This window comes from Ovis canadensis, chromosome 7 (genome assembly GCF_042477335.2).
Source record: "Ovis canadensis isolate MfBH-ARS-UI-01 breed Bighorn chromosome 7, ARS-UI_OviCan_v2, whole genome shotgun sequence".
Lineage (NCBI taxonomy): Eukaryota > Metazoa > Chordata > Mammalia > Artiodactyla > Bovidae > Ovis > Ovis canadensis.
The window spans coordinates 80,220,562-80,292,650 of NC_091251.1; the positions used below are offsets into that span (position 1 = coordinate 80,220,562).

Here is a 72,089-nt window from a genome sequence, read left to right on the forward strand (position 1 = left end):
TTGTCATTTTGATAATAGTCATTCTAATGGGTGTGAGATTTCATTGTAATTTTTCATTTCCCTGATAAATAGTGATGGTGAGCACCTTTTCATGTCCTTATTGGTCATTTGTATGTGTTCTGTGGAAAAATGTCTATTCAGGTCCTTTGTCCAGTTTTTAATTGTTATTTGGGGTGTTTTTTGTTTTTTGTTTTTTTGCTCTTGAGTTATATAATGATGATGATATTGCCAAGTCATTTCAGTCATGTCGGATGCTTTGCAACGCCATGGACTGTAGCCCACCAGCATCCTCTGTCCATGGAATTCTCCAGTCAAGAATACTGGGGTGGGCAGCCATTTCCTCCTTCAGGGGATTTTCCCAGACCCAAGGACTGAACCTGCATCCCTTATGACTCCTGCATTGGCAGAAGGATTCTTTACCATCGACACCACCTGGAAAGCCCACTGAGGTGAAGTTGCTCAGTCGTGTCCGACTCTTTGCAACCGCGTGGACTGTAGCCTACCAGGCTCCTCCATCCATGGGATTCTCCAGGCAAGAATACTGGAGTGGGTTGCCATTTGAGTTATATAAATTCCTTAATCTCATATCAGATGTGTAGTTTGCAGATATTTTCTTCTGTTCCTTGTCTTTTTATTTTGCTGTTGGTTTCTTCTTTTTTCAGTTGGATACAGTTTGACATGTTTGTTTTGCTTTTGCTGCCTTTGCTTTCGTGTCAGATCCAAAAACTCAATGCCAAGACCAACGTCAATGAGCTTACCCTCTATGTTTTGTTCTAAGGATTTTATAGTTTCAGGTCTTATAGTCATGTCTTTAATCCATTTTGTTTTTTGTGTATGGTGTAAGACAGGCCAGACAAAGACAAATATGGCTTGGTATCACTTATGTGTGGAAATAAAAAAAACAAACAAGCTCATAGAAACAGATTATGGGCAGGGGAAATAGGAAGAGGTTGATGATGTGCACAAACTTTTAGTTATATGATGAATAAGGTCTGAGGATCTAATGTATGACATGGAGACAGTAGCCAAAAACACTGTATTTTATTATATAATTGAAATTTGCTGTAAGAGTAGAACTTAAAAGTTCTCAGAATTGATGCTTTTGAACAGTGGTGTTGGAGAAGACTCTTGAGAGTCCCTTGGACTTCAAGGAGATCCAACCAGTCCACTCTGAAGGAGATCAGCCCTGGGATTTCTTTGGAGGAAATGATGCTAAAGCTGAAACTCCAGTACTTTGGCCACCTCATGCAAAGAGTTGACTCATTGGAAAAGACTCTGATGCTAGGAGGGATTGGGGGCAGGAGGAGAAGGGGATGACAGAGGATGAGATGGCAGGATGGCATCACTGACTCAATAGATATGAGTCTGAGTGAACTCCGGGAGTTGGTGATGGACAGGGAGGCCTGGCGTGTTGCGATTCATGGGGTTGCAAAGAGTCGGACACGACTGAGCGACTGAACTGATGTGATAGATGTGTTAATTAACTCAAAAAGGATTTTTATACATTGAAGTGGGATGCTCTCAGGGATGTGGTTATTTAACTTAAAGGAAAAAGCCAGGAGGGCAATGACCTGCCTCTGTGTAAGAGAAATTTGATTTCTTTGTATGGCTCTGGGGAACAGAGAATCGTCAGGTGGTGGCTTCAGGAAGGCACATGTCAGCTCCTTACAGAGAGAAACTTATACAATAACGAAAGTCTGAAATAGGTGGGCTGCTTAGAACCGTCTCGTTTCCCCTGGGTGCTCAGGCAAAGGCTGGATGGCCACTTCCCTGGGATAGCCTAGTGGAGATTTGGGCGTTGCCCGGCACTGAGATCAAAGTTCCGTGATGACCTGCCAACCGAGATTTCACGATTCTACACATTGATTTAAATTATAAGGAGCCCAGACCTCTTGCTATCTTCCAAAGGAATTATTCTTTCCTGTCTCATCTTTTCATTCCTCTAGCCAAAACTCTTACTAAAGAAGCTAAATAATCTGTCCTATCTGAAACAGAATTTGTCCATGGTATAGGCTGGTTCACAATACCCTGGCTCTAGTATAAAACTAGGGTGGATGTCTGTAAAGAGATCCAAGACATTTCTCTTCTCCATGTCAGCCTGGGCCACTCCTCAGCCAAACACTTTAGGAAAAACAGTTGTTGTTTTTTTTTAGCCAGTATCCTTAATCTCTCTTCCTCCCAGTGATACTGCTGCTGCTAAGTCACTTCAGTTGTGTCCAACTCTGTACGACCCCATAGACGGCAGCCCACCAGGCTCCACCATCCCTGGGATTCTCCAGGCAAGAACACTGGTGTGGGTTGCCATTTCCTTCCCCAGTGCATGAAAGTGAAAAGTGAAAGTGAAGTCGCTCAGTTGTGTCCAGCTCTTCACGACCCCATGGACTGCAGCCTACCAGGCTCCTCCGCCCATGGGATTTTCCAGGCAAGAGTACTGGAATGGGTTGCCATTGCCTTCTCCCCCAGTGATACTAGTTCTTGCCAGCGAGACATGGGATAATATATTATTAAGTACTTGTTTAATAAATGGATAAATCTTTCAAAAAGTGTTAATCAATTTATAGTATCATGTTAATTTCAGACATATAGCAGAGTGATTCAGTTATATCTATATGTGTGTGTATATATATAGATACATATATATTTCAGTTATATCTATATGTGTATATATACACATATATAATTTTCCATTGTAGCCTATTACAAGATATTGACTACTGTTCCTTGTGTTATACAGTAAATCCTTATTGCTTATCAATTTACTGAATAGTAGTATGTGTCTGTTAGTCCCATACTCATTTATCCTGCCCCACCTCCCTTTCCCCTTTGCTTTCCATGTCTGAGTCTGTTTCTGTTTTATAAATAGATTCATTTGTATTATTTTTTAAATTCCGCATGTGTCCAATATGATATTTGTCTTTTCTGACTTCATTTAGTATGATCTCTACATCCATCCATGTTGCTGCAAAATGACATTATTTCATTATTTTTTCTGGCTGAATAGTATTCCATTGTATATATATACTACATCTTCCACATCCATTCATTTATTGTTTCCATGGCTTGGCTATTGTGAATAGTGTTTTAAGAACACTGGGTACATATATCTTTTGGTAACAGTTGTTGTCTTTTCCAGATATATGCCCAGGAGTGGGATTGCTGGATCGTGTGGTACCTCTATTTTTTTTTTTAAGGAACATCCATACTATTTTCTATAGTAGCTGAACAAATTTACATTCCCACCAATAGCATAGGAGGGTTCCCTTTTCTCTACACCTTCTTTCAGTTCAGTTCAGTTCATTTCAGTCGCTCAGTCATGTCCGACTCTGCGACCCCATGAATCGCAGCACGCCAGGCCTCCCTGTCCATCACCAACTCCCAGAGTTCACTCAGACTCACGTCCATCGAGTCAGTGATGCCGTCCAGCCATCTCATCCTCTGTCGTCCCCTTCTCCTCCTGCCCCCAGTCCCTCCCAGCATCAGAGTCTTTTCCAATGAGTCAGCTCTTCACATGAGGTGGCCAAAGTACTGGAGTTTTTCAGCTTTAGCATCATTCCTTCCAAAGAAATCCCAGGGCTGATCTCCTTCAGAATGGACTGGTTGGATCTCCTTGCAGTCCAAGGGACTCTCAAGAGTCTTCTCCAACACCACAGTTCAAAAGCATCAATTCTTCGGCGCTCAGCCTTCTTCACAGTCCAACTCTCACATCCATACATGACCACTGGAAAAACCATAGCCTCTTTACCATTTATTATTTGTATAGACTTTTTGATGATAGCCATTATGACCTGGTGTGAGGTGATACTTCACTGTGGTTTTGACGAGCATTTCTCTAATAGTTAGTGACGTTGAACATCTTATGTGCCTGTTGGCCATTTCTATGTCTTCTTGGAGAAACATCTATTTAGGTCTTCCACCCATTATTTGATTGAGTTGTTTGTTTTTTGCTATTGAATTATACTAGTTGTTAGTATAGTTTGGAAATTAATCCTTTGTTGGTCACATTGCTTGCAAATATTTTCTCCCATTTTTGGTGTTATCTTTTCATTTTGTTGATGTTTGTTAATGTTGATATTCTCTGCTCTGCAAAAGCTTTAAGGCTCGATTATGTCTCATTCATTTCCTTCTGCTTTTATTTCTTTTGCCTTGGGAGATGGATCTGTGAAAAGGTTGCTATGATTTACGTTAGAGAATGTTTTGCCTATGTTCTCTTCTAGCAGTTTTATGGTGTCATGTCTTTTATTTCGATCTTTAAATCATTTTGAGTTTATTTTTGTATATTGTGTGAGGGAGTGTTCTAACTTCGGTGATTTTAATGAGGCTGTCCAGCTTCCCCAACACTGGTTGTTGAAAAGAATGTCTTTCTCCATTGTATATCCTTGCCTCCTGTGTTAAAGATTAATTGTACATAGGTGTGTGGGTTTGTTTCTAGGTGCTCTATTCTATTGCATTGATCTGTATGTCTGTTTTTGTGCCAAGACCATATTATTTTGATTACTGGGGCTTTGTAGTGTTGTCTGAAGTCTGGGAAGATTATGCCTCCAGCTTTTTTCCCCAGAATTTCTGTGTCTTCTGTGGTCCCATATAAATTTTAGGATTATTTGTTCTACTTTTGTAAAGACTATCATGGGTAATTTGATAGATTGCATTAAATCTGTAGATAACTTTAGGTAGTATAGCCATTTTAATTCTTCCAATCCAAGAGTGTGGGCTATCTTTCCATTTCTTGGAATCATCTTCAGTTTCCTTTGTCAGCATTTTATAGTTTTCAGTGTATAAGGCTTTCAACTCCTGGTTAGGTTTATTCACAGGTATTTTATTTATTTTTTAAAAAACTTTCATTTAGTTGGCTGTCGCAGATCTTAGTTGCTTAGTCATGGCATGTTGTGGCATGTGGGATCTAGTTTCCTGACCAGGGATCGAACCCTGGCCCCCTGCATTGAGAGGGTAGAATCTTAACCACTGGACCACCAGTGAAGTCCCATAGGTATTTCATTTTTTGACATGATTTTATTTTTTTTTTATTTTTTATTTTTTTTTCCATTTTTTATTTTTATTTTTATTTTTTTTAAATTTTAAAATCTTTAATTCTTACATGCATTCCCAAACATGAACCCCCCTCCCACCTCCCTCCCCAGAACATCTTTCTGGGTCATCCCCATGCACCAGCCCCAAGCATGCTGCATCCTGCGTCAGACATAGACTGGCGATTCAATTCACATGATAGTATACATGTTAGAATGTCATTCTCCCAAATCATCCCACCCTCTCCCTCTCCCTCTGAGTCCAAAAGTCCATTATACACATCTGTGTCTCTTTCCCTGTCTTGCATACAGGGTCGTCATTGCCATCTTCCTAAATTCCATATATATGTGTTAGTATACTGTATTGGTGTTTTTCTTTCTGGCTTACTTCACTCTGTATAATCGGCTCCAGTTTCATCCATCTCATCAGAACTGATTCAAATGAATTCTTTTTAACGGCTGAGTAATACTCCATTGTGTATATGTACCACAGCTTTCTTATCCATTCATCTGCTGATGGACATCTAGGTTGTTTCCATGTCCTGGCTATTATAAACAGTGCTGCGATGAACATTGGGGTACATGTGTCTCTTTCAATTCTGGTTTCCTCGGTGTGTATGCCCAGAAGTGGGATTGCTGGGTCATAAGGTAGTTCTATTTGCAATTTTTTAAGGAATCTCCACACTGTTCTCCATAGTGGCTGTACTAGTTTGCATTCCCACCAACAGTGTAGGAGGGTTCCCTTTTCTCCACACCCTCTCCAGCATTTATTGCTTGCAGATTTTTGGATCGCAGCCATTCTGACTGGTGTGAAGTGGTACCTCATTGTGGTTTTGATTTGCATTTCTCTAATAATGAGTGATGTTGAGCATCTTTTCATGTGTTTGTTAGCCATCCGTATGTCTTCTTTGGAGAAATGTCTATTTAGTTCTTTGGCCCATTTTTTGATTGGGTCGTTTATTTTTCTGGAGTTGAGCTGCAGAAGTTGCTTGTATATTTTTGAGATTAGTTGTTTGTCAGTTGCTTCATTTGCTATTATTTTCTCCCATTCAGATGGCTGTCTTTTCACCTTGCTTATATTTTCCTTTGTTGTGCAGAAGCTTTTAATTTTAATTAGATCCCATTTGTTTATTTTTGCTTTTATTTCCAGCATTCTGGGAGGTGGATCATAGAGGATCCTGCTGTGATTTATGTCTGAGAGTGTTTTGCCTATGTTCTCCTCTAGGAGTTTTATAGTTTCTGATCTTACATTTAGCTCTTTAATCCATTTAAAAGAGATTTTTTTAAACTTTCTTTTTCTGATGTTTCATCGTTAGTGTAAATAAATGCAGCAGAGTTCCGTATACTAACCTTGTATCCTGCTACCTTGTTGAATTCGTTTATCAGTTCTAATAGTTTTTGTGTAGAACCTTTAGGGGTTTTATATAGAGTGTCATGTTATGTGCAAATAGGGACAGTTTTACCTCTTCCCTTCCAAATTTTGATACCTTTTATTTGCTTCTCTTGTGTGACTGCTGTGGTGGCTACGACTTCCAATACTATGCTGAATAGAAGTGGTGAGAGTGGGCATCTTTGTCTTTTTTCAGAATTTTTCGGGAAGGCTTTCAGTTTTTCACCATTGGCTGTGGGTTTGTCATTAAATAGATAAATCTTTGTCTTGGCAGGACTGAGATTCTTTCCTTCCTCCTTACTGAGTGTCTACTGTGAGCTATTTCCAGGCACACAAAGGTAAGCAGGACAGAGTCTCTGTTTTCAAAAGCTCACAAATCTTTCTTGAAGTAGCTGGTTCCATAGGATTTTAATTACTTAATTGTCAACAGATGATATGAATACATGACAAAATAGATGGCTGCATCTTGGCATCACATGATATATTCTATGATTACAACATAAGCTGTCATTATTATGGTTCGTGAATGTATTGTTTTCATTAAATGAATATTCCTGGTAATATATGGTTCTCATTTGGGAGAGATGGATTGCCAGTGCTCCAAGAATTATAGTCCATTCAAATAAACTTGGAAAGCTATTTTTGAACAACAGTTTTTATTGATGATTCAGAAGATACTTTGGAACCTGTAGGACCACAGGATCAATATTATGAATGTGGGTTTGTATATTGCCATACATCTAAAGAAAGGAGATAAGGATGGAGAGGAGACACACAGATGTGCCAGAGAGGCTCTCGGAAAACTAAAAGTTAAATGATAAAAGTTAACACCATTATTAAAATTAGGTAATAGCAATGATATCTTGAATAGCACTCTTTTAAGGCCAGGAATAGGAAGAGCTTAAGAGTCCAGCTCAAATATAGCAGATGTATAGAACAGTCTTTTGGACTCTGTGGGAGAGGGTGAGGGTGGGATGATATGGGAGAATGGCATTGAAACATGTAAATTATCACATGTGAAATGAAAAAAAAAAAGAAATTAACATTTCTAAGAGAAGAAAACCAATCAACCACAAGTAGGTGATCTGCATGAAAACAAAAGAGTGGTGTCCATTTAGCACTGATTGGTGATACGGGATCATGTGTAGGTGTTTCTGAAGGAAAGGGGACATTTTTATGTAAAAGGAGTGAATTGGACTGGTTTAGCCGATAGAACTGGGCTTCCCTGGTGGCTCAGATGGTGAAGAATCTGTCTGCAATGTGGGAGACCTAGGGTTCCATCCCTGGTTCGGGAAGATCTCCTGGAGAAGGGAATGGCAGCCCAGTCCAGTATTCTTGCCTGGAGAATCCAATGGACAGAGGAGCCTGGCGGGCTACAGTCCATGGGCTCACAAAGAGTCAGGCATGACTGAGCAGCTACATTGTGATGACGGTGATGTAGTTCTATCCTTTAGGGTAGAACTAGAATTATTAAAAGTAAAAATATTGGTGAAGTGTAAAAATTACAGGTCAAAGTTAGATTCTGTAGAAGGCTTTCTGAAAGAAGATAAAAATTGAAAGTACTTTAACATGAAGATTAAGTAATGCAATTACAAATGTAAAGGATGGAAAAATTGGCTGTTATGGCAGATAAACCACATAACCAACAAGATACAGAAGATGGAGAGAACATGTTTCTGCCTTTTGGGGGCTTTAATGGTCAGATAAACAAGGACCCTGATGAAAGTAGAGCAGAGGTCTTAGCAAAGGTTGGATTTCAGTGTATCACTTTCAGTTTCCTAGGTAAATTGAACCCCTAATTACATTATAACAAGAAAATCCATATATAAGGGAAGATTAACTTCAGACTTGTTAGCTTTTCCCTTGAGGGAAAAGGAGTTTAGAAAAGATCTGTGTAACAAAGAATAAACTCTTAAAAAGGATGGTCTATCTGCTGGACACGTGGGTACTATGTGTACCTGCATTGACTGTTTTGGTCATAGCCAGTATCTGTAAATCAAGTGTTGCCAATATATGATGTCTGCTTGTTAACATTATTACCCGAAGGGGACTTCATCCTGTGACTTGGTAGAACACAGTCCACTAGTGGGCTGTGTAACTGGCTTGAGTAGGAGCCATTGGAGCAGTCAGTTCCTCAGATTCTTCTGCTCACCACACGCTCTTGTCCAGCAGAGATGAACCCATCCTTACAAAGGAGGGGGAGTTGAAATGGAAATGCAAAACAAAAGGGAAGAGTTTGAATCATACATCTGAATCTCTTTGCTTTGATTTCAGCCTAACCAAGCAATCTTTTCATGAATGCACAAGCATCTCAGATAGATTTGCCTCTTAGGGAAAGATAGAACTAGTGTTACTAATGTGAGAATTTTGTTCCATATGACAGTTCAATTTATGATTATCAGTGAATACATTTTGTTTGTAGTACTGTGGTTATTAGTCTAGGAGTTCTTAAGCTTGAGCATGCATTGGAATCACCAACATCACTGAGCATGTACTTGGTTAATTTCAAGCAGGACTTATTAAAAATGGATTCCTGGGCCCTTCCCCCAGCGATTCTGCTTCACTGGATCTGTGATAAGGCACAAGAATGTACATTGCTACCAAGGTCTCAGGTGCACTGCTGCTGTATCAGCATCACCATTTGAGAGTGAATGGGCTAGTCTTTAGGGCATCGGCAAGACTTAGTTTCTGAGTCCACTAGGCAGAGGATGAGACTCCAAACATTGGTGACTTCCAGGAGATGCTGCCATATGAAGTTTCTTGATGGCTAGCCGAATCTCCTGTTCCTGGAAACCACCCTATCTTGGAAAGTATCTCTTAAATATTGGTCAGAGTTATGGCCTATCAGTCAGTCAGCTCAGTCACTCAGTCATGTCTGACTCTTTGTGACCCCATGGCCTGCAGCATGCCAGGCTTCCTTGTCCATCATCAATTCCTGGAGTTTGCTCAGACTCATGTCCATTGAGTTGGTGATGCCATCCAACCATCTCATCCTCTGTCGTCCCCTTCTCCTCCTCCTTCAATATTCCCAGCATCAGGGTTTCTTTCCTAGTGAGTCAGTTCTTCGCATCAGGTGGCCAAAGTATTGGAGTTTCAGTATCAGTCTTTGCAGTGAATATTCAGACTGATTTCCTTTAGGATTGACTGGTTTGATTGATATGACCTATAGGTCAAATCTGTCCTGATCTTATGATTTGTATCAGAAACTGTTTAATGAATTCTGGACTTTCACTCTGATTACTTGCTCTTTACGAGCGTCAAAAAAGCAGGCAGCTCTATAACCTTCTAAAGAATGGAATCTGAAATGATAACTGATAAGGACCTACTATATAGCATAGGGAACTCCACTCAATACTTTGTAGTGGCCTATATGGGAAGAGCAGAGACGGCAATGGCACCCCACTCCAGTACTCTTGCCTGGAAAATCCCATGGATGGAGGAGCCTGGTGGGCTACAGTCCATGGGGTCACTAAGAGTAGGACACGACTGAGCGACTTTACTTTCACTTTTCACTCTCAGGCATTGGAGAAAGAAATGGCAACCCACTCCAGTGTTCTTGCCTGGAGAATCCCAGGGACGGGGGAGCCTGGTGGGCTGTTGTCTATGGGGTGACACAGAGTTGGACATGACTGAAGCGACCTAGCAGCAGCAGCAGCAGCAGCAGCAGCAGCATTCTAGATGGGAAGAGAATCTAGAATGGAGCTATGTATTTGTATAACAGATTCACTTTGCTGTTCACTTGAAACTAATACAACATTGTAAATCAAATATACCTTAATAAAGATGTTAAAATATAATGAAATATCTTATAAGTAAAATATACTTAATAGTAGCTAATCTTTAACTTCATAAATAAATCATTATTTTATGTAAAAAAAAATGAAGAATGTAATCAGGTTTCTTTTCTGCAAGTTGATTACGATATCTAAAAGTCAAAGTAGTCTTTTCCAGAATACCTTCTTCCTTTTTTACTGTTAATATGTTTGTCATTAGTATCTTCTGGCTCCCTAGAATTCAAAGTAGTTTCTATCATTTCTGCACCAGTAAAAACTAGTATCAGATGGAGTTTCCTTGCTGGTTTCAACCCAGTTATTCTTCCAGTTCTTTACAGAGTCTTCCAGTTGACTGCAATCTCAAGCTGTTGCCCTTGCTTTTGTCTTTCTCTCTCTCTGCTCATTGCTGGCAGCTTGAACTTACATGACATGAAAAACACTCGGTCTATTTTGTCTTGACTGACAGAAGCTCACCACATAATTGTTTCTTTCCAAAGCTATTTTCTGCTTCTAAATTTCCTTCTTGATCCCTCTAAGCAAGTTATTTTTAAACTTTTAGAGAATTTCTGCCTAATAGAAATATGAGTCATGAATACAAGCCTTATGTACAATTTTGAAGATTTCTAGTAGGTACGTTAAAAGAGTGAAAAGAAATGAGTGAAATGAATTTTATAATGTATATTTAAAATGTTCCTTTCTTTTTAAAATATTTTATTTATTATTTATTTATTTGGCTGAGCCAAGTCTTAATCGTGGCACATGAGATCTTCTGCTTTGGTTGAGGCATGTGAGACCTTTAGTTTTGGCATGTGGGATATAGTTCCCTGACCAGGAATTGAACAGAGGTCCCCTGCATTGGGAATGCAGAGTCTTAGCCACTGGACCACCAGGGAAGTCCCAATAATATTTTTTATTTAGCTCAACATATCCAAAATACTCTCATTTCAATATGGAATGAATATAGAGCTATTAGTGAAATAGCCTATTTTCTCTTTTCATCCCAAGTCTTCAAACTGTAGTGCATTTGACACTGGACATCTCAGTTTGGACCAGCTGTATCTCAACAACCACATGTGACTAGTAGCTAGTATATCAAACAGTCGTGGATTTAGTGCTTCTAAATTCTCTGAATTGATTCCTCCAGAATAAAGCAGCTAAGTTCACATTTTGAAAACTCTGTCAAGGCTTTTGGAACAAACCCCTGAAGCCCATCTTTGCAGCTCAGGTTAGATTTCTTGCTCTTAAGATCCCTCAAGTTCCCAAAGGACCTGGGTTCCTGCCTCCTGCAAACAATGACAAAGCAACTTCTGCCTTTGTGACACATGTGGGAAGACCTGGCTGATCAGAGTTTTGAAACGCAGGGTGTCTGCTCTTTCTATCTGTGTTCTTGGCCCTAGCACTTCCACACCATCACCTCCTGTTCTTGCTTTGCCTCCAGCTGCTATCTATGAGGATGGGAGACATAAAATGAATTAGAATTAATAGAGACTTCTTAGCCTGCCAGATAAACTAGCATTGCCTGTGCTAGTGTTCTTTGTCCTTGTGACAAGGGTTTATTGATAAGAAAAAGGATTTGTACTTAAATACCAAACATTCAAATGCTTGGCTGGTTATACTGTTCACTATCACTGGTGGTGTCCTTCTCCAAATCATTTGTCCTCTGGTGGATCTTGACAAAGCGCCTGCACAAAATTAACAGGCATGCAAAGCCTGGATGAGCAAAATCAATTTGCCTATAATTTGTTTGTGAAGCACTCAGGACGTGGTTGAAGTGATTTTTATTTCAAAGCCCAAGTTGCCCGTCTGTCTTTTTGTCAGGCAATTAGTTCCACTGGCTGGGCAAGAATGCTGTGATGCAAAGTGCTGAGAGGAGCCAGCCAAGGAGAATGGCACCCCCTTTTTGGCTTCTTCCGCATGTTCCTCATGCCAAGCTTCTTTTGCCTCTGGTTTATTTTGGGTAAAATCCCCTTCTTGGCACCAGGCTCTGTGACTGCTTGGCATAGTGCAGTGGCTAAGTGCTTTGAAAAAGGACCTGGAGGGAGTAAACAGAGGAAATCCTAACAGTAGCTACTTCTGGATGTCTGGCAGTGTGTTTTTATTGAATATACTCAACAACCTCAAATGGTCAGTATTAATATCCTCATTGTACTGAACATGAAGTCAAGGAGCTGAGAGATATTGGTAATTAGCTAAAGTCCATGTCTTAGAAGTTCAGATTTGGGGCTACAACAGGGGTGCTCTTAATCCCTGTGCTGTGCTGCCCATTTAGTCCAGTCACCCATAGGAGCCATTGCCTCCTAGACTTTGGGGAGGAACCAAGTTTGAGTAAGAGACAGGATAACAGGAACCTCAATTAAGTCCTTCCACCATAAGGACAGGGACTTTGTCAGTATCCTCTTAACCAAACTGAACCTGGCTCATGGAAGTCACCTCATAACACATAGGGAGCCCACCTGTGTTTGTTTAGTGACTAAAATGCACTATATCTTCTGATTCACAATGACCATGGGAGGTAGTAAGGAAAGGTATTATCTTTTATGTATGAATCCCTTATGGCTCAGCTGGTAAAGAATCCGCCTGCAATGTGGGAGACCATGGTTAGAACCCTGGGTTGGGAAGATCCCCTGGAGAAGGGAAAGCCTACCGACTCCAGTATTCTGGCCTGGAGAATTCCATGGACTGTATAGTCCATGGGGTTGCAAAGAGTCAGACACGACTGAGTGACTTTCACTTTATTTATGAATACTTTAGCTGAGTTAAAGGGAATATTTCACATTCCCAAAATGACTTAAATAAAAGTCTGAGTCGTAATTGTGGTTGTTTTAATTGCCTCAGATTGTTTATGGCTCAGACAATAAAAATCTGCCTGCACTGTGGGAGACCTGTGTTCAATCCCTGGGTCAGGAAGATCCCCTGGAGAAAGGAATGCAGTCCACTCCAGTATTCTTACCTGGAGAATCCCATGGACAGAGGAGCCTGGCAGGCTACAGTCCATGGGACCACAAAGAGTTGAATTGGACTGAATGACTAAAACTTTCACTTTAGTTGCCATGGTAATAACTTAGTGGTTGAAACTTCTGGAAGCAGGGACCATTTTCTATTCATTTTGTGTCCTTTTCCCCACAGTGCAGAGAGAGGACATTTCTACAAGCATAGAAAGTTCTATCAGACAGTGGTGCTCTAGAAGCAGGGAGAGGCCAGTGGGTGATAATCTAACATAATGCCCTACTTCACAGCAAGAAGTAGAATTTAATAATATTTTAATGAATAAATGAATGAATAATATAATGGAAGTGTTTTTGTAATATGCCTAAGCTAATTACACTGATCAGTTATAGGTTGAATTTGGGCTTTCCAGGGTAGCTGATTCCATTTTTCAAAATGAATTATCAAAAAGAGCAAAACAACTCGTTTCTTAAAGATGTCAAAATGCAATTTAAAATGCCATGCTAAGCAATGGGGAGATGCTGGAGTGGGTTAGTCAGTGATCACTGCTATTTAACAGCAATTTAAAAACAAGGCAAGAGCAATGTTTGTACTATTATGACATTTAAATAGTTAAAACCAACTCTACTTAGATAATGAATTAATTCATATTTACTGATAAAATACTTCATTTATTTTCTAGCATTTTTCATGCAGCTTGAAGTATGTCATGATTATTGTTTTAATTAATATCATGTCATCTATCAGTGCCCAGAGGTTGTCATTGCCTTTTCAAAAAATGACAGAGAAATGAAAAAATGGTGAGGTTTTTATTGCCTATGATACCAAGTCAGCAAGTGTGATAACCCAAGTTGCTTTTTCTTGCCCATGACCCTTTAACCTACACTGTTGGAGCAACTTGGAAAAAAAAAAAAAGAATTGTAAAACAGATGCCAGAAAGTGTAGATTATCTTAAATTTCTAGGTGCACTAAACTACCCAGCCTCTTAGGGAAGAAGTGCCTTCTGTTGGTCTATGAGAATGTCTGTCCTTAACTGAGACTTACCTAATAAAGTTCAGGGAAGGGCCATATCTCCAGTGTAAAGCAGCCCATTCATTCATTTATTGTGTATCTGTAAGTGCCAGGCAAAACCCAATGATGAATGTCACATAATTCCTTTTCCCAAGAAACTCTTGGGCTACTGGGAACTCAGATGTGTAGACTGACTGTAACCATAGTGACCAGTGCTATAATGGGGTAAGCAGAAGTGGAAGTGTCTATGAAAGCCACACGGTTTAGTTTGGGGGATGAGAAAAGATCTTCCATGAAAATAGGAAGAAATCATGTCATGAAGCCCCTTCTCCAGGGATCTTCCCAACCCAGGGATCAAACCCGGATCTCCCACATTGCAGGTAGATTCTTTACCAGCTGAGCCACAACAGAAGCCCAAGAATACTGGAGTGGGTAGCCTATCACTTCTCCGGGGGATCTTCCTGGGCCAGGAATTGAACCGGGGTCTCCTGCATTACAGGAGTGTTCTTTTTACCAACTGAGCTATCAGAGAAGCCCCGTGAAACCTAGGTAAGGGTTATTAGGTGATGAGAGAAGAAAAGAAAGTATGAGAGAGAGAGAGAGAGAATGTCTTGATTCAGTTTAGTTCAGTCACTTAGTCATGTCCAACTCTTTGCGACCCCATGAATCACAGCATGCCAGGCCTCCCTGTCCATCACCAACTCCAAAGAACCATAAAAAGGGTGGTTGCTTTAAAGCGTAGACATTCCAGAGGGCCACAGAGGGTGGTGTGGTAGAAACTATGCTGTCCAATATGGTAGCCAAGAGACACATGTGGCTAATTATCATTAACTTAAAATTAATTAAAAGTAAAATTAGAAATGCAGTCCCTCAATTGCCTTAGCCATATTTAAAGAGATCAATAGTCAGTTGTGGACAGTGTTGAACAGTGCAGATCTGAACTGTTTCCATCATCATAGAAAGTTCTACTGGATGGTGCTTCTCTAGAGGCAGGCAGGGGCCAATCAGTGATGAATTTTGAATGACCTGCAGAGATGTTTGGACCTTACTCCGAGGACAATGAGATGGCACTGAAGTATTATATATAGGGAAGTTGAGTGATCAAGTTTATATATTAGAGAAGTCATTCTGCAGGGCACAAAAAGGCTTAGAGGGAGGCCACACTGAGAATTAGACCAGTAAAAAGCATACTTCATTCATCAGGGAAAGAGATGATAGGCTCCTAGAATAGGTAGCATAGTAGAGAAGTGCATGCATTCAGGAAATATTAAGGAAAACAATCAGTAGGACTTAATGGTTTAGATGTGGAGGGTGAGGAAGGCAGATGTGAAGTTTGATCTCTGGCTTGGGCAGCCAGGGGATAATGGTACCATTGACCTAGACAGGAAACAAGAAAGAAGAAGGGGTAGATCTGAGGAGGAGAGATGATAAATTCAACTATGTCCTTGAATGCAAAATGAACAATGAGGCATCCAAGTGAGCTTGCAGGAAGCATTTAGATAGTCAGGTCTGACCTGGAGACAAATCTGGGCTGGAGACATATATTATAAAGCTATCACCACAGGGATGACATTAAAAGCCATGGAAACAAGTGAGATATCCGAGGGGAGAGAGTGTGGAAAGAGATGCTAAGAAGGACAAGGACTGAACACTCACAGTGATGAGACCAGCCTAGGAAGAGGAGTCCAGAGGAGAAGCCAGTAAGGCAGAAAGAGAACCAGGAGATCTCCTTCACCTAGAAGGGGATCTAGGTGAAGAGAATATGGTAGGAAAAAGGAGCGGTCATCATGTCAAATGCTACCCAGAAGACAATATAATTGGAGTTGAACACTGTTGTTATGGTTTTGCAGGAAAAAGGTCATTGGTAACTTTGGTGAATGCACTTCACCAGAGGAATGATGGGGGCAGAAGGTGGGCTGAAGAGTGAATGGGAGTTGAACAAGTGAGAGCAAACGTAAGCAAGCCTAAAACTGGTGAAAGATTTAGAGATGGCTGGTGATAGATGTCTTCTCCATAACCATTGTACCATTTTCAAACATCTAGCTCATATTAGAGATATTTGTAACTTCTTTTATGCTTGGTGCTCCTGAAAGCTTGTTGAAAGTCTAGAGGAGCCTTTTGTACCCTCAGATTTTCACTGTTCCTAGTGGCTCTAGTAGTTCCTAGTAGTTCTTGCATTTGGAAGATGCTCTATTGGTATTTCATTACTTTCTAGATTTCAAATTAAAGGCTCTTATTGGCCTTGAATATATAAAGTATGCGGTTTTTTTCTGACTGAATGAAAAGGTCTCAGTTCCAGGTGAGAAAAAGGTCATGACAAGCCCGTAATTTAATAGAATCTCGTTTTTTTTCTAATAGGAGTGAATGTTATCTTTATTTATTTTGAGCTTTTTATTTTGTGTTGGGGTACAGCTGATTAACAGTGGGATAGTTTCAGGTGAACAGTGAAGGGACTCAGCCATACACAGACATGTCTCCATTCTCCCCTTCAGGCTTCCCTTGTGGCTCAGAGGGTAAAGAATATGCCTGCAGTGCAGGAGACCCAAATTCAGTCCCTGGGTTGGGAAGATCCCCTGGAGAAGGGAAGGCTACCCACTCCAATGTTCTTGCCTAACGAAGTCCATGGATAGAGGAACCTGGTGGACCACAGTGTATGGGGCTGCATATGGTACTCCCCCAACCCCACCTCCCATCCAGGCTGCCGCATAACACTGAGCAGATTTCCATGTAGATCCCTGTTGGTTATCCCTTTAAATATAGCAGAGTTTGGGATGGTCATATATATACTGCTATATTTAAAAGAATCTCATATTTTCAGGGAATTCTATGAATTAGGGCAAAAATCCCTCCCCGCCCAAAAAAAGCCAGAAGAAATAGAACTAGGATGAATATGTTTTAATAAAAAATTTATTATGACTATTTACACCAGTTCCTTGATAAGCATATAAATGTAAACTTTTATGTTGGCATTATTTCACACATGATTTATCCAAATTCAGAGTTAATACTGTCATTTGAGTGTACAGGTAGTGAGAAAATTTTATTATATTCACAGAATATACATACACGTGCATTCAAAATGTGTCCCTCCTTAAGCCAGCGGTATGGACACAGCCCCATTGGCCCTGCTTCTGCTTCGCAGGTGGACACTGGAATCAGTGATGTCATCCACGTGCTCCTCGCTCTTCTTTTCCTTTAGGCTGTTGATGAATCGCAGGGTAATTTCATCCCACTCCTCAGGCAAGAGCATCAGCAGAAACCCAATGCAGATGATGATGGTGGCAGCCAGGCGGACGACATTGAATATTACCTCCTGCTTCAAGAGATCCACAGCTAGGGGAGCAACAGCAAGTCAGTCAGCCTGTGACGGTTTCTAAGCTTCTCTGAAAACCAGTGACCCAAACCAGTGCTACTTCTAGAAGATTTCCAAAGTCTCTCTTGTTCTCACAAGCTTATCTTTCCTTTTTCTATGTCGTTATTGACATGGCTCTCTACACCTGCTTTCCATTTCTTTTCTCTAAATCATACTTACCCTGCCAGGCAAATACCATCTGATTGAATAGCCTCTGCAATTTTAAAAAATAATTTTATTTTATATTACAGCATAGTTGATTAACAGTGTTTCAGTGAACACTAAGGTGATTTAGTCACACATATCCATGTATCTATTCTTTTTCAAATTTTGGCCCCATTTAGGTTATTACAGAATATTAAGCAGAGTTCCCTGTGCTGTAACAGTCGGTCCTTGTTGATTATCTGTTTTCAATATAGCAGTGTATACATGCAGTTTTATTTCCTAATGTCTTTCCTCTGTATTCCCTCGTACTTCTCCAGTTTCACTGGCCCACTGAAGATTTTTTAAATGAACCAAGCTTATTAATGTCTAGGTCTTTGCAAATGCTAGTCTTTTAAAAATTTTTAGTTGCAGTGAAACTCATGCAAATTAAAATTAACCACTTTCAAGTGAGTTTACTAGCATTTTGTACATTCATTTTGTACAGATTAATGAATCAGCTTCTCCATCTGGTGTAAAACGTTTTCATCATTTCAAAATAAAACCCCATACCCATTAAGCAGTTACTCCCCAGTCTCCTACCCCCACCCCAAAACCTGGAAACCACCAATCTGCTGTGTGTCTGTGGATTTATCTACTCTAGGTATTTCTTATAAATTGAAACATACAATATATGACATTTTATGTCTGGTTTCTTTTGATTGACATAATGTTTTTGAGGTTCAGCCACATCATAGCATGTGTTAGTGCTTCATTCCTTTTATGGCTGAATAATATCCCATTGTATCACAATGTGTCTATTGATTCATCTCTTGATGGACATCTGGTGTTTCCACATTTGGCTTTTGTGAATAGTGCTGCGGTGAACATCTCATACAGGAATATTTTTGAGTCCTTGTTTTCAGTTTTGGGAGGCATGTATTAGTAGTAGAATCATATACATGCTCTTCTCTTTGTATGAAATGCTCTTTCCTCCTTGTATGCACTTCATCCAGCTAGACCCTCTGTTAAATTCCTCCTTTTATTCTTCTTGCAAGAAGCTTCCTTCAATGCCCCTCCTGTGTGCTCTCAGAGCATTCAGTACACAGCTCTGTCAAAGTCTTTCTCTCTCTACATTGTAATTACTGAGTTCCTTTTATCTCCCTTCTATAACCACATGATCCTGAGGGCAGGGACCATGTCTTACTCAGGATTTATCATCAGTGTTAGCACAGTTGGTAGCATATACTAAGTACTCGGAAATTATTTATTAAATGAACGAATCCATGGATGAATGAATGGAATTTCTTGACAACTCCACTCCTCCCTGATATGACTTTCCTCTAAATATCTTATAGTCCTTGGAGTCTTTTACACAGTTTAGCATTTAATGATAAGTTACTTTGTGGAGCTCTAAGTTACTTCATATAGTCAGTCTTTTTTCCATATTCAGGGTAAGTGTTTTGGTTTTTTTTTTTTTTTCTCATAGAAAGTAAAGTCGCTCAGTCATGTCTGACTCTTTGCCACCCCATGAACTGTAGTCTACCAGGTTCCTCCGCCCATGGGGTTTTCCAGGCAAGAATCCTGGAGTGGGGTGCCATTTCCTTCTCCAGGAGATCTTCCTGACCCAGGGATTGAACCTGAGTCTCCAGCATTGCAGGCAGACGCTTTACCGTCTGAGCCACCAGGGAAGTCCTTTTCTCTCATAGCACTCCTGTGTTTTGGAGTTTAGTTGTTTTACAATTGTGTTAGTCTCTGTTGTGCAGAAAAGTGAATCAGCTATGTGTATACGTATATCCCCTCTTTTTCACCACAGAGCATTAAGTAGAGTTCCCTGTGCTATGCAGAAGGTTCTCATTAATTATCTGTTTTATACATAATAGTGTGTATGTTAATCCCAATCTCCCAATGCATCCCACCCTACTTCCCCCTTTGGTGTACATACGTTTGTTCTCTACATTTGTGTGTCTATTTCTGCTTGGAAATAGGTTCATCTGTACCATTTTGCTAGATTCCACATATATGCATATGCATTAATATATGATATTTGTTTTTTTTTCTTTCCGACTTCACTCTGTATGACAATCTCTAGGTCCGTTTACATCTCTGCTGCTGCTGCTAAGTCGCTTCAGTCATGTCCGACTCTGTGCGACCCCACAGATGGCAGCCCACCAGGCTCCCCCGTCCCTGGGATTCTCCAGGCAAGAACACTGGAGTGGGTTGCCATTTCCTTCTCCAATGCAGGAAAGTGAAAAGTGAAAGTGAAGTCTCTCAGTTGTGTCCGACTCTTAGCAAACGGCACTATTTCATTCCTTTTTATGGCTAATATTCCAGTATATATATGCGCCAAATCTTCTTTATCCATTCCTGTCCTGGCGATTCTACATACTTCTGCCGTGAACACAGGCATGCATGTATCTTCTGTAATCATAGTTTTCTTTGGGTATATGCCCAGGAGTGGGATTGCTGGGTCAGTGTTTTTAAGGAGCCTCCATATTGTTCTCTATAGTGGCTGTGTCAATTTACATTCCAACCAATAGTGTAGGAGGATTCCCTTTTCTCCACGTCCTCGCCAGTATTTGTTTATAGATTTTTTTGATGGTGCCCATTCTGACCAGGGTGAAGGTGATGCCTCATTTTAGTTTTGATTTGGATTCCTGTAATAATTAGTGATGTTGAGCATCTTTTCATGTGTGTCTTAGCCATCTGTAATGTCATCTTTGGAGAAATATCTATTTAGGTCTTCTACCCATTTTTTGATTGGGTTGTTTGGTTTTAGGGAATTGAGCCACATGAGCTGTTTATATATCTTGGAGATTAATCCCTTGCCAGTTGCTTCATTGGCAAATATTTTCTCCTATTCTGAGGGTTGTCTTTTCATCTTGTTTATGATTTCTTTTGCTGTGCAAAAGCTTTTAAGTTCAATAAGGTCCTATTTATTTTTGTTTTTCTTTTCATTACTTTAGGAGATAGGTCAAAAAAGATCTTGCTGTGATTTATGTCAAAGAGTGTTCTGTCTATGTTTTCCCCTAAGAGTTTTATAGTGTCTAGTCTTACATTTAGGTCTTTGATCCATTTAAAATTTATTTTTGTATGATGTTAATGAGTATTCTAATTTCATTCTTTAACATATGGTTGTCTAGTTTTCCCAGTACTACTTATTGAAGAGACTGTTTTTTCCATTGTATATTCTTGCTTTCTTTGTCACAGATTAGGTGACTGTAGGTGGGTTTATCTCTGAGCTTTCTATTCTGTTCCATTGATCTATATTTCTGTTTTTGTGCCAGTACCATACCATCTGAATATTGTAGTATTCAGTGAAAGTCTGTTATGGGACCAATACTATCTTTTCTCTCTCCACCCCCCAGTCTTTTCTATAATCCTGATCATGTAGTAAGTGTTCAATAAACATTTGCTGATTATCCTGGGACAAAGAAAGAAGGCTACCAAAAACTTGGAAACATAGAATTTTAAAATTAGAAGTCATCCAGATAATTCACTTTCATTATTTGTTCCACTGACAGTTTTCACTAGAAAGATTTTCCTGGAAAAACAGCTTTTCCTCTTGTCCCTGAAATGAGTCAAATTGCTTTTTTCCTGTATCTATTCCAGAGGGCCATCTGCTATGTCCCCAGGAGGAGCTTTCACAGCTCCCCATGGGCAGTCTGATGGGGAGCCAACACCCTGTACGCTCCCTACACTTTCATTAGTGACGCTGACTTGAGAGTCCTGTGCTGGGATGCCTTTTGTTTCCATAGGACTTCCTCTAAAAATATCACAAAATTAGGTTGTCAGGGAGATTACATGAAACCCAAATGATACATTTGGTATTTAATTCTAAAAGCACGGCCACGTAAAAACAGTGTTTGTAGTTGCAATTTTTAAATCTGTTGCACGGTTATTCTGTTGTCTGCCACCTTCAAGATATTTAAAAACATGTTCCCAGGCAAGGGCTACAATTCACAATTACTCGAAGAAGTAACTCCGGGTGTAAAACAAACACAAGCAGGGAACTTCCTGTGCAGATGTCAGTTTGTACAGTACCTGCATTTCCAGGAACGCTGAGCACTGTCCCGATAGAGATGAGGATTGGGTATGTCAGCACCACACCAACATTCACCAGGATGTTGAAGGCTGTCAAATAGAGGAGGATGGTGGCTCAGATGGTGAAGAATCTGCCAGCAATGCAGGAGCCCTGGGTTTGATCCCTAGGTCAGGAAGATCCCCTGGAGAAGGGAATGGCAACCCACTCCAGTATTCTTGCCTCAAGAATTTCATGGACAGAGGAGCCTGGTGGGCTACAGTCTATCAGGTTGCAAACAGTTGGACATGACTGAGTAACTAACACACACATACAGGATAAAGGGGAACTGAGATGCTGGGCTCTTTCCTTCCTTTAACATAAAAGAATCAATGTCTATGCTAAACATGCCTTCTAAATTATCTGTTCAGTTCAGTTCAGTTGCTCAGTCGTGTCCGACTCTTTGTGACCCCATGAACCGCAGCACACCAGGCCTCCCTGTCCATCACCAACTCCTGTTACCAAACTCATGTCCATTGATTCAGTGATGCCATCCAACCATCTCATCCTCTGTCGTCCCCTTCTCCTCCTGCCCTCAATCTTTCCCAACATCAGGGTCTTTTCAAATGAGTAACATTGGTCAATTAATCCTCTAATTTTGGAGATGGATTCATATGTATCATACCTGCAAAGGTCTTGTTCCTTTTTCTTCTTCTGCCACCCTAGTTGCCTGATTTCTTACCAGTTGGCTCACAAAAGGGGTAGGGAGCCATGCAAAGAGGTGAAATAATGTGTTCACTACACTGCTTGTTAGCACTATAAAGTTGAGCCAGAGGATGAGAGCTAATGACTGATTGAGGCTTTCTCCCTTGCTAGTTTGCTATATTATGCCATGTTCCTGGATAACTAAAAGGTGCTAGTGTTACTGCCTAACAGAAGATCTGTCCAAGGATGGCCTATGCTGTGCTATTCACTCTCTTTTGGGGTGTGCATCACATGAACCAACAGAGGCGCATATAATTCACTGAACACCAGGGAGCTTTTCCACATCCTGATTTATATACAGATAACCTTAAGGTGGGTCCAGAAAAAACTGAAGGTATAACTTGATATCCTTTAATTTATATCTTTGGACACTTTAAATATAAAGTTATTCAAGTAATCACATACTCAACAATGATCAAAAGTATTTGTTTTCAAAAAGAAAAACATTTATAAATTATATAGCATTATTTTAATAGATGTCAAGCCAATATTTGTTTTAGGGGGTTAGAGAAATATGACAACTATGAAAAATTACAACTATGAAAAGTCCTCAATTCAGGAAAGATCTCTCTGTATGGAAATGACCCCAAACCATATTGCCCCTTTCTCTGTAAACCAAAGATGGTTCTAGAACCATTACAGTTAGGACAGTGTTTATTCTTCTACTGCTTTCTATAATTCTTGCTTTAGTTAAGCTCAAAAATTTAGGTATCTGGAGTCACTCGTGCTTGTTAGAGACAATGGGTTGCATTTCCACAAGACTTGGGCTTGTTCATCATTTTCATACAATAACAGTAGCAATCAAGGCCAAACACCTTTGTAAGTTAATATCAATTACTACTCCTTCTTTCTGACAGAGCTGCAATGGGAATGAATATTCCAGCATCTCAACTCTCTCCTCAGATATGGGGAGTTAAATACAACCAGTCCTAATAAATCAGAAATTTAATAAGCATAGCATAGACTCTGCTAAGTTCCCCAACTGTCATTTTGTCGGCTGGACTGAGTATTTTAGCAGATTGATAGAAGTATTGGTCTTTGGTTGAGAACTGAAGTTTTCATTCAACGAGAACTGGTAGCTTCATCAAAATGGGTAACTGCTTTTCTTTAGCACTTTCTTTAGAACCCTTACAAGCTCTTTTGACGATCTAAGGACAAGAATATATAGTTCAATATGTTATCTGTAGCCCGGGGCCCTGCCTGAGACACATCAGGGAAACGGAGGACTCCAACCTGCATGTGGACTAAGGCACTCCCTGAAGACAGGCCAAACCAAAAGCAGGAGTGAGGCCAGGTGAATCTAAGCAAATTGAAACCATAGTTCTAGGTGATCGGGTGGGGGCAGGACAGAATACAGTCTACTGTTCACCTCTCAAATCTGTGTCCCAGCCCGGCTCTGACTAGATCATATCTGATTCCTATGGAGAAGAGAAGGTAGCAAAAAAAACTTGAGAGCAGAAGCACTAAGACCATAAAACCCTGGCGTGTGTAACACAGTCAGGAGAGAGGCTGTCTCCTCATTTTGTCTCAGGGCAACCTTAACACAGAGAGAACTCAGTGCACTGGGGATGGGCCAGGTGGGGCAGCCCTTAACCCATGGACATGCCAGTTGGACTGCTCTGACCTAATCAAGCAATAGCCTGCAAAGAACCTTATAACCATTAACCAACCTTAAGTGAGTTTGGGAAATAGAAGATAGGGATGTCTATTTTACTTAGGCATCTAAGAAGGGAATGCTTCTATTATGACAATTTAACTCTCCAAGGAAAGGACAAGTGACATAGGAAATAGAAGGCAAGACTTGGCTACTCACCCAGCCAGAGCCCTGCCATCCCGCAGAGACAGCCCCATGGCAGAGCTGCAAACGAGGACCAGTGCTCCACCTTGGTGAAATACAGGATGACTGGGGTGAAGGAGATGAAGATTAAATTGAAGAAACCCAACGTGGAGACAAAGTGTGCTGCCTCACCGAAGTTAGCACTTCCAAGAAACATCTTAAACAAAACCTAGAACAGGAAAGGAACCTGTTAGCCACTCGGTCAGGGACTGTTATTGGATCAGAAAGGCAAGTTCTTCATCATGAGCTAACTGGCCCAGAACTTATGCTCTATGTCGTCTTATCCCAACATTTCCATGACACTAAATGGGCTGCTGAGCTGAGGAATTCAAATACACTCTAGCCTTTATGTAAAACAGAAATTGTCATAAAATAAATCCCACTTGGTATGCCACAGGGATACTGTAACTGGGAAAAACCCGCTGTCAGTTACAGGTATAGGGTAGATGATAAAGAAGAGTGCAGACCAGCCCAGAAACGTTTAGGTTTGAGATGCCATTAGTTCTTTCCTTCAAGCATGGGATTAATTTTATCCTTATTTTGATAATTACTGAAAACTAAATTGGACAGAGAAAACCTGTCATCATGTTATTGAGAGAAGTAATAGCTTCCCTTGTGGCTCAGCTGGCAAAGAATCCACCTGCAATGCATGAGACGTGGGTTTGATCCCTGAGTTGGGAAGATCCCCTGGAAAAGGGAGAGACTACCCACTCCAGTATTCTGGCCTGGAGAATTCCGTGGACTGTATAGTCCATGGGGTTGCAAAGAGTAGGACACGACTGAGTGACTTTCACTTTCAATAGTGATGCCTTGGATTTATAAGCACTTTTCTCTCTGAGTTTAAAATATTTTCTCAAGGTCTGGAGATTTTAAAGATTGTTTTTTCTTTTCTCGATTATAAATCTGTGTATAGAGAAAGATGACAAAGATATGTAAATAGCTAACCTAAATCATACATTTAGTTTGGGAGGAGATAGGTCTCTAGTCCATATTTCTTGGTTTTTTAACCCCTCTGCTTCCTTTATTAATCCTCAAACTATGTAGCATAGAATATATCTTTTCTGTGGTGTATATATGATGTTGTATGTATCAGCAAATATTACAACTACCAGAATGAATACATCTGTAATGTGGATAGGAGAATTTTCTCTATAAAAGAGACATTCCAGGCATACAGCAGATCCAGGTATTTCTTTTACTTTCCACTAAACATATTGTTTTTTCTCTTTTTTCTCTTAGAACTTGAGCATGTGCTGGTGGTCTTTGTTTACAGCAGACATCTCAGTGGAGTCTCAGCTGGGGGCAAGTTAAACACTAGTGGTGACTGAGTGAACACTTGTCAAGCTTGTCAGAGAATCAGTGGGCCAGGAAATGTCAATATGGAAGTAGACACAACGTCCTCTGAGCCGCAGAGTTGGTAAATAAGCAGAACAGGCATCCAGGAGGGATGCAGCGGGCATTTTCTGCCTTTCAGAGAAGATTCTCTCATTGAAACACCATGAGAGGTGAAAGTGGAACAGTTGCAACATTCAGAAAGTTGGCTTTGGAAAGTGGCACTTTGGTGAATAACCTTTTAGATCTGCTTTCTTAGTTCTTGCTTCTGAAGTCAGGGGCAGTGACTCTGAATAGAGCTTTCACTGATGACAGGTAGCTCCAGGGGAGAGGGAGTACATAGTATAGACCCAGCAAATGCATCAAAGAGGGAAAGAGGCTCTTCATCTAGCTAATAACATAGCGTGGGGTTAATATGTAGCAAACTAAACTCTCAAGTGATAGTTGGTTTAGGATTTTTAACACCTCATTGTAGTTAAAATAATGACCGAAGGTAGTTAAACATAGAGAAGTCTTTCTCAGCTCCTGCTACAACTGGTTGGCTATTTGGGAGGGGTGGGGTCATGGCCACCAGGGAAACCCTTGGAGTTGACCAGTCCAGATTTAAATCTTGCTATCACTTCCTGGGTGGATGACATTGGAAAAGTTACCTAATCTTTCAAAGTCTCAGTTTCCTCATCTGCAAAGTGGGAATAAGTACCTGTGTCTCATAAAGGTATGTTAACAGGTGAAAATTCTGGCAAGTATACAGCCTGTAGCAAGTACTCAATAATTGGTACTTGTTATTATTATTTAAACTATCTTTTTTTTTCTAGCCAAGATTTTCTTTGTCCTTTCTTTATAAAATATTACTTATTACTTTATAAAAATATAAGCTACAAATGATAATAAGCACATAAAGAAGTACACAAAATACCTTATACAGTGCAGATGTTGAGGCTGAACCCACTGCAAATGCCACTCCTATGATGGAATCGGCATGGAAGTTATCTGCATACGCCATCATCACGATGCCAGTGATTGCCATTATTGCGGCAACTATCTGTCACATAGAATGCAAGAAAAAAATGTTTACATTGATGCCTCCATATCCCAGAGCAAGCATTTGAAAAACCCATGGCAGTTGCTACATGCTTCCTCAAACCCAATTACCTTTTGTACATCACTGTTTCAATGTAGGAGGGTCAGTATTAGAAAGAAATGCATACACTCATGAGACATCCAGGCAGAGAATATAAAAGCTGCTCACATATTCTAATTAAGGACTAGTAATTTTAGTTTAAATTTTTAGCTCAGCTTCCTAAAGATTAATACCCATATTGATGAAATAAATTTAATAGGAAGTCACTTCTTAGCATTTTCATCTATACTGCGTTCTTTTCCTTCAAATAATTCAGCATATATCAATCAGCTCCTTGGATCAATGCATGTTTCTGAAGAACATTTCTCCACATAATCTCCACATAATCAGAACTTGATATGGCGATGTAATATTGATTGAGACATAATAGACAAGTTTTAGGCCAAAGTGAAAAAAGAAATGAGAACAATCTTTCAGAATGATTTATAAGGAGCGAGTTGAGCTTGTACTGTCACTTGGAATGTCAAACGGAAGCTACATCTTCCTTTCGTTTACAAGTAAACTAAGCCACAGAAAGATAATTTCATTGAGCTACTCTAAAGCATTAGCTGTATAAAGTGAAATATTAATTATTGATTGAAATCATAATGGTTTACTGTAAATTAATATAATCCTTGATATAGTCCAAAGAGAAGTCCACTTCCTTTGTGAAATGCTCATTGACATCTGTTTCTTTCATTATCTCGACCTACTTTTACTGGAAAACATTTTAAAGATACAGTAAAAAGTAAAGTAACAACTCTGGAATAGGAAACACTATGTTATTTCATTGTGAAACAGTCTCACTGACTTTAAGATCACAATGTAACTTTGTGGGAAATTTAAAAATACTTGCTGATTGATTTTGTTAAGCTTCAGTTCTGAGTATTCCCAAGTAAACTTGTTTCCTCTGTAGATAGATTTCTCACATATGTGATTTTTTGACCCTTTGAAATATTATTAGTGAATTATTCATTACAATCAAATGTATATCTTTAACATGTAACTTGCTGGAGGGCAGTGTGAAGTATGATAACGATGACGTGTATAATTTAGATGCTGTTAAAGCATTTCTTTTGTTAATGACCACCCAAAGCCAGGGCACAGTTGGTTTCAGAGCCAGCTCCATACTGAAGCGTCTTTTATGAGAATCAGCAGGAGTACTTGAGAACAGACGCCGACTTGTCAGCAGTGAAAAACTGTCTTCATAAACCGTTATCCGGGAGGCTACGTGATGGGGGGTGTTGCTCATGCTGAGTGAGTATTACAGTCTCTAAAGCTTCAAGGCATGTGTTCCAGTTAGACTGTGCTTCAGACTGTATGAAGCAGAATTTAATACTCACACTATGAGGTGCCAAGGACATTTTCCAAACAGGAAGTAATAGACTCATAAATAAACATGGTAAAGTGGTTACCTAGGCCTGGAAGTTCTGCAAGGGTTATTATTTTCTTTGATTTGGGGATTTATAGTTCAGCTAGGGATTTGCAGTCTTTGTTTGTGTAGTCTGATGTCAAAGAAATGAAAAGTTATGTTAGATATGGACAGTTTCTGATTCGTTTTTGTGTTTCATGAATGTTCGTGTGTTCACAGATAGATTTCCCTCAAAATATTGAACTTGTAGGATAAAATATTTGAATTAATATTTGTTTTCTTTTTACCAAGCATCAGTTGTATTTTCTTGGTCAAATAAACAGGTGATATCTTCAAGACAGGGATAATAGAATATAATGTTAATCCTAAAGAACTTTAATGTGATATACTGCTTTATACTTTAAAATATTAAAATTATTCTATAATATACAATATCCAGGCTTAGGTAATTATGTATAATACAAAATTCTTGATTTAGGGAATTCTGAAAACAAACAGTCCCTACAAAAAATAGGGGAAAAAAACAAAAACACTGTCTGGAAAATGTTGAACAAGGAATACAGTTAGCCACAGGATATGACCCCAACTGGGAACTCTTCCTTTTCCGAGTCAGCCATTAGTAAACACATATGCACTATATTTCTGTTATAAGTTTTCTCAAGATAGAAATTGGACATGGACAAAAGTTACATAACTTTATAGCAATTCAGAATTATAACCATGATGAACCTCTTAAAGATCTCAATTATATTTAATATTCAAGCACTTGTAAAATTATTAGCTCAGACTATTTAAACTGACATATCAATTACACTAGCATCTCTCTGAATTGTGTTCATGGAGAGAAGCATTTTTCACTTCAGGGGACCAGACAACATTGTTAGTTAAGTCCCAAAAGCATGAAAATTTGATATTTGTGATGTTAGAAAAATTCTTCTCTATGATATGAACAGTTATTTATAGGTTATTAGGTTACCTGGGGATAAAAGATAATTTACATTATTTTCCACATTTCTATTTACATTTCACAGCTATCTGATAGAATAAGTTCTCTATGGCCATGTTTAAAAATGTTTTCATTATATTTCTTATCTACATAGTTGAAACTAAGGGAAAGGAACTCAGCTAACCTAGAAAATTCAGGGAAATTTTGGGTGGCAGGCTCATTTGGAGTGGTGGCTTGGATGATCTCAGAGTGGCTCTGTCTCCCACCATTGGTTAACTGCAAGAGTAAATATTCTTGAGATTGCTGGGAAACAGGTAACCTGAGTACAGGTCTGAGTCACATGCATTTTCAGAAGTAATCAATCATTAAGGCAGGACTAATTGTCTTCACGATGGTGTGATCACTCACCTAGAGTCAAACATCCTGGAATGTGAAGTCAAGTGGGCCTTAGAAGGCACCACTACGAACAAAGCTAGTGGAGGTGATGGAATTCCAGTTGAGCTATTTCAAATCCTGAAAGATAATGCTGTGAAAGTGCTGCACTCAATATGCCAGCAAATTTGGAAAACTCAGCAGTGGCCACAGGACTGGAAAAGGTCAGTTTTCATTCCAATCCCAAAGAAAGGCAATGCCAAAGAATGCTCAAACTACTGCACAATTGCACTCATCTCACATGCTAGTAAAGTAATGCTCAAAATTCTCCAAGCCAGGCTTCAGCAATACGTGAACCATGAACTTCCAGATGTTCAAGCTGGTTTTAGAAAAGGCAGAGGAACCAGAGATCAAATTGCCAACATCTGCTGGATCATGGAAAAAGCAAAAGAGTTCCAGAAAAAACATCTATTTCTGCTTTATTGACTATGCCAAAGCCTTTGACTGTGTGGATCAAAATAAACTGTGGAAAATTCTGAAAGAGATGGGAATACCAGACCACCTGACCTGCCTCTTGAGAAACCTATATGCAGGTCAGGAAGCAACAGTTAGAACTGGACATGGAACAACAGACTGGTTCCAAATAGGAAAGGGAGTACGTCAAGGCTGTATATTGTCACCCTGCTTATTTAACTTATGCAGAGTACATCATGAGAAACGCTGGGCTGGAAGAAGCACAAGCTGGAATCAAGATTGCCAGGAGAAATATCAATAACCTCAGATGTGCAGAAGACACCACCCTTATGGCAGAAAGTGAAGAGGAGCTAAAAAGCTTCTTGATGAAAGTGAAGGAGGACAGTGAAAAAGTTGGCTTAAAACTCAACATTCAGAAAACGAAGATCATGGCATCTGGTCCCATCACATGGGAAATAGATGGGGAAACAGTAGAAACAGTGTCAGACTTTATTTTTTTGGGCTCCAAAATCACTGCAGATGGTGATTGCAGCCATGAAATTAAAAGACACTTAATCCTTGGAAGGAAAGTTATGACCAACCTAGATAGCATATTCAAAAGCAGAGAAATTACTTTGCCAACAAAGGTCCGTCTAGTCAAGGCTACGGTTTTTCCAGTGGTCATGTATGGATGTGAGAGTTGGACTGTGAAGAAGGCTGAGTACTGAAGAATTGATGCTTTTGAACTGTGGTGTTGGAGAAGACTCTTGAGAGTCCCTTGGACTGCAAGGAGATCCAACCAGTCCATTCTAAAGGAGATCAGTCCTGGGTGTTCTTTGAAAGGACTGATGCTAAAGCTGAAACTCCAGTACTTTGGCCACCTCATGCGAAGAGTTGACTCATTGGAAAAGACTCTGATGCTGGAAGGGATTGGGGGCAGGAGGAGAAGGGGACAACAGGAGATGAGATGGCTGGATGGCATCACCGACTCAGTGGTCATGAGTCTGAGTGAACTCCGGGAGTTGGTGATGGACAGGGAGGCCTGGCATGCTGCAGTTCATGGGGTCACAAAGAGTTGGACATGACTGAGCTACTGAACTGAACTGAATTGTCTTCTCAACAAAAAAACATAAAGTGATTCTTTTGGAGCTCAGAACATTGAAAATGTGCCAGCAGAAAGCCAGCAGTTTAAATACTGTGTCAGAAGTGCTCATATGTGACATCCACATGATGACAAACACACAAAAATGCTTCTGAGCATGTTAGTGTCCACAGGAGGGACTCTTCAGCTGAAAATGCACCATCTCATGGTGCCACCTGCTTGGCTTCAGAAAAACATGGCTTTCCTCACGACCTATTCCAGTTCTAGCTCCATAACCAACCAGAGGTGTCTAAACAAGATGGACACCCACTACTACCATTACTTTAACCTGACTTCAGTGAAAATGTTAGTAACCAGAGTGACCATAAAGCTTCCAGTGCCTCATTTTTAACCTTCTGAACCCCTGGGTCCCCTCCCATCGTGGTGTGCCCACCTGGGGTGAGAACCCGGAGGGAGATAATTTATTTAGCCCATTACCCTTGCATGCTACTTGAGTGACATCACCACCTGATGCAGCTACCTTCCTCTATAGGCTCAGTCCCCTCTGAGATCTTAATCTGCATCAGCTCTCAGGGCCAGGCACAGAGGGACCTGGATTGAGCCTGTTCTTAAAGCCCAAAGAGGGTGTTAACAGTAAACATTTGGGGATTGCACAGATCTACATACTACCTGTGTCCCTGTTGAAAGCTAGGTTTCTTTCCCCTCTCGAAGAATTAGTTTGTACAGATGACAGCTAGAGAAATATCTGGCTTTTGCCTGTTCCTGTTTTCCTTTATCTTCATTTCCCCCCTCTTTTGGCTCAGGTCCTCAAAAACCACAAGAGTCCAGCTCTTCTCTGGACCTCCAACTTCATTACAGTCACTGTGTTTCCCACTGACAAATGACTTCCAGAACTATTATTTGCATAACAATATCGGTTCTTCTCAATTCAGGGTATTGACATGATCCTTTAACTGCTTCTCTTTCTAATTGTAACCCAAATGTATTTGCTTAATTTGTGATGTGGTTAACCCTGATTCTGGAGCTGGGTGTAGCATGGATTCACTCACACTGGAGCCTTGAGTCCTAAGCCTACATCAGGCTCTGAAATCGAGGGCCTCAAAGTTATACTGCTGGCCAGACTATACTGAAGTCAGGACTCAAGGTCAGCAGTTGAAGGTGGATGCACACCTTGGCCAATGAGACCAGCACTGATGATTATCCTTGTTTCCTGTGAGTGTATCTGGGTCGAGTCCATTTCAGGGAAACGTGGCTACACAGAATCCTTAAATTTGCCCACATTTTATGTTTGCTTGAGCGCGTGCTAAGTCGCTTCAGTCGTGTCCAACTCTTTGCCACCCTATTAACTGTAGCCTGCTAGGTTCCTTTGTCCATGAGGATTCTCTAGGCAGGAATACTGGAGTGGGTTGCCATGCCCTCCTCCAGACATGTTATGTTTAAGCTTCCATAAAGAAGAACCATCTGTTTACTCATAGCCAGTGAAATTGAACAAGAGTCAATGTGTGAGAAATAAAAGAGGTGGGCATTCTGCAGCAGTTCAGATATTATGTGTGTGTTCAGGGGTAGGGGGGTGAGGAGGTCCCTGGGGTTTACATCTCAAACTAGATTCCCACCTTCCATCCCCATGCCACACACACACACATACACGTGTCTCTCAAAGGGAGACCAGGATGGAAAAAAAAGAAGGAAAGACTCAAGAGTGTGTGGAAGGTGGTGGTGTTCAGTCACTCAGTCGTGTCCAACTCTTTGCGACCCCATGGACTGCAGCACACCAGGCTTCCCTGTCCTTCACCATCTCCCAGAGCTTGCTCAAATTCATGTCCATTGAGTTGGTGATGCCATCCAACCATCTTATCTTGTCATCCCCTTCTCCTTTTATCTTTCCCAGCATCAAGGTTTTTCCCAATGTGCTGGCTTTTCACATCAAGTGGCCAAAGTATTAGAGCTTCAGCTTCAACATCAGTACTTATAATGAATATTCAGTTGGTTTCCTTTAGAACTGACTGGTTTGATCTCCTCATGGTCCAAGGAACTCTCAAGAATCTTCTCCAACACTACAGTTCAAAAGCATCAGTACTTTGGTGCTCAGCCTTCTTTATGGTCCAACTCTCACATCCATACATGACTACTGGAAAAACCATAGCTTTGAGTAGATGGACCTTTGTTGGCAAAGTAACATCTCTGCTTTTCAATACATTGTCTAGGTTTGTCATAGCCTTTCTTCCAAGGAGCAAGTGTCTTTTAATTTCATGGCCGCAGTCACTGTCCACAGTGATGATGTGGAAGGTAGATGGGACCTATTGACTGTAACTTGTTGACAGTGTTTATGGATTCCTTATGGGCATACACTCAGAGAACCTTTCCAATTCAACTTTCACTTCCCTGTATTCATGAATTATTCTCCTGCCAAGATGGGGATGAAAGGGGAAGAGTCCCACTACCCATCCTCTGCTGTCTCCTCCAGGAAGCATGAAGATTCTAGACAGAGGAGCCTGCACTGCACATGAATAAAGAGTTACTGCATAAATGTCAATCAAAGGCAAGATGGAAACAAAAGATTGCCTTGAATCTCATCTAAATATGTAATACTGGCATAAATCAGTAGAAGCTCAGAGCCCTGATTTAGAGTGCCCTGGAGCGCAGTTAGAATTCAGAGAAGAGCAGTTTAAGCAATGAACGATTCCATTCAACTGACATACCCTGGTTGGTTCTTGGCAGATGGCAGCAAGTCTCCAAAAGAGCCAAAGTGTGGGGAGCTAAACACAGAGAGACCCAGTTGTACCTAGAAAATAGGTGCGTGCCAAGCTAAAGGGACACAAATTCATTTCCTAAATCTGCTATAAAAGTGGAGGTCCACTGAACCATTCATTGCCACCAATTTCCTTTACACTTTCAAGCAAATTTTAAAAGGAAAGAAAATTTTCAATTAATAATAGAAAAATAAGGGAGCACCAATATCTGAAAGAAAGTGTGCTAATTTTCCAGTCTGACTTTTACTTTTCATTAGAGTGAAATGGACACTCATCACAGAAGAAAACCTGAAGCAGTGCCTCAATTTTTTTTGTTGTTCGTTTGTTAGGAAAACTTTTTTTATTAAGGTGATTTTTCTGGTTCTGATGAATTTAAGAATGCTAGCTAAATAAAACAGAATCTTGGAGATGGTTAAAACATCCATCTTCAATCCTGCAGGAGCTGGATTCTCAGTAACACTTTTGCAATTAGAAAAGGTCTTTTAAAGAAGTTTGCTAATTTCCACAGGATAATCATACATCATCTGTAAGCAGCTACTTATGAAAGGTTTTTTTTTTTGTTTGTTTCTTTTTAACACACCAAAGCTTATTAGCCAATTGGTTGAAAGAATTTCATAATAGAAAACTAAATGTATGAGTGATTACCTTTTCATCTGTAATTCAATCAATATTCCAAGGAAACTAAATATTAAGTGGCTCAGATGGTAAAGAAGCTGCCTGCAATGCAGGAGACCCAGATTTGATCCCTGGGTCAGGAAGATCCCCTGGAGAAGGAAATGGCACCCCACTTCATTATTCTTGCCTGGAGAATTCCATGGACAGAGGAGCCTGGCGGGCTATAGTCCATGGGGTCACAAAAAGTCGGACACGACTGAGTGACTGACACTAAGGCCACACGTTTCACCTTAAGGGTGATGATTCTTGGGTCATGCAAATGAGAATTATAACCCCCAAACTATCTTTTTCTGAACTACTGCAGACTTAGGATGAGTCAGAAATATGTTTTGATGACTGAAAGCAATCCTTTAACTGTTTTTAAAAAGAGTAGTCCAAGTGGGGTGGCATGTACAGGCAGTGTCTTATTTATGGATATAGGCAATAAGAGCTGCGTTTATATTGTCTGTATTCTATTTTCCCTCCTCTGATTTCTCAAATGACCTAATTATACATGTTCTCAATATGTCTTATTAGGAAAAGAATTGTTGATATGGTCAAAGGCAAAATGCTGAGTATGTTTTAGTGCTTCTTATATTCCATGGCCTGATTATGGACATTATTAAAATTACATCTTGACGTTCTTCTAGAATATGGCATTAAAAACTTCCTAACACTTTCACAGTCAGAAGTGAAGTGCCTCCTATCATTTTAAAAGAAAAATTCCTGACTTCTCCAGCATGACTGACATTAATACTCACCATTTTATCACCTATGATGTCTTAATTTATGTAATGTACTTATTAACAACTACTTATTGGCTACTTAATTTTTCTATCAGGTCTTCTCATTACTAACAGATACTGTATTAGTTTTTTGAGGCTGCTGTAACAAATGGCCACAAACTTGGTGACTGAAAACAGCAAATATCTATTCTGTCATAGTTGTGGAGGCCCGAAGTTCAAAATCAGGCAGGACCATGCTCCCCACAGCAGTTCTGGGAGAGAATACATTCCTGCCTCTTCCAGTTTCTGGGTGCTGCCCCAGCTTTCCTAGGCTTGTGACCGCATCACTCCAATCTCTGTCTCTGTGGGTACATCGCTCCTCCTCTTCTGTGTGTCTTTCCTGTGTGTGTCTCTTCTAAGGATACTTGTTACTGGATTTAGCAGACACCTTGTTACTGGACGGGCTTCCCTAGTGGCTCAGAGGGTAAAGTGTCTGCCTGCAATGCAGGAGACCTGGGTTCAATCTGGGGGTCAGGAAGATCCCCTGGAGAAGGAAATGGCAACCCACTCCAGTATTCTTGCCTGGAGAATCCCATGGACAGAGGAGCCTGGTGGGCTACAGTCCACAGGGTCGCAAAGAGTTGGACACGACTGAGCGACTTCAATTTCACTTTCACTTTGTTACTGGATTTAGCAGACATCCAGATCAACTAGGATGATCTCCTGTTTGTAAAAATCCTTAAGTTAATTATGTTTGCAAAGACTATTTTTTCAAGTAAGGTCACATTAGTAGGTTCTGGAGATTAGGATGTGGACACCTTATGGGGGCCCACCATTTCACCCACCACAGATACCAATTTTAAAATATTAAGTTGGCCAAAAAGTTCATGTTTTTCTGTAACATGTTATGGGAAAACTCTAATGAACTTTTTTGCTAGCCCAATAGTATGCTTTGTAACTTCTAGGTAGATTTCCTAAATCTGCCATTTAAATATAAGTTACACAGCTGGGTTTTTTCTTCTAAAAGACCTCAAATAAGTGTTGTCTTTTTTATATGACCTCTTACATAAGATTCATTCATTCATTCTAATACGACTGATTTCCTTACTGGTAAATCTAATAGCATCATATTGCCTTTTAATACTGTTCATGGGGTCCTCACAGCAAGAATACTGGAGTGGGATGAGATGGTTGGATGGCATCACTGATACAATAGGCATGAACTTGAGTGAACTCTAGGAGATGGTGAGGGACAAGGCGGCCTGGCATGCTGCCATTCATGGGGTTGCAAAAATGAGGACATGACTTAGCGACTGAACAACAGCAAATTTAAAGTGGGTGTATTATTTCCTTTTGGTAGTCACATTACACTGAAAAACCAGAAAGCCCCTAAATCTCCTTTCCTTCCCTCTTGTCTGAAAAGATTTCCAAATTCTCAGGGGTGATTCTCATATGATAGATAGAAATGAGAAAGATCTTGTAAGTCTGAGTTCATTCACTATATCCCTAAATACGTACAGTCCCTACTTTGTCCCTTGTATTGTTCTAGGTGTTAGAGACAGAGACAGAGCCAGTTTCATGGGTATATGACCTGTACAGATGCACTGGGCCCCATAATGTTGCCATCTTGTAATTATTCACAATTTTTTTTCAGCAAGGGGCTCTGCATTTTCACTTTTCACTGGGCCCCACAAATTATGTCAACCCCCGCTGAATGGATCAGTGGGCAGTGTGAAGAAGATTCTTGTTCTCAAGGACTCGTTGGGGTTCCTGACACTAGACAGCCAGTGCTTCATGAGTAATGCCACTATGCTAAGCCTTTTGGGTGTGATGTCTGAGATTAGCTAGTGGAGAATGGGTGTGAGGCTGTATCTGGTATAGCCGTGTGGCATCGTGGGCTGATTGAGAATTGTTCATCTTGTTTTCTGCTGTAGCTTTCCACTTCTTGTCTGTGTCAAGTTTCAGTTCTGAATTTCTGAGCAGCATCTCCAAAGATATAACCAGAATTAGCTAACCGGCTATTAAGTAAATGTTTTCAGGATGACGGCCATCAAAAACTCTCTCATATAGATGTGAATTTCAGCCTTTAGCGAGGCAAGGACGCTGGAATCATTGCAACAGGGCAATAGTTTGCAATAGCAAAAAAATGTTTCAACCCAGTCTTGGACATCTCTTTTGAATAACAGCAATTGTGTGATGTTTATTTTCTGGAAAAATGCTCTTTGTTTGGATCTCCTTTTAAAGAATTATTTACTCAATATTTTCATCATAGTGACATGCCAGATTATGAATGAGATCTGGCTTCTTACGTCTGCATAGCTCTCAATCAATGTAACAAAGGTCAAACATACAAAAAACTTTTTATTTTTAAATCCAGAATATCTCTGAAAGGGATAAACTCAGAACTGAAGCAGTTGGTGGAAGTTTAATGCTATCCATTTAAGCATATGTATCCCAAAGTACAAGTTGTTGTTTTTAGTTCCATTTCTAGATTAGTCATACTAGATATATAGCCACTTTTAACAGCATTGTGCCATTACTGGTGACTTTAATTACTGTTTGGTAATCTTACTACTTACACCAATATTAATTAAATCCATGGGAGGGGGGTGCAAAAAACATGAGTTGTCCAAACATGTTGACTGGGAAAAAAAACCACACACACCAAATCATAATCTTTACTGTGGCTAATTTTCTCAGACCCTTCTTCCCCAAGTACAATAGGAGTCGATCATACCATTAATTCTAAAAAAAGAACTTATTTTCCCTGAGTGCCTCCTGTTGACATCAGCTGACTGCCCAATGGAAACAATCTTTTATCCTCTCATGACATTGTAACTGCCTGGGTGTTCTAGCACATCTTCAAATTTCAATCTGTACTCAGAACCAAATAAGTTTTGCGAAAACTCCACAAAACAAAGCAGCTCTCCCAACGTCAAGGATTTATGATTAAATGCAGCCTCACGCATCGAATCAAGCGTGCTATTACCCTCACTCCCATGAACCTGTCTTTCAGCACGATCCACGACAGCAAGAAGACAAAGGCTTTGTTACAACAGAACAGAGCAGAGACATCCGTGGCTGTCAGCTTCTTTAAAGCCAGTAAATACAGGTAATTAGTCAAAGTCCACAGAATAGAAAAGGGAGCAGTTCTTTTAAGAAAGAGCTTCAACGTCAGACCATCTTCACCAAAAATTCGACTGCATTCCCTAAGGAAGAAAGAGAGGTTAATAGGTATTGATGTTAACACATCTTGTGTGGACTAGCTCTTGACAGCCATTTTTAGGCAAGAGTACAAACCCTCCAGACCCATTATTCATGTGTGGAACCTACTGAACCCAGGGCTGAACCTTCAGGCCATGAGTGGAAAGGGTTGCATGGAGGAGTTCCCATCTCCCCAAGCACAGGCCTTTCCTACCCATTCTGTGAGATTCTGCTTTTGCTGAATATTCTTAGAGAAACCTGGAGAAATCAAGAAATGAGTGGTTGCTGGAATTACTAGCTATTCGAAGATACAGAAGATGCTTTCCCAATGGACAAATGCAACAGTGTCAAGACAGTTGCTACAGACTGAATAGGCTACAGACATCATGCAACCTCACATAGCATGTGGAGGCAGGCGCAGCGTGGTATTTCATTATTCCTAAAACGTTACGCCTCTTTCTAACATATCTGCCCACTGAACTAATTTCTTTTACACCTTCCCTGGTAGCTCAGCTGGTGAAGAATACGCCTGCAATCCAGGAGACCCCAGTTCAATCCCTGGGTTGGGAAGATCCCCTAGAGAAGGGGTAGGCTACCCACTCCAGTATTCTTGGCCTTCCCTGGTGGCTCAGATGGTAAAGAATCCACCTGCAATGCAGAAGATCTGGGATTGATCACTGGGTTGGGAAAATCCCCTGGAGAAGGGCATGGCAACCCACTCCAGTATTCTTGCCTGGAGGATCCCCATGAACAGAGGAGCTTGGTGGGCTACAGTACATGGGGTCACAAAGAGTCAGACACAAGCTGAGCCACTAAGCACAGCATAGCATTTTTAAGGCAGAAAAAAATGAAGGAAGTTTCTGTGACAAGCCCCAAATCATAAAATAAATAAAATTCAAGTTGCATTTACATACAGACTTTGACCATTCTGGAGTTGTCTGAATATACTGCTTAAAAATAGTCATTTCAGTTAAATCTTTGATTTGCATGGTTTCTGACTAAATTAATTATTTTGTCCAGAGGGTTGTTTTAATCAAAATGTTGAAGCTAGCAATATATACAGGTGATATTTAAAGTGATAGAATAACAATGCCTTTTTGATTATGGACTGAAAACAGGCTGGGAAAATTCAGCTTCATTTTTTTTATCAGTCAGTTGTTCATGAACATTCAAGCTTTCGTTAGGCAACTATCTCATGTCAGGCATTGTTTTTTTCAAGAGTAGTATAAATATCCCATTTAAAGCAACAAGTTGCACATTTATGTTTATAAATCGATTTATATGGCTCTAGTTAGCTCTAGTTTCTGGTTTCTCTTCTAGCTCTTTCTGGAGAGAGATAATTGTGTCTCAAAGTATTACTTTGCCTCAAAGCAATCTCCAGGCAATGTTTGCCTCCCCTGTATGAAGTGATTCAGCCCACAGGAGGACTGCATATGGGGAGGGCATGACCAAGTGGTGAGGCTTCAGGCTCAGGGGGATGAGCTTCAATATCAAGTCCCACAGTAAACGTTGCTTCCAAGCAGCTGAGAACACAGGGAATTGTAGGCCAGTGACTCTTGGAAGGTTAAAAATCCATTTTGAACACATGGACATGCACACTGTGGTTTTACTTTCATGTGGGAGACAACCAAAATGGAAGGGTTTCATAAAATCAAAATGGGATTTCCCCAAGCTAAATTTTAACTTGAAGGAGACAAAACTTCAGTGAAGGGACTAAATAAGCCAGAGGCAAAACCTTTTGCAAAGTAAACAGAAATTACACATGCTCACACACACAGGAAAATGGATGGCATCTCTGCTTTGTTTGGCTTTATTGAGGCGTAATTGATTTACAATATTATAAAATGGATGGCCTTTCTAAAGCCCTACTGTTGAGATACTCAGAATCAGAGGCACACACAGAGCAAGCAACAGTTTTTACAGAGTATCTAGGCACATGCTTTGTATTCTGTCCTTACAGAGAGATTTGGTCCTTGAGGAAATCTGCCAAGGAGAGCTGGAGTGGGGAGTCATGGGTTTATTTATCCTGACATCTGTAACTTCTAAACATCCTTTAAAATACATATTTATTAAGAAGCACAACAAATCTATTTATGATTAAAGACTCTCTTTTCCTATCACCAGCCCTAGCCAGGTTCTTACCAAGAGCTCCACCATCATGCTGGGTAGAATGCACTCAAAGACTTTGGATTCAGGAAAGGAAACACCCTGCCCCATGGGGAAGCCAGCAGAGGCAGGTGTGCTGGGGAGAGTGCCCCCAGTATAGCACTGCTGCCTAGCAGAGGCTCTTGGCCTGGCTTATCCTGTCCTCCAAGAACTGGCTTCCTCCTTGTTACCCTTTCTTCCCCTTTCCTCTCAGCGCCAACTTTCTCCCCATTGTCACTGCTATTACAAGAATTAAAATTGGTCTCCATTCAAACACCAGCTCATCTGCGTAAAACCTCTTGTTGTTTCAGCATTAAGTGCTAGGAAATGTGAAAATTTCTTTTAAAAATATGGATTTCTGTGGAGAAACAGATAACAGCCTGTCTCTCCCTGGGATGATGAGATCAGAATTTCTAGACAAGAAGCATTGACAGGAGGCAAAATTTGGAAAGAAGCTTAGAAGTTGGGGGTACTGACAATGTAATCATGTTCATCACTGTTCCAGCAGCTACTAGTTACAGAACAATTTCTGTATGTTGGATGGCATCTTAAGCACATTTCCTAGCTTCCTGACATATGGCAGGTGTATCTTTGGCTCCAGTTTCAGGCTTTCTAGAGATTTTTTTTTCCTTAAGAAATGACCCTTTGATATTCTTTTGATATACCATCAAAACTGGTATATAATTTTTTTCTTAAATTTCAAATTCACCTGAGGCAATTGAATTCTCTTAACTGTATATAAATGACATGATTGAATGGCATGATCAAAAACTACTTCCAAATGAACAATCCTTACCATCCAGTTTTGATACTTTGTTGAAAATTCTTTTGATGTTAGTGATACAGAAAAAACTCGAAATGCTTTCATACCATTCAAGAGAAAAGGAGAAAATAGAGGGTTTGATGCTATGGGATACATCCAGTTTCCAGTCTTAGACACTATTCTCCCCTTGTTCTGCCGTGAGAACTTCATGGGGTGACTTCTTGGCAGACGGTGTTAATGAGTCCACAGGGAATAAAGATCAAGGATCTCAGAATTTTCTGGCAGTATTTACCTTTCATATGGAGGGGGCCACTGGAGAATATTCCCTTCAGAGACAATGTTTTCTGCTTGAAAATAAAAGCTCTTTGATTCAGTTTCAGAAATGGTCAACTTCACGCTAGGACTAACAGGTGGAGGTGTCCCGTCAAGTCACAGATTTCACTAAACTCAGAGTTTGTTCAGTGTGAGAGAAACTCATTCTCCAAACAACACTTCTATCAGCAGGAGCCTCTTGTTGTAAATGTGTTCTCTTAAGTAAAACTGACCTGGCTTGCTTTGAGGTATTCTGAGGCATTCCTTCCCATACTAACCTTTTGCTGTTTTTAATCAGCATATGTGTCTAAACCATAGGAACCTTTGAGTAGAAAACATACACTATAAGTAAATGGAGGTATCTGCAATCAGGGAGAACTTTATTCTGATAATTATGTCCCCTGCAATCATGTATTAAGTACTGTTATCTAAAAAGGTCTTATGCCCCAGGATCATGTCTGTTTTGATGGGAAGAAATTAGTCTTAACAATCCTTAACAGATATAAAGCTTTTTTCTTTCCTCCAAACCAGAAAACATTTCTTTTTGAACTGGTTTTTGTTGCTTTAATGATAGCAGAATGTTCATAGACACACAGAGAAAGTCAGCTCACAGTGTGACTTCAGTATTCCCGGGCAATTCCAAGCTGGTGATAGAAACTGGAAGTTGAAGATAAAGCCTTTAGAATGTCTTACGTTTTTAAGGACAGTCTTACCATGCACCAATGATCATCTTTTTATCATAAGGTAAAAGGGCAAGGTAGAAAGGTTATTTGGGCTCCTGCAAGACAAATTTATTGCCATTCTGCTGAGGAGGAATAAGCAAAAAGCTGTCACTCTCCCATTGCCATCTGCTGAGGTCAAGCCCACTGTTTTCTCTTGGTGAGCAGAAACACTGTCCTAGAAGCTGTTCCTTGATTCTGGTTTTTCTTTTCAAGAAGCTGTCTGTTAGCAAAGGACCTTTAACCCAAATGCTACTTTTGCCTTTCCTCAATGCTGCGCAGGACTGGATGATATGACTCAGCCAACTTTCAAATCTCTCCAAGATGGAGCTGCATAAGCCAGGTCTAACTCAGAGCAACCAGCAGAACCATGGCACTGTCAAGTTCATGGCCAGCAAACCAACAGACAAGGCTCTCTGTTCCTAGCCAGCAAAGAACAGCTTCTTTTAAACCATCCCAAGGCCAGACTTCCATTTGCATGAGACCAAGTCATTTTATTTGCTATAACACCACTGTGTCCAGAATACTGAGCAAGTGTTTTTGTAAGAATCTTATTAATACAGTTTGTTTTCTTCTTTCTGGGCTCGAGACCCTGGGTTGTTCTTTGAAAACATGATGAGAGAGAGAGTGAGCTGGATTAAAATCTGGGTTCCATTATTTACAAATGTGTGACCTTGGACAAGTCACTGAATCTCTCCAAAACTGTTATTCTTGTGCTAAAATAGGGATAATTAATGCCACCTTAAAAGGTGGCTGTTACTACCAATGATAATTAGATAAGATCTGCAAAAGCACTAGCACAGTGCCTGGAATGTTGTAGACAATGATTTTGGAGGAAGGAGGGAGCTGATTCTGTTTCTTCATGTTCATATGTTCATTACCGACCTTAGATCCTGCCTCTCCACACTCCTCAACTCATCTTTCAAAGAGACGAAATCATGCATATTTGCATGAAATTATCTCAAACCATCTCCTATTGGCCATTTAACATGAAACCTACCTGAATTTTTTCATTGGAGATTGTTTTTCTTGAGCAGTGGCCAGATGACCAGAATAATAGACTGGGAAAAACATAATGTTCCAGTTTGTTGAAAACCAAGTCATGAAAAATGGACAGTAGAAGTTCTTATAAGTAATTTTTACAATCTGTGTGGTTCCAACCCAAGATGATGACACTGACAAGATGATCAAAAGTCCCCAGACAGCCTTCAGAACCATGGACGTGCAGGATAGGCAGCGAGCCTTGATTCTGTTTTCTTGGCCGCTGTTCTCAGGATGAGTCTGTGCTCCATCATCCCCTGCAAACAGGAAAGGAATACAAATGTGTGGAAATCAAGTTATAAAACAGAAATCAAAGAGACAGACAGAATCACCAGTGTTTTGTTTTCCCTACTATCATTTGTAGAGACAAATAACACTGGCTCATTTTTTGTCTGGAATCTCTGCTCTATAAGGTATACTGTGTATCTGGGACCCTTATCCAGGCCATGATGATGCTGATGAACTTGGTGGATGCTCTCTGTTCTCAGGGGAACCCTACCCACCTCCTTGTGAGAGCATTTCAGCTTCAAAGGCTTTGGCCTTGGCCACATGATGTGTCTAAACAAACATGAACAGATGGTATGTTCACCATCTGTGGTATGGTGTGCCACCTCTCAGCAGAAGCTTTAAGCGGCTTCACATGGTCCCACTACCTCTCTAGCTCTTCCTTTCTGCCACTAGAATGGAAAATCTCAAATAGAAGCTGGTCTATGTGACCAGCTATGGAGAATGAGCAGGACCTATTCAGAACCCTGTATTCACTAACATAAAAAGTGAATGAGAAATAAATATTTATTGTTATTTCCCACTGAGTTTTCTTTTTAAACTGCAGCAAAGATTACTAATAAATTGAAAAGGATGTGCCCCCAAACAGAGCAAGTCTGGATTGCACAAAGTCACCTCCTACCTCAGAACAAATTACTATTTAATATATTTCTGGGAGCACAGTGAGTTCTGCTTTATATTTTTACATTTACTAAGAAAATTTAGTAGCTTTTTTTTTCACATTGAAATAGCTGAAGTTCTCCAAAAGTGACAATCATAAAGGTCTTCTCCCTAAGAGTGAAAACAAGTTCAACACAATGAATTTATATACCTATCAGGATGTTAAATGAGAGCAGTGGTCATCCTGAGTCCCCAGATGGTAGAATCCAGGGAAAGGTAGACAGAATTTTAAGATTCCATGGTGTTTCCAGGGACCTCCTGTAAGCATAAGGTTTATCCTGGGCTTACACAAGTGGTACAGCCCACAGACTGTGAGTGATAGTGGATGGATTTCTCACATTCCTCTTCAGAACCTGCCGGCTCTCTGCTGAATGACCCAGGTGTGACTGCTCTGCTGTGCAAAGGCTTTCATCCAGCTATTTATTTGGGGAAAGCAGATAGCAAGCCTTGAAAGCGAATTTTTCATTGGAGAGTATAAATCAAGCAGGATGAACAGGCAATTACTACATGACTTCCAAGTCTTATAAACAGAATTCTCAGAGCCTAGTCTCCAGAAGATGAAAACTGGCATTCTTTTATTTATTTATTCAACAAAGTCCTGTGGAGACTACCAGGAGCTATTTAAATAGGTCCCAGGGGTTCAAAAATGAAAGACTTGAGCTCATAATCAAGAGGAAGGCCAGGAAACACATCTAAAACAGTGGGAGAAGGGCCGAGTATGGCAATACAAGGCCACATGGAGGCAAACAAGAAGCACTTGTTAAGATGAGGTGTGTAGTGACCAGGAGAAACTTCCGTGATGCGGTGACATTGAGATGAGACTGAAAGTACACTCACCAGCATCCTTAACTGTGTACAGACTAACTGTACCTGATAACAGTCTTCAAATTCACTATGTCCATGTGGTTTATACAGACAGTAGAGGGGAAAAAATGAAATTGAATAAGAGGGCAAAACAAGAGCTCTTGTGTTGGAAGGCTGGGAAGGGAACACAAGCCTACCCAATTAAGTGGGTATTACCAGTCCCGTTTTACAGATGCAAAAACAGACTTGTATTAAAGGTTGTTCAAGGTTGAGCCCAAGTCAGTATGACTCCAGGGTCTAAACTTTTTATTCTGAATATTCATTTTGTCTAGGTTTCAGGCTTGAGCTCCCCATTTAAGCACTGGAAGCTTCAGAAATGGTTTAGAGAAAAGTTTCCTGGCAGGAATGGCAGCCTTGCATGAGGTTTAATAGAAGAGAAAGGTATACTACACTTTAGATCACACTATTCTAAGGGACTAGTTCATAAAGGAGGAATGATTCTACAAAGATTATTTGTATCCCTTTGACATCTGCCTTTACTGTCACCTTTGAAGATGACATCTGTACCACTGTCAGAGCATATAGAGTACTTTTGATGACAGCAATAGTCACCTAAATCTTCCCATAGTATTGGCTCATTCTTCTGCGAACTAGATTGAATTGTTGACAATTCTTTAATTTTACTCTCTGTAGATACCATAGAAAGATTGACTCTCCAGGGTTCTTTTATTTTTCTGATCAGTTAAATGTGATTTTCTATAGTCCTGCTTAGATTTATTGTTTTGTATACATCATTAAAATTGATTTACCAGTAATTCCATCTGTTTCTATGAACCTTGATTAGAGTCGCACAGATTGATGGTAGAGGCCACTGGAATTTGGAAGCATGAGTGAAAGTCCTAGTCCCACCACCAGAAGGCCCTGAGTATATATTTAATTCTGGTCTTAGCGTCTCTGTCAAACACCAATAATACTTAACTCATGGGATTCATTTTGAGGTTAAGTACCATAACATTCATGAGAGCATGGCGAGCTGCTCTTTAGATTCTTCTCCTTTTCTTTTTCTTTTTGGTGTCTAGGAATATCCCCAGGTGTCTTCCAAATTGTTGCAGAAAGAGTAAATTATGCCACATGTGGTCTTCAATGGTACAGTCTTTGAGATTTGTAATTAGTATATGATAGAAAGGGCAAATTTATTAACCATATTTAATTAACTGCAACATTCTGTTCTGCAGATAACTGGGATAATAAGATTACTGCAACTAATTAAAGCCAATTAAAACTTTCTGAAGATTTACAATGTCATTTTCTTCACTTTTTACAAAAGAGTTTTGGCCTTTGGGTCAATAGTTGCTGAGATTCCATTTTAAAATATTGTCATTTTGGGGAAAAAAAAATCTTTTCTCATAAAAACCTCATCAAATAAGTAGGATCCTAGAAGAGGCTTTCACACCTCCTCTATGCCTTCATTTACCTGGGTCCCCTGAATTATTTCTCTTCTGCTTATTTTTTAAAGCTAGTGTTCTCAAAGTTATGAGGTTTTTGTTTTTCGATTTGTTTCCACTACCCACTTGTTTTGGATAGAGTTATTTTGTTGTTTTTGCTGGTGTCACTATTGACTTTAAGGATGCAAGAGATTTTAATATATTGTTGGCCAAGCTGAAGCAATAAATGGAGAAGGGGAGATTGAAAATGTAAGTGGAAGAGATGGAGAGGAGGTAATCATGGATGTAGGAGGAGTCAGCATCAGAATGGTAGCAAACACAGAAGTCAGAAGTGGTCCCTGCAATGATGCCAGTGAAAGTCTCTCAGTCAAGTCTAACTTTTTGCGACCCTGTGGACTGTAGCCTGACGGCTCCCTCTGTCCATGTAATTCTCCAGGCAACGATACTGGAGTGGAGAGCCGTTCGCTTCTCCAGGGGATCTTCCCAACCCAGGGATTGAACCCAGGTTTCCCGCATTGCAGGTGGATTCTTTACCATCTGAGCCACCAGGGAAGCCCCTGCAATGATGATAATTAGCAAATTAGCAAGCAAGAGAACAGAGACACTTTGAGGCAGGGAGGAAAGCATCTGTTAGCACACAATTGTTTGTCTTTTCAGGAAGGTAAAAGTGTGGTCATATGATGAGAGGAAGTGAATATGGACTTGAAGCTTGAGATTATCTCTGGGGACGGCTGTATGATGTCCATCACCAAAATGTAACAGTATCGGGCCACGGCCTAGTGGACCCAGCTGCATTTATTTTTTTCATGTGACTTGTTTTATTGTGATGTTTGTTTTACCGCAAGAGTCTAGAAACAAACCCACAGTATCTCTGAGATCTGTCTGTATACTGTGCTTAACTATGTTTGCTTCTTTCCAACACATTCTTCCTCAACTGCTACGTTTTGGCTTGTGCCCCATGACTGTTGAAATTTCTCTTGCTAGATAATAATAAATAATCTCCTGTTTTTGAAGTTGAATGGATACTTTTTCACTACTTACTTTAGATGAAATAACAACCTCCTATATCACTAACCTCTCCTTTTCATTTTATTTTGCTGAGTCCTGTTCCTCGTTCTCTTCTGATCATTTTAGAGTTTTCCAGAGTTCTGTCTCTCTATTTAGCTCTCTCTTCTGTCCTTCTTCATCCTTTAAGGATTTTATGCATACTCCTGCGTTGCAGGCAGATTCTTTACCGTCTGAACCACTAGGCAAGTCCCATGCATGTTCCAGCTACGTTTTAAAAGGATAGATTCACTGGGAAACCCACAGATATAGTTAACAGATTTATCTAGTGATTCCAGTAACCCAAATATTCCAGGGGTTGGTAAGTGATCAGGCAGATGTGAGGAAAGGTTAAAGGTCTTGATTTAATAGTAAATGCTAATCAGGGAGGCAACTGAAGTGTCCTGAAGGAGGTATAAAATCGGGAAAACTAGAAGGGCTCCAAGGACTGGCAGTCCTAATAAAGATAAGAGCAGAGTCTGTGATTTTACTGGTGCTTTTATTCTTCTCAGAATGGGTACAGCTTGCTATTACTAAATCCCAGGACTGAGATAAAAGGTGCTGGCTTTTGCCATCTTGAAGATAAGAAAAATTGTTTCCTTATAAACTTAACTAGAAGTCATTGTTTAACCATGTGTTAAGCCCTCCAACTATAGGTTTTGGTATTATTTCTCTGCGACACTGTACACTGCCCATCATTAATGGATTGTATCTATACATTTCTCTTCTCCCTTCTCCTCCCACTTGATAAACTTTGCTCACACGTACTCCTAAGAGTCAGCGTCACGTCTTTACATTCTGTGTCAATGGTGAGATCTTTCATTGCTGGCTAGAAGCTTACCACCTGTACTGTTATTTAAGAGGAGGTCACTCACATACCTGATCTGTTTTGCCTCTCAGCTCTGTGTCCACAAACTCCAGAGGATCCTCGACTCTGAAGTTCAAGAATAGGAGCAGAGGAATCTTCTGTGACAGAGAGAGGGGACAGTTGTCTGCTGATGCTACTGTGTGAACTGGGGCAGTTGGCTCCAGGTTTACATCGAGTAACTGATGATCTGGAGGTACCTGGGAAAAAAGAGATCAGTTTGAAAATTTCCTGGAGGAAAAACATACTTTAAATGTTGTGGCAGTAAAATATATGGAATATTCATTGAATTTGTTTCTAATTTTACAAAAGGGGCTTCTAAGGAAAATGCTATGTTGGTAAAGTCTGTTCCCTAAGATAAAGGGTCTTTTTAGACAAATCCATTAACTAAATGAACACTAGAAAATGGTGTTTGGGTTGATTTAGCTGTTCTGAATTAGAACTGTTCTTAAAGTTGAATAGTTTACCTCAGGGAAAGCAAAATGGTGTTATTTCTTCTCCCTTTTCTTCCTAAGGTTGACTGTTGAATTCCTAACTGATAAAACTGCCAACTAGCTCTCCTATTAAATCTTCTATACACTTTTCCAACAGTTTGATCACTAAAATCCAGCTTTGTTGTATCTCCTCTGTTCTGGCTAGATTTATTCAATATGTTGAATAAAAGTAGTGAGAGTGGAATGCTTTCAACTTTTTTCACTGTTGAGAATGATGTTAGCTGTAGGTTTGTCATATATGCCCTTTATTATGTTGAGATAAATTCACTCTATTCCCACTTTCTGGAGAGTTTTTAATGATGAATGGAATTTGAATTTTGTCAGAAGAGTTTTCTGCATATGATTTTTATTCTTCAGTTTGTTAATGTGTATCGCATTGATTGCTTAGCAGATAATGAAAAGCCCTTGCATCTCTGGATTAATTCCATTTGATCATGGTATATTATCTTTTGATGTATCTTTGGATTTGGATTTGGTTTGCTAATATTTTGTTGAGGACTTTTGCATCTACATTTTTGCATCAGTGATATTGGCCTGAAGTTTTCTTTTTTGTCTGGTTTTGGTATCAGGGTGATGGTGGCACCATAGAATGAGTTTGAAGGTGTTCTTGCCACTGCAATTTTTTTTGAATAATTTAAGAAAGATAGGTATTAATTATTCTCTAAATGTGGGGTACAATTCACCTATGAAAGCCATTTGGTCCTGGACTTTTGTTTACTGGGAGTTTTTTTCTTTTTCTTTTCTTTATTACTGATTCAATTTCATCACTGATAATTAGTCTGTTTGTATTTTGTATGTCTTCCTGGTTCAGACTTGGAAAATAGTACATATTAGGAATTTCTCTAGGCTGTCAATTTTATTTGCATATAGTTGCCCTTAAGAGTCTCTTATGATCCTTTGTATTTCCATGGTGCTGAATGTAACTTCTTTTTCATTTCTGAAATTACTGATTTGGACCTTCTGTTTTTCATGATGAGTCTGGCTAAAGTTTTTTTTTTTTTTTTTTAGCCACCTTTGAAGCCCCATGTCTTAATGCAGGGCTCTAGCGGAGAAGGCAATGGCAACCCACTCCAGTACTCTTGCCTGGAAAATTCCATGGATGGAGGAGCCTGGTAGGCTGCGGTCCATGAGGTTGCTAAGAGTCGGACATGACTGAGCGACTTCACTTTCTTTTTTCACTTTCATGCATTGGAGAAGGTAATGGCAACCCACTCTAGTGCTCTTATCTGGACAGTCCCAGGGAGGGCAGAGCCTGGTGGGCTGCCGTCTGTGGGTTTGCACAGAGTCGGACACGACTGAAGCGACTTAGCAGCAGCAACAGCTAACGTATTAGACCTTAATCTGATGTACTTGTCCTTAATAACATTTTAAAATTAATTTTTATTGGAGTGTAGTTGCTTTACAATATTATATTTTCAAAGAAACTGCTCTTAGTTTTGTTGATCTTTTCTATTTTTTCTATTTTGTTTATTTTTGTTCTGATCTTTATCATTTATTTCCTTCTACTAATGGGTTTTTTGTTCTTTGCTTTCTAGCGCCATCTGGTCCAATGTGTCACTTCAGGCTAGTGTTACCTTGCTAATTTTCTGTCTGAATGATCTGTCCATTGATGTAAGCGGGATGTTCAAGTCCTCTATTGGTATTACATTACTGTTGATATCTCCATTTGTGTCTGTTAATATTTGTTTTTATGTATTTAGGTGCTCCTATGTTGGGTGCATGTATATTTATAATTACTGTATCTTCTTAGATTGATCCTTTGATCATTATGTAATGTCCTTTTTTTTGTCTCTTGTAACAGTCTCTGTTTTAACTATTTTAAGTCTATTTTATCTGATGTAAGTATTATGACCCTGGCTTTCTTTTGATTTCCATTAGCATGGAATACCTTTTTCTATCTCTCACTTTCAGTCTGTATGTGTCTTTGGATATGAAGTCTATTGTAGGCCTTGTTTTTATATCCCTTCAGCCTTTTTTGTTTTAGTAATTCTTTTAAAAATTGAATTAAAGTTTATTTAAAACATTGTGCCAATCTGTGTTGTACAACAAACTGAGTTATACACATATGTACACTTTTAAAAAATAACCTAACTCTACACCTAAAGCAACTAGAAAAGGAAGAAATGGAGAACCCCAGAGTTAGTAGAAGGAAAGAAATCTTAAAAATTAGGGCAGAAATAAATGCAAAAGAAATGAAAGAGACCATAGAAAAAATCAACAAAGCCAAAAGCTGGTTCTTTGAAAGGATAAATAAAATTGACAAACCATTAGCCAGACTCATCAAGAAACAAAAAGAGAAAAATCAAATCAGTAAAATTAGAAATGAAAATGGAGAGATCACAACAGACAACACAGAAATACAAAGGATCATAAGAGACTACTATCAGCAATTATATGCCAATAAAATGGACAACGTGGAAGAAATGGACAAATTCTTAGAAAACTACAACTTTCCAAAACTGAACCAGGAAGAAATAGAAAATCTTAACAGACCCATCACAAGCACAGATATTGAAACTGTAATCAGAAATCTTCCAGCAAACAAAAGCCCAGGTCCAGATGGCTTCACAGCTGAATTCTACCAAAAATTTAGAGAAGAGCTAACACCCATCCTACTCAAACTCTTCCAGAAAATTAAAGAGGAAGGTAAACTTCCAAACTCATTCTTATGAGGCCACCATCACCCTAATACCAAAACCTGACAAAGATGCCACAAAAAAAGAAAACTACAGGCCAATATCACTGATGAACACAGATGCAAAGATCCTTAACAAAATTCTAGCAGTAAGAATCCAACAACATATTAAAAAGATCATACACCATGACCAAGTGGGCTTTATCCCAGGGATGCAAGGATTCTTCAATATCCGCAAATCAATCAATGTAATTTACCACATTAACAAATTGAAAAATAAAAGCCATATGATTATCTCAATAGATGCAGAGAAGGCCTTTGACAAAATTCAACATTCATTTATGATAAAAAAAAAAAACTCTCCAGAAAGCAGGAATAGAAGGAACATACCTCAACATAATAAAAGCTATATATGACAAACCCACAGCAAACATTATCCTCAGTGGTGAAAAATTGAAAGCATTTCCCCTAAAGTCAGGAACAAGACAAGGGTGCCCACTTTCACCGCTACTATTCAACATAGTTCTGGAAGTTTGGGCCACAGCAATCAGAGCAGAAAAAGAAATAAAAGGAATCCAAATTGGAAAAGAAGAAGTAAAACTCTCACTGTTTGCAGATGACATGATCCTCTACATAGAAAATCCTAAAGACTCCACCAGAAAATTACTAGAGTTAATTAATGAATATAGTAAAGCTGCAGGATATAAAATCAACATTCAGAAATCCCTTGCATTCCTATACACTAATAATGAGAAAGAAAAAGAAATTAAGGAAACAATTCCATTCACCATTGCAATGAAAAGAATAAAATACTTAGGAATATATCTACCTAAAGAAACTAAAGACCTATACATAGAAAACTATAAAACACTGATGAACGAAATCAAAGAGGACACTCATAGATGGAGAAATATACCATGTTCATGGATCAGAAGAATCAATATAGTGAAAAAGAGTATACTACCCAAAGCAATCTACAGATTCAATGCAATCCCTATCAAGCTACCAGACGTATTTTTCACAGAGCTAGAACAAATAATTTCACAATTTGTATGAAAATACAAAAAAACCTCGAATAGCCAAAGCAATCTTGAGAAAGAAGAATGGAACTGGAGGAATCAACCTGCCTGACTTCAGGCTCTACTACAAAGCCACAGTCATCAAGACAGTATGGTACTGGCACAAAGACAGAAATATAAATCAATGGAACAAAATAGAAAGCCCAGAGATAAATCCACACACCTATGGACACCTTATCTTTGACAAAGGAGGCAAGAATATACAATGGAGTAAAGACAATCTCTTTAACAAGTGGTGCTGGGAAAACTGGTCAACCACTTGTAAAAGAATGAAACTAGATCACTTTCTAACACCGCACACAAAAATAAACTCAAAATGGATTAAAGATCTAAATGTAAGATCAGAAACTATAAAACTCCTAGAGGAGAACATAGGCAAAACACTCTCCGACATAAATCACAGCAGGATCCTCTATGATCCACCTCCCAGAACTCTGGAAATAAAAGCAAAAATAAACAAATGGGATCTAATTAAAATTAAAAGCTTCTGCACAACAAAGGAAACTATAAGCAAGGTGAAAAGACAGCCTTCTGAATGGGAGAAAATAATAGCAAATGAAGCAACTGACAAACAACTAATCTCAAAAATATACAAGCAACTTATGCAGCTCAATTCCAGAAAAATAAATGACCCAATCCAAAAATGGGCCAAAGAACTAAATACACATTTCTCCAAAGAAGACATATGGATGGCTAACAAACACATGAAAAGATGCTCAACATCACTCATTATCACAGAAATGGAAATCAAGACCACAATGAGGTACCATTTCACACCAGTCAGAATGGCTGTGATCCAAAAGTCTACAAGCAATAAATGCTGGAGAGGGTGTGGAGAAAAGGGAACCCTCCTACACTGTTGGTGGGAATGCAAACTAGTACAGCCACTATGGAGAACAGTGTGGAGATCCCTTTAAAAAATTGCAAATAGAACTGCCTTGTGACCCAGCAATCCCACTTCTGGGCATACACACCAAGGAAACCAGAATTGAAAGAGACATGTGTACCCCAATGTTCATCGCAGCACTGTTTATAATAGCCAGGACATGGAAACAACCTAGATGTCCATCAGCAGATGAATGGATAAGAAAGCTGTGGTACATATTCACAATGGAGTATTACTCAGCCATTAAAAAGAATACATTTGAATCAGTTCTAATGAGGTGGATGAAACTGGAGCCTATTATACAGAGTGAAGTAAGCCAGAAAGAAAAACACCAATACAGTATACTAACACATATATATGGAATTTAGAAAGATGGTAATGATAACCCTGTATGTGAGACAGCAAAAGAGACACAGATGTATAGAATGGACTTTTGGACTCTGTGGGAGAGGGAGAGGGTGGGATGATTTGGGAGAATGGCATTGAAACATGTATACTATCATGTAAGAAATGAATCGCCAGTCTATGTTCGATACAGGATACAGGATGCTTGGGGCTGGTGCACAGGGATGATCCAGAGAGATGATATGGGGTGGGAGGGGGGTTCAGGATTGGGAACTCACGTACACCCGTGGTGGATTCATGTCAATGTATGGCAAAACCAATACAGTATTGTAAAGTAAAGTAAAAATAAAAAAATTTTAAGAAACCGTTAAAAATAAAAATATTCTTTTTCATTATGGTTTATCCTAGGAGGCTGGGCATAGTTCCCTGTGCTATACAATAGGAACATATTTATCCATTCTAAATATAAGAGTTTGCATCTACCAGTTCCAAACTCCCAGTGCATCTCTCCCTCCACCCCTCCCCCTTGGCAACCACAGGTCTGATCTCTATGTCTGTGAGTCTGTTTCTGTCTTGTAGATAGATTCACTTGTGCATATTTTAGACTCCGCATATAAGTGGTATCATATGGTATTTATCTTTCTCTTACTTTACTTACTTTAGCATGATAATCTCTAGTCACATCTATGTTGCTGCAAATGCATTATCTTTTTTTTTTTTTAATGGCTGAAGTAGTATTCCATTGTATATATGGACCACTTCTCTATCCATTCATCTGCCGATGGACATTTAGGTTGTCTCCATGTTTTGGCTATTGTGAATAGTGCTGCTATGAACATAGAGGTGCATGTATCTTTTTAAATTAGCTTTCTCTGAATATATGCCCAGGAGTAGGATTTCTGGGTCATATAGTAGTTCTGTTTTTAGTTTTCTGAGGAACCTCCACTGTTTTCTATGGTGGCTGCACCAACTTACATTCCCACCAACTGTGTAGGACGGTTCCGTTTTCTCAACACCCGATGACTTTTTAATGATGGTCATTCTTACTGGTGTGAGGCGGTACTTCATTTTACTTTTGATTTGCATTTCTCTTAGTAATGTCGAGCATCTTTTCACCTGCCTAAGGTCCATCTGTATATTGTCTCTGGAGAAATGTCTGTTAAGGTCTTCAGCCCATTTTTTGATTGGGTTGTTTGTTTTGTTGTTGTTGTTGAGTTGTATGAGCTGTTTGTATATTTTGAGGATTAAGTCCTTATCTGTCACATCATTTGTGATTATTTTCTCCCTTTCTGCAGGTTTTCTTTTCTTTTCTTTTCTTTTTAATGATTTTACTTGCTGTGCAAACACTTGTAAGTTTGATTAGGTCCCATTTGTTTATTTTTGTATTTTTTTTTCCTATTGCCTTGGGAGGCTGATCTAAGAAAACACTGGTTGGACTTATGTCAGAGAATGTTTTGCCTATGCTCTCTCCTAGGAGTTTTGAGGTGTCATACTTAAGTTTTTAAGCTAGTTTCAGTTTATTTTTGTGTATGGCATGAGGATGTGTTCTAACTTCATTGATTTACATGTAGCTGTCCAACTTTCCCAGCACCACTTGCTGAAGTGATTGTCATTTTCCCACTTTATATTTTTACCTCCTTTGCTGAAGAGTCATTGATCATATGTGTGTGGATTTATTTCTTGCTTTTCTATTCTGTTCCATTGATCCATATGTACGTTTCTGTACCAATCTCACAATTTTGATTACTGTAGCTTTGTAGTATGCTCTAAAGTCTGGGAGGGTTATACCTCCTGCTTTGTTTTAGCTTTTTTTTTTTTTCTTTTCCCTCACGATTGCTTTGGCAATTCTGGTCTTTCATGGATCTATAAGTTTTTGGAGAATCCCATGGACAGGGGAGGCTGGTGGGCTACAGTCCACAGGGTCGCAAAGAGTAGGGTATGACTTAGTACACATCTACATAAATTTTTGGATTATTTGTTCTAGTTCTGTAAAAAATGTCATGTGTAATTTGATAGGGATTGCATGAAATCTCTAAATTGTTTTGGGTAGTATTGCCATTTTAGCCATATTAATTCTTCCAATCCAAGAGTATGAGATAGCTTTCCATTTCTTTGAATCCTCTTTAATTTATTAATGTTTTATAGTTCTCAGGATATGTCTTTCACTTCCTCGGTTAGGTTTTTGGGTTTTTCTTTTGGTGCAATTTTAAGAGGAACTGTTTTTTTTTTTTGTTTGTTTGTTTATTTGCATTCTCTTTCTGATATTTCATTGTTAGTGTAAAGAAATGCAACTGATTTCTGAATGTTAATCTTGTATCCTGCTACTTTGCTGAATTCATTTATTAGACCTAGTATTTTTCTTTTTCTTTTTTTTTTTTTGTGGAGTCCTTAGGGTTTTCTAGGGGCTTCCCAGGTGACTCAGATGGTAAAGAAACTGCTTTCAATGTGGGAGACCTGTGTTTGATCCCTGGGTTGGGAAGATTCCCCTGTAGGAGGTCATGTCAACCCACTCCAGTATTCTTGCTTAGAGAATCCCATACAGAGGTATCTGGCAGGCTATAGTCCATGGGGTTGCAGAGTTGAACACAACTGAGTGACTAAGCACTACGGTTTTCTATATATAGTATCAGGTCATCTGCATATAGTGACACTTTTCCCTCTTCCTTACAATTTGGATACCTTTTGTTTTTCTTGTTTGACTGCTGTGGCTAGGACTTCCAATACTATGTTGAGTAGATGTGGTGAGAGTGGGCATCCTTGTCTTCAGTGTGAAGGCTTTCAGCTTTTCACTATTGAGTATCATGTTGGCTGTGGGTTTGTCATAAATAGCTTTTATTATGTTGAGATACGTCCCCTGTATACTCACTTTGGTAAGAGTTTTTTTCTTTTTATCATGAATGGATGTTGAATTTTGTCAGATGCTTTTTCTGAAATAATCATGTGGTTTTTAAATTTCTTTTGTTAGTGTGGTGGATTACACTGATTGATTTGCATATGTTGGACCATCACTGTGGTGTATGATCTTTATTATGTTTTTGGATTTGGTTTGTTAATATTTTGTTGAGAATTTTTGCATCTGTATTAATCAAAGATGTTGGCCTGTAATTTTCTTTCTTGGTGGTTATCTTTGTCTTGCTTTGTCTTGTTTTGGTATCGGGATGATGGTGGCTTTGTAGAATGTCTTTGGGAATGTTCCTTTCTTTTCAATCTTTTGGAAGTGTTTGAGAAGAATTGGTGTAAGTTCTTTATATGTTTTGTAAAATTTATCTACGAAGCCATTAGACTTTTATTTGTAGGAAGTTTTTCTTTCTTTTTTTTACTACAGATTTTGTTTCACTTCTAGTGGCCAGTTGCACAAATCATCTATTTCTTCTTGATTCAATTTTGGAGCACTGTAAGCTTCTAGAGAGTTGTCCATTTCTTCCAGGTTGTCAAATTTGTTGGCATATAATTATTCATAGAATTCTCTCTCTTTTTTTTTTGTATTTCTGCACTATCAGTTGAGATTTTTCCTTTTTCATTTCTTATTTTATTTGGGTTCTTTCTCTTCTTGGTGAGCCTGGCCAGAGGTTTGTCAATTTTCTTTTTTTTCTTTTCTTTTTTTGGTCAATTTTCTTAACCCTTTAAAATAACCAGCTCTTGGTTCTATTGCTTTTTTTTTTTCTACTTTTAATCCCTATTTTATTTATATCCTCCATATCTTATTATTATTTTTCTTCTGCTGACTTTAGATTTAGATTTCATTTGTTCTTCTCTAATGATTTTAGGTGGTAGGTCAGGTTATTTCAGATTTTTCCTGTTCTATGAGGAAGGCCTGTATTGCTATTGACTTCCCTCTAAGAACTGATTTTGCTGCATCCAGTGGATTTTGAATGGTTGTATTTTCATTGTCATGTGTATCAAGGTATTTTTTAATTTCCATTTTGATTTCATTGACTCATTTATTTTTTTAGTACATGCTGTTTAGTCCCCAGGTAATCAGTTTTTTCTCATTTCACTATGTCTTCTGATTAGAGCATTTAGTCTATTTACATTTAAAATAATTACTGATATGCCATTTTGTTAACTGTTTCTAGATTGGTTTGGTAGGTCTTTTTTATTCCTTTTTTTTGTTGTTGTTCTCTTATGATTTGATGATCATCTTTGGTGTTTGGATTCCTTTATCTTTTTTATGTATGTATCACAGATTTTTGGTTTTAGGTTACTATGAGGTTTTTATATAGCAATCTATACATATGAATGGTTGTTTTAAGTTGCTGATTCTTAATTTCAAATGCATTTCAACAACCCTGCATTTTAATCTTCTCCCCTTAAAATTACTGTAAATATAGATTTTACTACTTTTTTCTTTTAACCTTGTTACTAACTTTATGAGGGGATGATTTCCTACCTTTACTGTGCATTAGCCTCTATCGATGAGCTTTTTCCTTGTATGATTTTCATGCTTCTTATTGTGTCCTTTTTTGCTCAGAGAAGTTACTTTAACATTCCTTGGAAGCTTGTTTGGTGGTGCTGAACTCTCTTAGCTTTTGCTTGTCTGCGAAGCTTTTGATCTTCCCATCAAATCTAAACAAGAGCCTTGCTGGGTAGAATATTCTTGGTTGCAGGTTTTTCCCTTTCATTACTTTAAATATATTGTGTCACTCCCTTCTGGCTTAGAGTTTCTGCAGAAAATTCAGCTGATAACCTTTTGAGTTCCCCTGTATGTAAAGTGTTGCTGTTCTCTTGAAACTTTTTTTATATTCTCTATCTTCAATTATTGCCATTTTAATTACAATGTTTTGATGTGTTCCTCTTTGGGTCAATCCTGTATGGGACTCTCTGTACTTCCTGGATTTGGATGTCTGTTTCTTTTCCCAGGGAGGTTTTCAGGTATTCTCTCTTCAATTATGTTCTCAGTCCACCCCCTTCTCTTTGTGGGACCCATATAATGTGAATATTAGTACATTTGATGTTGTCCCAGAGGGAATTATCCTCATTTCTTATTATTCCTTTTTCTGTTCAGCATCAGTGATTCCCACTACTCTATCTTCCAGCTCATGTTGTTCTATTCCTCTGAACCATTTAGTCTAATGTTGATCCCTTCTAGTGTATTATTTCATTTCAGTTATTGTGTTCTTCATCTCTTTTATATTTATTATTTTTATCTTCTAACTCATTAAAAACTTCCAACTTCTCATTCTATGCATCCCTTATTCTCCCAATTTCTTTGATCCTGTTTATAATCACTACCTTGAACTCTTCCTCAGGTAGCATGTCTATTTCTACTTGGTTCTTCTGGAGTTTTATCTTGTTCCTTCATTTGGCATATGTTCTTCTATCACCTCATTTTACCTAACTTGCTATTTTTATGTATCTGGTAAATGGTTATATTTCCTGGTGAGACATCCTATGAGTCCCAACAGCACACTCCCCTCTTGTCCTCAGAGCTGTACACTCCAAATATTCTATGAGGGCTGTGTGGGTATTTCTGTTGTGGCGAGCAAACTGTGTCAGTGGTCTGGTTGTGGTCGGGTTGGTTGCCAGGTCCTGCCTGGTGCAGAGGCTGCCAGCTGCTAGTTATGGGGTCTGATCATGAGGCAGCTGACTGTAGAAACCTGGAGGCCCTAGGCTAGTGCTATATTACTGATGGGCAGAGTCAGGATCCAGGAGAACCTGGGCTGTTGTCTACTTACTGGTGGATGAAGCCAGATCCTGGGGCTAGGGCTGACTTACTGGTGGACAGAGCCAGGTCCTGGGGCCTGGTTGCAGGGCTAGGGGTCCTAGAGCAAATGTCAGATTGCTGACTGTGGGGGCTGGTGTCTTCTTTTTTTTTTTTTTGTAAGTCTCACTGCTTCTTAATTGGAGTGTAGTTGATTTACAGTGCTGTGTTAGTTTTAGTTGTACAGCAAAGTGATGAAATTATACATATATATATTCTTTTTCAGATTCATTTCCCATATAGGTTATTATGCAGTATTGAACAGAGTTCCCTGAGCTATATAGTAGGTCCTTGTTCTTACCTGTTCTTTTATTTTATTGTATTAATCATGTTTTAAATTTTCTGTATTTTATGATGGAAATGGTACTGATGATTCTCTGTTCTTTTATTCATCTCCTTGCCCTCCATTCCCCTGCCCCAGGCCTGTATCATGTATATCTGCGTGGCTCAGATATGCCTTAGTTTCCTCCTTTACCCCTTGGCATCTTACTTTAATCCATTCTGTGCTTTATTGTCTAATACATTGGTAAAATGCTTCACAGTTTAGTTTTCACACGTACCATTTAATTTAACCTGTAAGAACCTTCTTCAACTCTCTCCCACCTCATTCAAAGGTAAAACTTCAGCCTGCTGACATTTGAGGTCTCTGACTTCCATTAACAGCCATCCATGGCTGCTCTCCTTCAGGTCTCTTCCATGTCTATTAAATCTGCCTCCCTCCTCCTGCATAAGGCTGGCATATTCCTGAAGACTAAGTTTCCACTCTTGAAATTCTCCACAACTCTGTTGCTTACTCACCACCTCCTAAAAGTGTTTCCCAGGTGGCTCAATGGTAAAGAATCTGCCTGCCAATGCAGGAGATGCAGGAGACTCTGGCTCAATCCCTGGGTCAGGAAGATGCCCCTGAGGAGGAAATGGCAACCCACTCCAGCAGTCCCACCTGGAGAATCCCATGGGCAGAGGAGCCCGGCTGTAGCCCATGGGTCAAAAAAAGTCCGACGTGACTGAGCACGCATGCTTGCATCTGGGGCTGGTGTCTTGAAGCTTGTATTGGCCTACTAGTGGGTGGAGACCAGGCCTAGCCAGTTCCAGGGCAGGCCTGGTCCAGATGGTGGTGTTTTTTTTGTCTGGTGTCTGCCTGCTGGTGGGTAGAGCTGGATCTGAAACTAGGGCAGGCTCACCGATGGATGGGACCTGGGCCGAGGTCTCTGGCTGGAGGGCCCTGGGAGTCTTGGATCTATTGCCTGTGTACGGGTGTGAGGGGATCAGGCCTGGGTCCTCTGCTGGGCAAAGCCATGTCCAGAGGAGGCTGCAGACCCAGGGTTCTTGAGGCAACCTGTCTGCTGGTAGGTGGGGCTGTGTCAGTGTGCAGTTAACTGCTTGGCCTGAGGCATCCCAGTACTTGTGCCTGCAGACTGCTGGGCTACAGAGGGACTTTTCTGTGGTAATAAGCTATAAGAAAAATTCTAGGATAGTATTACCATGTTGTAGAAGGAGCTCCCCAAAATGGTTCAGGAGTCTATGTCCCCAGGGTGAACTGGAGTTATTTCCTACCTCTCCAGGAGGGCGTAGGTCTAACCCAGGCTACCACCAAATTACTGCTTCTGCCCTGGGTAGACTTTGTGTGAGTCCCTTACAAGTCAGGTCTCTATTTCCATCAGCCTTCTGGAACTCCCAGAAGTAAGCCTGTGGCCTTCAAAGCCAAATTCTCCAGGGAGGGATTGTCTCCCCAGTGCTGGGTCTCTGGGCTGTGGAGCCCAAAGTGGGACTCAGACCTCTCAGTCCTTTGGGAGAATCTCTGCAGTTGTAATTGTTCTGTTTGTGGATCACCCACCTGGGGGTATGGGATTTGACTTTATCACTACTCAGCACCTCCTACTGTCTCATTATGATTCCTTCTTTATATTTCTCATTGTAGAAGATCTTTTCTGGTAGGTTTGGGGTCTTTTTCATCGATGGCTGTCGGTAAATAATTGTGATTTTGGTGTGCCTGTGAGAGAAGAGCTCAAGGTCTCTCTATATCATCTTGTGACCAATAGTTTATGTTTCTAATTGAATGTTTCAAATTCAATGAAAAGAGGCTGTCTAAAATTCAGGAAACTCTCACTTACTATGTCCTTCAAGAGATGTGACATTTCAGATACTCCAAGAGTAATTTTTAATCTATCTTTCAAGTATCTTGTATAATTTATGTTTGCATGAGGTGTGCCTTCTTGTGTTTTCTTAGGTGAGTATCAGGTTTCATTTTGTGATTACTCAGCAGTTGTAGGTGGAAAGGAGGAAGTCCCAAAATGGGCTGAGTAGCAAGTTGAGATGGGGTTGAGATAAAAATATTGGCCATAGTTACTAAAAAGTTTGTAAATCACGTGTAACTGGCAAGTGTTGAATTTATAAGCCAAATTAGTGATTTCTTTTGCTTCCCCATTTTCACTGCAGTGTTATGTCCTGGCTTCAGTACCTCCTGGTCCTTATGCAATATAGCTCAAACCTCATTGCCTGCTGCCTCCCACTTGCTGATTCGTGGAGGAGACCTGAAAATAGTTGAGCCACTGGACACATTTATTCCATTGTCCTAAAAAGGCAAATATAAACTAAGAGCCAGGCCCAGAGGCATGTTCAGAGCTTAGTCCATAAAACAGTCATCTCCAGCCCTGGAAATGCAGATGCTGGCCCATGCTGTATGGTTTTGTATCATTCAATTAATATAAAGCCAGCCCCAACAAAAATAAATATTCAGAATGTCACCTGGGATGCAATCAAGGATCACAAATAAATAATTTATATTGTGTTTTATATGCCACAGTGAGCGCCTGGATATTGCAAAAACAGTGAACAGTCTTCAGACTTTGACATGTTTTGAGGATAAACTGCATTAGGAACAAAGGACTGGAAGTCTCCCATTAATCACATTAGACGGTCCCTCTGCCCCTTATAAAGACATCTGCTCACCTGAGCCATAATGTTTAGCCACCTTGTGCCATTTTTCATAATTGTCCAGACATAAAAAGATGATTTTTTCATCTGTACTGGTTAGACTCCACATGCTCCCCAAATCAATTTAACTCAACAAATAGTTATTAAGCACCTATTCTGAGGCAGATAATTTGGCAGGTACAGAAGTTAGACAAATGATGACAGCATGGACCTCTCAACATAATATTAGAGCCAGGCATGTAACCAGTTAACTATAATGTGAATAGGAGAACAGGAAGAAAGGGAGTGAGTGGTTTATTCAGCGGGAGTACGAAAGGTTCTATGGGAGGTTACATCAAAGTTGGCTGTGAAGGATGAGCAAGACTTGGCCAGGCAGAATTTTATGCTGAGTCAGAAAACTCTAGGAACAAACAGTGCTGGAAAAAAAAATTAAAAAAAAAACAAAACAGTGCTGGAAAATGCATGCTATGAAACTTAATGGTTAGATGCTCAACTCTAAGATGCTGAATTCTGAGTACAAAAGAGCACTGAAAATTCCATTCTTCTACCCTTGCCTATTACTTGAAAAGGAACTTTGGTCTAATTGAAATTCAGACAGAATATAGTGGTTATGAACACAGGGTGTTTAAATCTTGGGAGACATGGTAGGAATCTGGGTCCAGCCATGTATAATTGCACAATGTTGAGCCTGAAGAAGGCCATGCAATCTCTCTCAATCTCGATTTTCTCTCCTGTTCTATTCACATCTGAGGAGCACTGTATGGCTCAAATGGTCCATAGAAAATTCTCAAAAAATGCATATATCATAACTAATAATGACCAGGTAAACAGAAATGAACATTTGTACCACTTTATCAATCACAGTGTTTAACTTCATGAAATAGAAATACAAACTGAACTGGTTTAGCAAAAATGGGGAGTTTTCATAAAGCTTAGCAATCAAAAGGCAGGATGACCAGAAATGTTCCTAATCCTTAGAAGCAGCTGAAACCCAAGGCATGGTGTAGCTGAACAGAGCACCCACATCTCTTTTTTTTAAAAAATTATTTATTTTTAATTGGAACATAATAGCTTCACAGTGTTGTGTTGGTTTCTGCTATACAATGTTAATTGGCTATATTTTATACATATAACCCCTCCCTCTTGAGCCTCGTGCTCTATCCCACCCCTCCCTCTTGAGCCTCGTGCTCTATCCCAGCCCTCTAGGTTATCAGAGGACCAAGCTGAGCTCCCTGTGCCACACAACAGGTTCCCACTATTTTACACATAACAGTGTATATATGTCAGCACTGTTCTCTCAGTTTATCCCACCCTCCTCTTCCTGCTCATGTCCACAAGTCCCTTCTTTACATCTGCATTTCCTACTGCTGAGTGCCAGCATTTCTCTTCATGTGGCAGCCGCCTGTCTTTCTTTGCAGAAAATTTGGTTGTTCAAGGCCCCCAAGTTTCCAATCTTACAGCTTTAGCCTTGTTGGAGAAATATAGTTGTCCACAGTCAAAAATCTTGAGGAAGAAACTTGTGTCTTTTGCTGATTCCTGGTCTAATGTCAGTGGCCAGAGAATGCTGTAACCGGTGCAGCTCCCAGGAAAGTGTGGGTGGCGCTGGGCAGACAGTGCCTTGGGTTTCCACTTAGAAACTTGAAAGGATGAAGAAGAACTACAGCTGCTAAGTAAAGCAGCTGCCCCCAGATGGAGGATAAGGTACAGGAGTCTCAGATAACTTGAAAAGCCAAGCTGATAGAGGTTAACTGGGTAAAGGTCTTTAGAAAGTAGGTGAGAGAGAAGCAAAATGTCAGGCTGAGTTTGTGTGACTGACTACAAGGTGACTTGGGACATAATGGATAGACCAGACTCACAGATATTATCAAACAGAGATCCTGCCATTGACTCTTATCTCCTTTCAGCACAAAACATCAATGAAATATTTGGTTCTACTAAGCCGTCTGCTGAAAACCGAGCTAGAGATCTTATCCTGAGATGCCCCAAACTATGGTGCGTGCCTACCTGAAAACCACATGTACTGCCGGTGCCCAAACCTAAAGATGGAGATAATAGAAGGGGATTACGCAATCCAGGGGAGGGGAGAGCAAGGTGGAGTAAGAGCCACTATTTGATAAGACACAGCACAGTATCCTGGAAAGACTTTCCTGAAAAGCAGGGTATCAATTGGTTGATCTCTGTCTACAGTTTTTCTGCTCTGAAATTTAAATTGGGCAAAATGACTTCCTAAATCCCTACAGCTTTCTCTTCTTTGATTTAAAGATTTTTCAAATAAGCACTTAAAAATCATGTTTAATTATAAGACTTTGTCTATTGTCAACAAATTTTTTTTAGCCATTTATATTAGTCAAGGTCTTGAAGGAAGAGATAGCAAACTCAGATTAGGATAATTTATAAAATGGTGGTCAAGATAGAGAGCTATAGGGCCGTGGTTCTAGCATCACCTGGGAGCTTATTAAAAATGCAAATTAGCAGCAGCTGACTCAGACATAGGTCTTCCTAGGTGGCACAGTGGTAAAGAATCCACCTGCCAATGCAAGAGACATGGGTTGGGTCCCTAGGTCGGGAGGATCCCCTGGAGTAGGAAATGGCAACCCCCTCCAATATTTTTGCCTGGGAAATCCCATGGACGGCGGTGCCTGGCAGGCTACAGTCTATAGGGTTGCAAACAGTTGGACACAACTGAGCATGGATGCAAACACAGGACTCAGACATAGAAATTAGAAACTTCGCCATGTGGTAACTAGCAACCTGGGTTTAAGGAGTCCTCCAGGTGATTCCAATGCAAGTTGAATATGAGAACCAGTGTGGGTGAGAAACCAGAGTGAGTATGACAGTATCCAGGTTTAACAGCAGCTCTTACGTCACTTGGGCCTGAAGGGGACAGGAAGAGGGAGTGATTAGAGGAATCTGGAAGGAGAGGGTTATGAATTATGACTTTTCATTACGGTAGGCATCCATCAGGAGGAATTCTAAAAATACTCTCTTCCTTTGATATCCTATAGGGATGCCCTGTGGGGGTGGGATAAATCAAATCAATAAATCAGAAGCCAGAGAGCAAGAAAATCTGTTTCTATAGTCCCTGGAGTTCTACTCTCAGAGGCAAGGTGGAGGAGGGGCAAAGAGAAGGCATCCAATACCCACGTTTCTACAGTAATATTATAATCACAAAATCAGGGGGTTGGACCATGTGATTTTCTAGCATTAAGCTTGTTTAATTGACGATTCTTCCAATCAGTCTCTTGCAAATTGTATTTTAAATGTAAAACTAGCTTTGGCAATTTTCAACTTTATTAGTTCGTTTCTTTTAAACATCCGTGTATTTTCTGTAAAGCTGTTGTAATCACTCTTGAAATATCAAAGACAAAAATGTAATCCCAAATTTGACTTAGAATTGGTTGGAAGCCATCATTATCACTGTGACATTTTTGACTTAGAAAACATCAATAATTCAACAAAAGATTATGTAAAAAGCTGTATTTCAGCTTGTTTTGCAATGGCAGTAAATATATTCCTTGTAGTAAAAGAAGACTTGTTGGCATCGGTATTAGTTGGATTTTCATAGAAGACCACATGGAATTTGCTGAAATTTCTTTTTTAACTAGTTGATTTATAATATTGTGTTAGTTTCAGGGCTACAGTTTTAGATTCTTTTCCATTATAGGTTATTACAAGATGTTGAATATAGTTCTCTGTGCTTTACAGGAAATCCTTGTTGTCTATCTAATATATAGTGGTGTGTATCTGTTATACTCTTAGTAAACTCCCCTCACTTTCCCTGCTGTGGTAACCATAAGTTTGTTTTCTATGTCTGTGAGTCTGTTTCTCTTTTGTAAGTAAGCTGATTTTTATTATTTTTTCAGATTCCATATATGAGTGGTAGTAATTTGTCTTTGTTTGATTTCATTTAGTATGGTAATCTCTAGGCCCATCTATGTAGCTGCTACTGGCAATGTTTCATTCTTTTTAGGGCTGAATAATCTTCCTTCCTGTATATGACCTTGGAGTGACTCCCACTTGACTATGGTGTATGATACCTCTTATGTGTTGTTGCATGTGTTTCGCTAATATGTTGCTGAGGATTTTTGCTTCTATATTCAAATATATTGGCCTGTAATTTCTTTTTTTGGTGGTGTCTTTGTCAAGTTTGGTATTAGGGTCATGGCGACTTCCTAGAATGACTTGCAGAATATTTTGAGAAGGATGGGTATAAGCTCTTCTTTGTATGTTTGATACAATTCCTCAGTGAAGCCATCCAGTCTTGGAGTTCTGTTAGCAGGGAGTTTTTGGTCTTTGTTTTATTATTATAGATGCTATTTCAGTTCTAGTGATCAGTCTGCTCAATTTGTCTATTTCTTCTTGACTCAGTCTTGGCAAGCTATATGTTTCTAGAATCTTGTCCAATTCTTCTAGGTTGTCTATTTTGTTGGCAAATATCTGGTCATAAATTTATTATTTTTATTTCTGTGGTATTGTTTTTTCTCCTCTCTTCATTTCTTAGTCTGTTTATTTGGATCCTCTCTCTTCTTGGTGAGCTTGACTAAGAGGCTTGTCAATTTATCAGTTATTTTCATCTTAGGTAAACATTTCACCCTAGAATTACTGAAAGAGGCAGCATCGTGGATGGTTAATGCACAGGCAATATACTAACTTTCCATGTCAATTTATAGCACCTTATTCTTTAACTTATCAAGTACTATTTACTATATCTTTAACATTCATTTCATAGAGAAGTATCTTTTTAAATGACCTGTTTGAGCCCTAAAAGGAGAAATCGACAGTAACAAAATAGTAGTGGGGGACTTTAACACCCCATTTACATCAATGGACAGATCACCCAGAAAAAAAACTAATAAGAAGTGCACATGGAACATTTCAGCATCACCGCATGGATAAGCCTTCCTTCCTGGCCCATGTGGGCCTCAGTACCCTCATTCAGGCAACTCTTCTCCCCCTTTGCTTTGCTTTTTTCCCCTCTCCTGATACTTCTCTTTTCTCTCTGACCTCTTCTACATCAGTCCTATCCTTCCTAGACATTGGGCAGCTACAGCACCAGTCCTCTCAGCTTGTGAGACCATGTTCCCACTGGCTGGCAAGAGCTCACTTTAACGGATGACAAGCAGAGGTAGGAGAGGCTCACCTCCTACCACGCAAATCCTAGTCCAGCAGACTCACCCTGAGGGGAGGTTTATGAGAGCGATCAAGGTTTAGACCTCGTCTCGTATGGTGACCGGAAGTCCTAACTTCCCAGTATTTTCACCTTTATTTTCCTGCTCTCTTTCTCTTTTCCAGTCTTTCCTGTCCCTCCTCCCTTTACCTCTTGATCCTTTTACCTGCACTCCCATCCCCTTTATCCTGAACACTTCTTGTTTTTAAGTTGTTGGAATTGGTATCTTTTTTTAATGTCGTTTTGTCTGTCCAACTGCTCCTGCAAGTCTCTGCCAAAATTCTGGGCAAAGTAGAGCCTTTATTACCTGAGCTTCGGGTTACTTGGTGGGATTTTAAAGAACACAAAGAAAAGAAAGCTTGCATTTTTCCCTACCCTGCCTTTGCAATTTAACTATTCGGCCTTGGCCCTCAGGAACTACCTGATCCATCTCTGTAGTTCCCTAGACTGAGAGGGGAGAGGGCCATTTTAAAGTTAAGCAAGAAAACTATGAGATCTCTTGTTCTGTTCTTATGCAAAAACTGACTTGTAAATAAGCTGTATTTAATTGGTTTAAAGGAAACATGAGTGTCTATATACATTCTCAGAAATGTAAAAGATGCTTGCCAGAATATATTTCAGGTTCATATGATCAGGGAAATAGTCAATATTGAATACCTGGTATTAAAGTTAGCTTAAGCTTCTGGGTTTAATTAATACACACCTGTCTTTAGAGTTATCAACATTAAATATAAAACTTACTGTACGCAGGGTTACTGAAAGTCAGTAAGTGCATATTGGTTTGGTTATAACATTTGTCAAAGGGAAAATAACCTGATACGATTGAATTTTTAAGTAAATGTAACTGGGATAAGAATTTTTTGGTAAACTATAGAAATACTTATACTTTGGAAATATTGATCTAAAACAATCCCTCAAAATTTTGGTAAGTTGGAACTAAGTTAAATGATAAGAATTTACTGACTATCCAGGCCATTTCAAGGATAAAATATTGGAACAGTAATTGCTAAACAGGTCTATATTTACCTAATTTCATCTTTGTGAAGAAACTAAAGCTAATTGCTGCCTTGAGATATTCTCCACCAATTTACAAAATGCTACTGTAAAAGACAGTTAATGGTTGTGTAAGGAAAACGGGATGAGTGTTTTCACTCATATATATAAGGAATGGAACGAAATTTTGTTAAAGGAAAAGAGGTGATTTTGTCCAATAGCTGGCCATTTTTGAATGGAAATAATGGACAAAGTATGGCTATGGAAAGTTGCAGAAGGTTTGTGGGAAAGGAACATTTGAGAAAAGAATTTTGTGTGTGCTAAGGATTTTTTAAGGTTGGATTAAATTCAATTAGGTAAATCAGTTTTATTAAGAATAGGCTGATGCAAGACTGGATTTGGTTTCTTTCATAAGAGAACAGAGTTTATTTACTTTTGAAATCTTTTTTTTTTTCTACCTTAGCTCAAGGAATAATTGTTTCACAGCAACTTATGATTCTGTCTGACCAGGTGTGTTTCAAAAGTTGGAGATTTTTGACACACTTTACAAATGTCAAAATCTAAAGTTGTTTTGAGATCTCTAGCTAACTTTAGGGCCCCTGGAGCATTCCAAAGAGAGATTCTAAACTAATTGGGTTCATTTATATGTTAACCTACCCCACTGTTGCCTGTGTCAGAATCATCAGGCTCTCCTCAATTTTATGGTAGCCACCAAAGGGGGAAAAGGTTGGGGGTTCTGTTGCTGTCTCATTTCTCACCTTACTCTATGTCTAAAAAAATGCCCTGCAGGTATCCTCCTACCTCTAGGCTCTCCGGTTTGTGAGGCATTTCTATTGCGCCGAACTCCAATTTGTCCGGGAGTTTCTTTTTGCACCTGTAGGGCTCCCTTCATTCCAGGCTTTGGCAGCCCATATCTTGTTGCGGACTACCTATTGTAATGGCACTTCTAAGCAGTCCACAGGTTTGCAACCCCTCACAGCCTATGTCTTAAAGATGCTCGATCTTGAGGAATACAGCCCAACATAGGAAAAACTATCAAAGGATATAAATGATATAGACAACAGATTCCTCTCAAGGAGGGCTCTGGCAACACACTGGTACTGGTTCAAACATGCCCCATCAAGTGAGGGACCGGGTCGACCAGACATGTCTAGTTAGGAATTGATGGGAGAGTTGAGGACACTCAAAATCCCATTAGGTAAGAAGGGAATTTGAAGGACACTCTGATCCCCTTCTGACAAAAGCTTCCTAGTAAATGTCTCAGGGATACTGGACTTCATTCTTCTAAGACAGAAGAAACACCTCTGGAATGTATCCTTAAAAATTGGACATTTTAAATCCCTACTGTAACACTGCTTGGTCTTTATATAAGATGGAGAGATGAAGAAAAATGGCCTGAAAATAAGTCTCTAAATTATAATACCATCTTGCAATTGAAACTTCACTGTCACAATATGGGAAAATGGACTGAGGTTCTTTATGTTCAAGCCTTAGTGGTCCTTTATCAGACTCCTACTCTATGTACCTCCTGTAATCAAAAGTCCGGGGAATCAGAAAGCACTCCTGACATTTGAGATGACCCCCTTCTAACCTTCCCCAGGCCTCAGGAGAGAAACCAAATCTCCCCTGCTTCTCCAGAGCCACCTACTTCCTCAGATCCCTCTGACCAATCCCAAACTGCCTCCCTAAGTCCCTTTATCCCCTCCATTACTCCAGGAGGGAGAGACTAGTCCCTCTAGAGTAACTCACAGTACAGCTTCCAATCACCCCGAACTGGAAAGTGTGCCCTCTTAGGGAAGTGGACAGAGAGCATGTGCCCTTCTCTTTAACCAGTTTAGCTCAATGCAGAGGCTGGGTCAGTTTTCTGAAGACCCTGTTTGTTGAAGGGTTTCAGACCCTAACTCTGTCCTTTGATTTAACCTGGAAGGATGTCCAAATAGTCCTATGTACTTACTGTACCCTGAGGAAAAACAGAGAATTTGGACAGCAGCCTAAGGGTATGCTAACTAGCTTGCCAGGGACCAACTCAAACATTTTGTTATAGGTTGACATGCAGTCCCAAAGTAGGAGCTCCCTTGGAATTATAATTCCTGGGAGGGAAGAGAAACCAGGAAGCACATGATCCAATGTGTATCAAAAAGCTAGTTAACTATGAAAAGATTAAAGGAGTGACCCAAGAAAAAAAATCCAGCCCTCTTTCAGACACAGCTTGTGGAAGCTTTTAGAAAATGTACTACCATTTAACCCTCCACTCCTGAGGAGGGTGAGTTGGGATTGCTGCTGCTAAATTGCTTCAGTCATGTCCTACTCTTTGCGATCCCATGGACTGTAGCCTACCAGGCTCCTTTGTCTATGGGATTCTCCAGGCAAGAATACTGGAGTTGGTTGCCAATCCCTGCTCCAGGGGGTCTTCCCGACCCAGGGATCAAACCACGGTTCTTACATCTCCTGCATCGGCAGGCAGGTTCTTGACCACCAGTGCCACCTGGGAAGCCTCAGTTGGGATTGCCCAACCTCTAAAAAGTAGCCTTAAGTCAGAAGTTGCGTATCCTAACGAGACAATACCCCAAAAAGTCGAAAGCAAAAAATGGTTTGCAGCTCCTCATAAATTTTTAAAACATAGCCTCTTAGTGCCTATTCAATGCCCTTATTCTTTCAGCTGTTAAGCCAAATAGAGAATACTCAATTGTATAAGACCTTAGAGCAGGAAACGATGCAGTGATCCTTATACATCCCCTTGTGGCCAGTCCTTATATTAGTCCAGATTCCTGGAGATGCCAGATGGTTGAGATGGCTGCCTTCTTTTGTATCCCAGTTCATCCCTCACCTCAGTATCTTGTTTGCTTTTGAATGGACTAACCCCCACTTGGGCCAAATGAAAAATTATACCTGGATAATACTGCCTCAGGGGTTTTGGGACAGCCCACGCTTGTTCACCCAGGCCCGGAAAACACCTAAAAGAAGGAGCCATTCTACACTATGTAGATGATATAGTAATATGTAATCCCAGAATAGATGCCTCAGGTCAGAATACCATTGATGTCCTTAATATTCTTAGGGCCCAGGGTTACAGGATCTCCCAGAAAAAAAGCACAAATCTCACAACAGTGCATTAAATATCTGAGGTATAGTATAAACCCTGGAAGCAGACAGTTATCTCTAGAAAGAAAACAAGCTATAGTAGGCTTAAGCACCCCAAAGACAAAAAAACATTTTAATACTTTCTTAGGCATAGCAGGATTTTGCCAAATTTGGATTCTAGGTTTTGGACTAATGGCTAAGCCTCTAAATAAATAGCAACTAAGGGTCCAGATACAGGACTATTACTTTGGACTAGAAAACAAGAAAAACCTTCTGGTAATATCAAATAGGCCCTCATCAGAGCTCCTGCTCTGAGGCTCCCTGATTTAAAACAAACATTTTTTCTTTTACGTAGCTGAAACCCTTGGGACAGCCGTGAAAGTGAAAGTGAAGTTGCTTAGTCG

At 39.7% G+C, this 72,089-nt stretch overlaps 1 protein-coding gene across 2 annotated transcripts; it reads right to left on the minus strand.

Annotated features, from left to right (window-relative positions):
- Positions 1 to 17,023: 17,023 nt before the first annotated feature.
- On the minus strand, positions 17,024 to 48,570 carry SLC35F4 (solute carrier family 35 member F4). 2 transcript variants are annotated; one of them, XM_069596701.1, is made up of 7 exons: positions 48,385 to 48,564; positions 43,227 to 43,524; positions 38,073 to 38,292; positions 26,506 to 26,631; positions 24,234 to 24,426; positions 21,679 to 21,768; positions 17,031 to 17,474 (listed from the first exon to the last, which is right to left on the minus strand). In XM_069596701.1, the coding sequence occupies exons 2-7, from the start codon at positions 43,442 to 43,444 to the stop codon at positions 17,233 to 17,235; spliced, it is 1,089 nt and encodes a 362-aa protein (XP_069452802.1). In that variant the 5' UTR covers positions 43,445 to 43,524; positions 48,385 to 48,564; the 3' UTR covers positions 17,031 to 17,232. The 2 variants fall into 2 exon arrangements, with proteins under 2 accessions (XP_069452803.1, XP_069452802.1); XM_069596702.1 differs by lacking the exon at positions 38,073 to 38,292 and having other exon boundaries at positions 17,024 to 17,474; positions 48,385 to 48,570.
- Positions 48,571 to 72,089: the final 23,519 nt, after the last annotated feature.

Excerpts from the sequence above, each read along its gene's own strand:
- SLC35F4 (XM_069596701.1), bottom strand. The coding sequence starts at position 43,444 with ATGGTTCTGAAGGCTGTCTGGGGACTTTTGATCATCTTGTCAGTGTCA. Across the intron at positions 26,632-38,072 it reads ACAGGTTCATGGGAGTGAGG|ATAGTTGCCGCAATAATGGC; the intron begins GTAATAGCACGC and ends TCTATGTGACAG. Across the intron at positions 17,475-21,678 it reads CAGCGTTCCTGGAAATGCAG|CTGTGGATCTCTTGAAGCAG; the intron begins GTACTGTACAAA and ends TTGCTCCCCTAG.